The 72,089-nt window shown below is 46.3% G+C and overlaps 1 protein-coding gene across 1 annotated transcript; it reads right to left on the bottom strand.

Annotated features, from left to right (window-relative positions):
• Positions 1-12,905: 12,905 nt before the first annotated feature.
• LOC115643591 (putative bifunctional UDP-N-acetylglucosamine transferase and deubiquitinase ALG13) lies at positions 12,906-62,165 on the bottom strand. The gene is made up of 22 exons (XM_030547604.1): positions 62,025-62,165; positions 60,678-60,761; positions 54,456-54,506; positions 51,058-51,104; positions 49,800-49,872; positions 48,200-48,281; positions 47,750-47,930; positions 46,615-46,690; positions 45,674-45,782; positions 43,169-43,233; positions 42,065-42,165; positions 40,761-40,888; positions 40,157-40,376; positions 39,865-39,979; positions 39,442-39,665; positions 35,141-35,175; positions 34,958-35,013; positions 19,758-19,929; positions 18,383-18,508; positions 16,022-16,062; positions 14,690-14,870; positions 12,906-13,180 (listed from the first exon to the last, which is right to left on the bottom strand). The coding sequence occupies exons 1-22, from the start codon at positions 62,163-62,165 to the stop codon at positions 12,906-12,908; spliced, it is 2,583 nt and encodes an 860-aa protein (XP_030403464.1).
• Positions 62,166-72,089: the final 9,924 nt, after the last annotated feature.

Genomic DNA, 72,089 nt, shown 5'->3' with positions numbered 1-72,089 from the left:
CTCAGCCACCCCCCCATCCCTCTGGGTCCCCTAACACTTCCTCCATTTCCTTTTTAATCTCATCTCAGGCTGACCCCTGCACCTGGTATGGGCCCTGGTGCTTCCTTATCCATTTATCCAAAAAATCCTTTACCCTGGCTTGCCAGAACCCACAATTACCATCACGAGAGTTCGCTATACCCCCTCCAAGCAGCTGAGTGGACTGTTGGGGAGGGGGACGTACAGGCTGCCACTCACCTATCCGATGCGATGCATCCGAGTCACAGCACCAAGATGTTAGGGGGCTTATTCCTTCACCCTCCTACTTCCCTGGTCCTTCTCACATGAACAGAGAGCAACAATACCCAAAGTCCAAAGGTGCAAACAATTCAATGTTTATTGGGGTGAACTTCCAGCAAGCACAATTCCAGTTTCCTTCCTTAGTGTTCCCCTTCCTAGCTCTGACACCACAGAGCCTTGCCTGTGTCCCTGTCCCTGTTCCCATTCCCTCTTTAGCAAAACATGATCCCAATTCCCCCATCCACAGTCTCTGTTCCCATTTCCCCCCCACTTCCTGATTGACTTCAGATTATATAGCAAAACCTGAGTTTTGCTTAACTATTCCTTAACCAATCATTTTACTGAAATTTAACTAACCAATCAAAACATATTGTAACATGGTTATTTAACCAATTATACCCCACCACCTTAAATGGTTTACACCCAACAAAATTCATTATACAGTAGACAGAAACAATTACAGAACCAGACAGAGACCATGCAAATAAACATACAAAACAAGACAGAAGTGAGGATTTCACAACTACGTCTATACAGACATAAGGGTTCTCCAGCTGTGTCTATTGATAAGTGAGTTCTTGCCAGACAGGCTGCTATCAAACTAAGTTTCCTTTTACATCTTCTAGGCTCTTCCCTTTCTCTGGAGGTGATAGGAATATCAGGACAGGATTGTATTCCTAAGGACACGAGGGTGGTTTAAATACGCAGTGTGAAGAGGTATTCAAATGTAGAAGGGCAAATGCAATTCAGTCTGCAAGGACTCAATTCAGTGAAATTATGTCCTGCTTTTCTTCTGTGAAAAATATAGGCAAGGCTACAGAGTCCATTTTAAAAATTAATTGGTGGTGATCTTCCTTGACTTTGTACTCTGAATGCCTGGACTTTTCTTTGTTTGTTTGCTTGTTTTTTTAAGTACAAAATCCTGTATTTGGGGGCAGGGGATAGAAGAGGGGGGGCTGAGGTATTTGGGGGAGCTGGGGGGTGTTTGGGGGCAGTGGAAGAAGGGGCAGGAGGATTTTGGGGAGGGGGCACGGAGGGTGAGAGGTATTGGGGGAGGGAGCCTGGGGAGATTTGGGGAGCTTGGGGCCCCCCCACCACCTTTACCCGCTCGTGCTCCAGGCTGCGCCAGGTACAGCTCAAATGCCGCCGCGCTGTCGGCTCGGGGCCACGTGACGCCCCCTCAGAAGCTCCGCCCCTCCCGACACAGCCAATAGGAAGAGGAGACAGAGCCCTGACCAATCGGAGAGCAAGAAAAAACCTCCCCCACAGCATTTGAGTGCGAGGGTGGGGGCTGCAGTCACCAACCCCCCCCCCAGGATGCAGCGGGGGGGTGCAGACACACAGAAGCTGGTGGCACTGTGCACAGCCACTGCTGTGATGAGTTGGCAAGTCTCAGCCTTGAGGGCCAGGTGCTCCTGCTGTCACCCACCTCCCAGACCCCCAGCTTGTCTAGGGGGTGCCTCCCTTTACCCCGCTCTCCACCTCCCTTAGAACCACGTTGTGCCCTGGAGGCCTGGGGACTGCTGAGCCAGTGGCAGTGGTTGTGTAGGGGGCCATGCTAACAAATTAACCCCTCGCACCAGACTCACTCGATCCTTCCTGAGGACTTTATTCTGCTGAGGGGGACCCCGATTTCCAGCCTTCCTTGGGGGAACCTCCCCCAATGGGCTCTCTGCTGCAGAGCCCCAAGACCCTCCCACTCCCCACCAGCAGGGGCTGGGAGTGGGGTAAATGCCCCTGAGGCAATCACATCCCACCCTGCTGGCTACATGCTGGGAATCCAGGCTCGGAGGCAGGGGGCTCTGCCAGCCATGGGGTTCCCTGCAGCCTGGTGGCATTCACAAGGAGAACCGAGATGGCCTGACACCCCAACCCCTGTATGAGCTCTCGCCCGTGCCTACCCCCCATGCCTACTGCCTCTTGAGCAGCTCTCCCTAAGGTCTCCCCAATCCCTCCCCGCAGCTGTCTCCCCTCCTCCCCAGCTCCCGCCCCTGTGACATCCCCCCTTTACACTTTCTCCCTGCAGCTTGCTCCATTCCCTCCCTGAGTCCCAGCTTCACCCCCTGACATCTCTCCAACCCCACCTCCCCCCATCACCTGAAAAGAAGTAATCTGAAACACCTGACCAGAGGACCAATCAGGAAACAAGACTTTTTTCAAATCTGGGTGGAGGGAAGTTTGTGTGTGAGTCCATTGTTCTTGGTCTTCTGCCTATCTCTCTCTTGGCTATGAGAAGATCTCTGTTTCCTGCCTTTCTAATCTTCTGTTTCCCAGTTGTAAGTACAAAAGATCAGATAGAGATTTATATGTATTTTTTGTATTTACATGTGTGTAGTTGCTGGAGTGCTTTGAATTGTATTCTTTTTGAATAAGGCTGTTTATTCATATTTCTTTTAAGCAATTGACCCTGTATTTGTCACCTTAATACAGAGAGACCATTTTTATGTATTTTTTTTCTTTTTACATAAAGCTTTCTTTTTAAGACCTGTTGGAGTTTTTCTTTAGTGGGGAACTCCAGGGAATTGAGTCTGTGCTCACCAGGGAATTGGTGGGAGGAAGAAGTCAGGGGGAAATCTGTGTGTGTTAGATTTACTAGCCTGACTTTGCATACCCTCTGGGTGAAGAGGGAAGTGCTTGTGTTTCCAGGACTGGAAATAGGAGAGGGTGGAGTCCCTCTGTTTAGATTCACGGAGCTTGCTTCTGTGTATCTCTCCAGGAACCCAGGGAGGGAACACCTGGAGGGGGGAAGGGAAATGGTTTATTCCCCTTTGTTGTGAGACTCAAGGAATTTGGGTCTTGGGGTCCCCAGGGAAGGTTTTTGGGGGGACCAGAGTGCCCCAAAACACTCTAATTTTTTGGGTGGTGGCAGCTTTACCAGGTCCAAGCTGGTAACTAAGCTTGGAGATTTTCATGCTAACACCCATATTTTGGACGGTAAGGTCCAAATCTGGGAGTAGGTTATGACAGCTACTTTACCACAGGCTACGAGTATGAGGAAGACAATAATGGTAGAGATCAGGAGCAGCTGTAAGGGAGGCATCTGGTGGTACTAATGTAGATTAAGGTGTCCCCTAAGCTAAACAGTATTTTCTAAAAGTGCAATTTAAACAAAAGAGGTGGGATTTCTGAAATAATTAAGCAGCCGTAGCAAACAAAAGTAAAATAAGGGTTTCAGTACCTCTGGTATTTCGTTGTTAGTCCCTTTACACTTCAGAGCCTGTGATCCCCCCAAACGGTCAATACCTTGCAATATGGGTTTTGTTTGGAGCTCAACCTAAGTGCCCTATCAATAAGGTTACTAACTACTACTAAGGCAAAAAAACCCAACCCCTGGAGCTCTACCAGCCTATGACTGGACAAGCCAAGTGTGAAGGTGCTGTGTGACCCTGTGGAAGAGTTAAAAGCCAAGTTATTTTCATGCCCAAACTTGGACTACACATTCAAGGAACCTCCCCCCTCCCTCCGATCACTATATATGCCAATTACATAGGTGGTAGGCTGTACATATTTCCAAGTAGAACATGCTGGATGTTTCATGTCCCCTTCTACGCACTGCTCTACAGAGAGAACAGTGGCTTATTGCCACAACTATGTAACAGTTACTGCTTTAGCTAAAGTGAAAAAGGCTTATGCTTTTGGGGCTGAATGTGTCAGGTTCAGTCCTCATTGACAGTACAAGGGGTGGTAGTGGTGGGTATCATGATACAAGGCAAAGTAAAGGAGTTCCATATTCTGCTCAACAATGACCATTAGGAGGAAGAGTTGAGCACCTCCAAGGAGTCCCATTCAGTCTTCGGCTGCAATAGAAGGTGTCCGTGATGGACTCAGTTGCTGTCCGACATAGAAAAACATTTGATGTCTCCATGATACAAACATTGGAATGTGTTATAAAGATCAGGCAGGTTAAAAATGCGCTCAAAAGAGCACATCAGTCACATGACTCAAAAGATTAAAGAACTAAGAAAACCTGTTCCAAGGAGGAGTGGTTTGTGTAGAGGTAACCTCTTTCCCCTCTCCTTTCCTATGGGGGGAGGGTAGGGGAAGAGAGAGAATACTTGCGCCTTTTTGAATATTGCAATGTGCTCTTTGAAACAAGCAAGTAGGCAGACGAAAATGGAAAATCTACATGTCAAAAGCTACAAGCTTCCAGCAAGTGTTTCGTAAAAGACAGTTCCCTGTTCCGTAACTGGCATTCTTCAAGATGTGTTGCTCAGGTGTATTCCACAGTAGGTGTGCATGCTCACCACGTGCACCGGTGCCGGAATTTTTTCCCTTAGCTGTACCTGTGTGTGTGCAGCGGGGGGGGTGGAGGGGTGGAGCACCCCAGCGACCCCTGGAGTGGCGCCTCCATGGCATGGTATAAGGGGAACTGCGCACTACCCCCTCCCTCAGTTCCTTCTTGCCAGACAACTCCGACAGAAGGGAAGGAGGACGAGATGTGGAATACACTTGAGCAACACATCTCGAAGAACACCAGTTACGGAACAGGGAACTGTCTTTTCTTCTTCCAGTGCTTGCTCATGTGTATTCCAAGCACGTGATTCCGAACTATAGCCATTGGAGGTGGGTACGAGTTCACAAGTTCTCGGGATGGAGCACAGCTCTGCCGAACCCAACGTCATCCCTGGTCTGGGAGACAATTGCATAGTGCAAGGTGAACTGAAGACCACGTGGCGGCCCACAAATGTCCTGAATGGGGACATGGGCCAAAAAGGCAGCCGAGGAGGCCTGCGCCCGAGTCGAGTGTGCCCTCACAATTGCTGACGGAGGGATTCCCGCCAGATCATAACAGGTACCAATGCACGAGGTGATCCAGTTGGAGAACCGCTGAGTGGAGATCAGCCGACCTTTCATGCCCTTGGCCGGATGAACAGTTGCGAGAACTTTCTGAATGGCTTAGTCCGCTCCAGGTAAAAGGCCAGAGACAGTCTCACATCCAGTGTGTGGAGGCAGTGCTCCTCAATGGACGCATGGGGCTTGAGGCAGAGGACCGGCTGAAAAATGTCCTGACCCATGTGATAGGCAGAGACCACCTCTGGGAGGAATGAAGGGTGTGGGCGGAGCTGAACCTTATCCTTATGAAAACTGTGTACGGGGGCTTGGAGGTCAGGGCCCTGAGTTCCGAGACCCGCCTAGCCGATGTGATCGCAACCAGGAAGGCCACCTTCCACGAGAGGTGTGACCAGAAGCACATGGCTAGCAGCTCAAAACAGGGCCCTGTGTGATGGGCCAACACCAGGTTTAGGTCCCACTGTGCGACAGGGGGCCCAACATATCAGAAGAGATGATCCAACCCCCTAAAGAATCGGCCAGTCATAGCATGGGAGAATACCGCGTGGCCCTGCACCAGTGGGAGGCAGGCCGATATGGCCGCCAGGTGCACCTTGACTGATGAGGGCACCAGGCCCTGAGATCTAAGGTGGAGGAGATAGTCCAGAGTAAATTGGATGGGTGCGGTCACTGGGAAAACGCCCTACTCATCTGCCCATCTGGAAAATCGAGACCACTTTGCAAAGTAGGCTCAGCGTGTGGAGGGCCGCTTGCTTTCTAGGAGGATGCGCTGAACCCCTTCTGAGGACGTCCTTTCCTCCCTACCTAATCATTCAGCAGCCACGCCGTGAGGTGGAGTGCCGCTAGGTTGGAGTGGAGGAGCCGACCCTGGTCCAGGGAGAGCAGGCCCAGGAGGAACTGCAACGGTCACAGCGGGGCAACCGCCAGGCCTGTGAGGGTCATACCAATGCTGCCTGGGCCATGCTGGGGCAATCAGAAGGACCTAGACCTTGTCCGTCTTTATTTTTTCCATGACCTTGCCAATCAGTGGGAATTGGGGAAAGGCATAGAGAAATTGGCCTGACCAGGACAGGAGGAAGGCATCCAGGAGCACCCCAATAAACTCTGTGCATTGAACTGGGACCAACATGGACTTGGTGTTGTTTACCAACAGGCCCAAAATGGTGCATGTGGACAGAAGAAGCACCACGTGAACCACACCTGCGACCAGGAGCTGCCCTTGACCAACCAGTTGTCCAGATAGGGGAAGATCTGGAACCCCTGGCACCTGAGGTAGGCCGCCACCACCAATATACACTTTGTAAATACCCTGGGGGCAGTGGGCAGGAAAAGGGGAGGACTGTAAATTGGTAGTGCTCTTGTCCAACTGTGAAACGGAGAAAGCGTCTGTGTCCCTCGAATATATGGATGTGGAAGTTCACGTCCTGCAGATCAAGGGCAGCGTACTAGTCCCTGGGATCCAGGAAAGGGATGATGGAGGCCAGTAAGTCCATGCGGAAGTTGAGCTTCACCATGTATTGGTTCACGGCCTTGCAGGTTCAAGATGGGCCTGAGCCACACTTTGGCCTTCGGGATAAGGAAATAGTGGGAGTAGTACCCCTTGCCTTTGAACTGCCCCGGTACCGCTTCCACCGCTCCTAGGCCCAGGAGCTGCCCCATCTCCTCCTCAAACAGAGCCTTGTGCAAGGGGTCCCCCAGGCAGGATGGGGGCGGTTGGGCGGGGAGGAAGTAAACTGGAGGGTGTAGCCCCGGGAGATGGTGTTAAGGACCCATCGGTCTGAGGTCAGACGTGACCATTCCGGGAGGAAAGCACAAAACTGATTGGAGAAGGGAAGCTTTATTGACGGTGGATCCCTGATGAGAACTGGCGGGGCGCCCCCAGGAGTCCCATCAAAACCGCCTTTTCCCCGCCTGCTTGCCCTTGGAGGACCCAGGCTGGGGGGCAGGCCGAGACTGCCTCTATGGGCACCTCTTATAGTCCCGCAACTTCTTATAAGCGGTTTTGTATTTTGAGTGGGTGGCCTGAGCGGGAGTTTGCTGCGGCTTGAACTTCTTAGGTTTAGCCGAAGCCGGAACATAGAGACCCAGAGTCTGGAGAGTCGTGCGGGAGTCTTTCAGACCATGTAGCTCTGTGTCTGTTTGTTCCGCAAACAGAGCTTTGCCGTCAAATGGGAGATCCTGCATGGCAGCCTGCACCTCGCTGGACACTGTATCCAAAACTGCCTGCAGGGTTGCCCTGGCAGCTGCTGTACCCTCTTCCACCAGCACTTTGAACTCCTTCCTGTCGCACTCCTGGAGGGAGTCCTCGAACTTGGGCAGGGAACCCAACAGATAGAATTCATACCAGCCCAGGAGAGACACCCGTACCTGGAAGCTCGAGGGCAAATACATTTTTTTTTCCAAAAGAGTCCAGCCTCCATGAATCTTTATTTTTGGGGGTAGGGACTGGCTGACGCTGACGCTCCCTGTGGTTGAACGACTCGACCACCAGGGAGTTAGGAGCAGGGTGGGTGTATAAGTATCCATGTCCCTTGGCAGGTACAAAATACTTGCATTCCACTCTCTTAGAGATGGGTGCCAGTGAGGCCAGTGTTTGCCACAGGGCATTTGAAATTTTTGCCACCCCCTTCGTGGAGAGGCAAGGCCACCCTGCTCGGTGCCAAGGAGGACAGAACATTAAACAGTGAGTCCGAGGGCTCCTCCATCTCCTCTGCTTGGAGGTGGAGGCTTGATGCCACCCTTTTTAAGAGTTCTTGGTGGGCCCTAAAGTCCTCCTGTGGGGAGGGAGGCAGAACCGTAATTGCCTCATCCAGGGAGGGTGAGGAGGCCAGCATGGTACTCTGTGTGTCCACCGGCACTGGAGGGTCCACCATGTGGTCGGTCTCCGGGCACAGTGCTGAGGATGTACATCCCACCAACTCCTTCCTCTGAGGTCTGGAGAAGGAGGTCAATGGTCCTTCTGAGGCTCTAGCCACCAAACAAGGCCCCACCAGGGGCTATCTTGGGGGACACAGTGCCCACTGGTACCATTGGGCTGGCCATGGGGCCTGGTCCCACTGGCCCAACCTATTGATGGACGACTACAAAGGGAGGCTGGGCTGACATACGACCTGCTGCTGTCCCCGGACTGGGAGGAGTGGCAGCGCCAGGAGCGATGCTGACCACGGGACCGCAATCCTGACGTGGAGGACTGGTACTGTCTAACAGGTGCTCCATGATTGGATCTAGCAGGTGGGCCCGCGACGGCAAGACGCTGGTGATCGAAGCCCAGGCCTGCGGAGGTGGTGCCATGGCAGGGTCCTGGAGCAGAACACCGAACGGGAATGACATTGACATCCGTGCCATGACTGGCTGCGATAACCCCTCTGAGATGAGGACCTTTAGTGACGTGTGCCTTGGTCATGATGGTGTTCGCTCCTCAAGGCAGAGCGGTGCCCAGAGTCTCGGTCAGACGGAACCCAACCAGACAGCCTGGTAGGCGTTGAGGGCAATTCACGAGGACTTTGCCCTGAACGGTCACTGGGGGGCGAACAGTGTAGGGAACATTCCCTCGACCGAGTCTGGTACCGAGCTGGGAGCAACTGTGGAGATCCCAGCAGTGACTTGCTTCTAGAGCACAGGGCCAACATCAGCAGTGCTCCTGGTACCAGCATGGACATAACATCCTGGGCTGCCTGCGGGGCCTCCGGCATGGAGGACATCTGGGGAGGCCTGCTCCGAATGGGCTGGGCTACTCTGCTCGACTTGAGTCGGAGGCCTAGAGGATCGAGGACTGCCCAAGGACTGCCCGAGGACTAGCCTCTGTCCCACGTTTAATCCGGTACCGGGGTGAAGGTGACCTCTTGCAAGCCTTATTGGCGTGCCCCGTGGACGGGGAGCAGTGCCAACTAGTCAATGGTGCCGAAGGGTCACCACGCACCGACATCGCGGTGCCCGGCGGTGACTCAGAGCAGCGCACTGGAGCCAGGGTCAGCATCGACTCCATCAGGATAGCCCGGAGCCTAATGTCCCTCTCTCTTGGTCCAAGGCTTAAACGCCTTGCAAATCTTGCAGCGATCGCTGAGATGGCTTTCCTCCAAACAGTGCAGACAGTCCGTGTGCGGATCACTCAGCAGCACAGATCGCCTACAAGTGTCACATGACTTGAAATCCAGGGCACAGGGCATGCCCCAGCCTGGGTGCGCTAGCTAAACTAAACTAACTAACTAACTACAGGTACATACACTGAACGAACAAGCAGTTCTGGGGACGAGCTACAGCAAAGCAGGTGTAGGGCAGTTCCAAAGCACCTTCACCGGCTGCAAGAAGGAACTGAGGGTGGGGGGAGCTTGCAGCTCCCCTTATACCGCACCATGGGGGCGCCACTCCAGGGGTTGCTCCCTTACGGGTACTGCTAGGGGAAAAACTTCCGGCACCGGTGCACGTGGCGAACATGCACACCTATTGAGGAATACACCTGAGCAATCACTTGAAGAAGAACCAGGAACATATACACAAAATTATGTATTAAAAGACAGTGACTAGACTTCAAGTTGGGGTGTCTAAGTTTCAAGTAGTAAGATTGAACTGTTGATTTTCAAAGCTGGTAGGGGACTTGGACACCCAAAATGATTATGAGCTGGCAAACCACAGCTATGCCTTTTTGCGATGCCATCTTACTGTTCTGAGCTACTAAAGATTTGAGATCTAAATATTAACATGATTTCTTGCACCAAAGCAGCTACTTCCACAGCGTCAGTCCAAAGACTGGACAAGTTGAACAGAGAAGGAACTAACAGTAGCAACTCTCTTTAGAGCTAGAATTGATAAAATCTAAATTTCTACTCATCTTCATTAAAAGAGCCATAAAAGGTGCCACAACATTAATCTTCCTTTTTCAAGCAGAATAATCCTATAATTTAAGCAAGATGTTGCAGAGGTACTGAAGTGATGTACTAGCTTATCCTGCTAGGAGTCTGAGTAATTATATTCTTCAAGAGTTTTCCATAAATCAACAAAATAGATATAAATTAAAAAAAAATTAACTCACTTCTGTGGTTTAGAATTTAAAGTTAAGCTTTTCTAATCCGAGTAGGGGATTTAAAGACAACCACTGCCCCATTATTTTAAAATCTCAGCTTTAAAAACCTCAAAATCAAGTCTTGACCATTATAAACTGGTAAAGCTTAGTTAGAACCTTCTACCCACCAAAGAACCTAGAAGTTTTGAAATAATTCTGGAGAATCAAAATGTATCTAGTTTAACTGTAAGCAACTCTGAACTTTGTTTGTACATACTGAATTAATCCTAGGGCATGTTCTCTAATACCCGCTTACACCATGCCTATCCTTATAGAATTTGACAAACTTTACAAAGTGCACTTTCCATTCTTTGTACTATATGGCACTGAGGTGGTGGGGGGAAAGAGGGGAAGAAGGATAACATTGCAAAAATTCACCCAATTAAAAAAAAGAAGTTAAGCTCCTTTGTCCAAATAGGGATCGGTAGCATAGCATGTCCTATTGGTGGGAAGTCTACTTTCAGCAATTACTAACCTTCAATTAGCAGCAGTTAAATTCAGAGCAAAAGAAATTAAGGTATTTAAAAAAATCCTAATGGTGGAAAGCACATTTCCCTGAAGATGGTGAAGAGGAAACCATTTTTCAGAGAATTTTACACAGGGCACCTTCATGACAATTCTCCCAAGGGGACAGACCCTATGTAGTAGTCATTGCAGTTGTGATGTCGGGCTGCGTCAGCCCATCAATAACCAATGCACGCTCAAAGCTTTAGAAAAATGGACCAACAGAGAAGGTATAAAATTATTTCAAAATTGGTGGCACCAACCAAGCATGGAACAGTGTAAATAAGGTTAAAAATGAACTTAATTAAAAAGGAGAAATTTAATTAATTAAAACAACCTGTATTTTTTTTGCCTTTATGGAAACAATACATACCTCATAACATCAAGGCCATGTCAAATCCAAACCCCAACACAATTATGAAAAGTCACCTTCCTAATGACACACATTTGGGGCAGTAAAAGAATGGACTCCTCTCTAGCTGCTCCCCCGCTCGGCCCCCCCCAACAGTTGCTCAGGATCCCTTGGTGGCCTGCCTCTTCTCACTACTTGGCTCTCTCACCAGGTCACATTTTTTCCCACCTCTCCTGCATGGACAGAATGTCATTACATCTGATCCTTGACCCCAACTCTTCACCTCATGATGCTTACACCCTTCTTGTAGACATTTAAGTTGCCCGTATCCCTTTTAATCAGGGAGCGCAACACCATCTTCCAAAGGGCTAGTGGAGGAACAAAAGTCCTCACATTGCACTGGCTTCCAAGGTACGGTCAGTCAGACACCTTGCCACTGCCTCCCCGGACTACTACCTACTATAGCCTTCCCTCAACCTTTTCTGCTACCCCTTTCTGGGCTCTTTCTAATGAGCAGCATCACCCAGGGTTTCTCCCCAGAGGTCCAGTTCCTGTCCTTGTGTCAGGATCATCTACAGGAGCTCACTCCAACCTGTCTCTGTCACGTAGCAAACCCCGGTCTTCTGCCTTACCCTGCAGGAGCTTTCTTATTCCTGCCGGTCTTTCCCTTCTCATTACCAAGAGAGACTGCAGAGTTCTTCCCTTTCTCCCTGCAACCTCTTTCTGCTTCAGGCTGCCTCTCTTTATAGCACTCCCCAGCTCCTTCCCAACTGGGCTTCATTTCTCATTAGGCCTTGCTTACCTTCCAGGTTCAACCAGGTGGGTTAACTGGTCTCTCAAGCCCACATTAAGCCTTTCTGCAACCCCCCAGCACAGGGACCTAAGTGTAAGAGAGAGCACCTGTGTCACACGCAAACAACAGTCTTCAATGAATATGACAAGGAAAAGTATAGTTTGTGCAGCAACACCTCACTGGACTATGATCTGAAAAGCAACAGAAGTAGGGTTGCACTGCACTGGCTTTTTGGCAGTAAAACAAGTTTCTGTTTGATGTTATCCTCATTTCACTACTGACTCAAAGCAGGGATTTGGGGGAATATGTTCAGCCCAACTGTCTCCTATGTCCCATAAAAAAACCTATGTGGATTTCTTAACACAAGTCTCATAATCTACTTTGCAAGGACATTAAGGAGGGGTTTTGATCAAAAACGAAGACTCATTTCCATAGATTAGATGCGTTTTTGTTTATTTACTACAAGTCAAACACAACTACTACCGGGTAACTTCCATGAACCAAGACTCTCTCACGAATACAATCGTATACAGCAGAACAGGCCAACACTTAGCACTGTCCCACCATCTAACTCTTCAAGACCATACTGAACAAAATTAAACAGAGAAAGAGCAACTATTACAAAGAAGTAGTTACCATTAGAGAACACGTCTGGCTGATATGTTTTATTCAGGACTGAGAAAAGTGGCCTATTTCAACAGAAATTACTTTCCTCAAATGGACTAGAACCCAACCTTTCTCCTGCTTAAGTGATGAAGCAGGTTACCATTACAAGCAAACTGGTATAATATGTAAGATGCATCGTTCTCTTGTGCAAGACTAACTCCTCCATACATTGCACTTATTGATGAAGGTAAGTGATAGTGTATATATACCAGCATGAAAGAAATTGCATTGTTATAGATTATGGACAGTTGAACATAAGCTTCATGTTCTTTGCTGTACAATAGTTTTACTTTCCAATATACTCTACTAAAACAATACTCAAGTTTTAAACAGAGTTTTACCATTAATATAAAACAAAAGAGAAATATGTAAATGAAACACACAAAACAGCTTAGCAGCCACTACAACATCCATTAACAGAGAAAACAAGAAAACTTTAGTGCAGTTGACGTCACTTTGCCTTACATACTTGGAGGTCCATAATAGGATACAGGACTCGGTGAAGTAACGTAGCTGACTGGATGCATCTGTCTAGGACTTACAGTATTATGGAACTGTGAAGGATTACCATAGGAGGGATTTGCAGGATGCCAAGTGCTAACATAATGATAAGGAGGTACTAAAGAGACGCGATAGTCAAACCCAGGTGGAGGTGGCTGGCCATAGGGATCTGTCGCTACTGGATAACATACTGTTCCGTGGGATTGAGGTGGAGGCTCTACATTTTGGAAAGTAACTGAAAAACACACAGGTGACATATTTTAACATTCTGGCCATTTTTATGCAGTCCTTCATTTTCATTACAATTGAAACAATAGTATGACACTGACAACGCAGAATATATCTAGATAAATAATAATTTATGCCCTTCTGAGGTGTACACTGACAAGAAGACCATCTCAGCTCTTGAGTAAGTCTGGAAGGGAACCTGCTCACTCACAGAGGTATTCCAGGTCTGGTTAAGTATTCATTGCCTATTGATTGTATTTCTTTTTGTTGAGGCTCAGAGGAAGGGCAGATCCCATTTTGAACTTGTCTGGGGAGCTGCAGGACAGTAGGGGATTTAAAAAACAAAGCAAAAGAACACCTCTCTTTGTAACCTCTGACTTGATAATATGGCGATGGATATGGGGTAAAGAAACTTAATAGAATAGGTTATAATTGCAGCAGAACTGCAAGCCTGTGAAATTGTCATTGATCAATTAATGCTTGTGACAAAGATATGCCAGTTCCTACCATGTCTACTCCATTAGCCCAATATCAGAGACTTTTTAATGAGGCCAGACATCAAACTTTGACATCTTCTACTCATTTAGCACTGCCCCTCCCCCCCACCCTTAACTATATGCCTTTTACAAAACTGTTGGGTTGAGCTAACTGTTGCTGTAACTTTATGCACAGTGGAAGAGAGCCAGCAATAATGGCTGTCTAGACAGCCAAGACATCGAATAGAGACCAATAACCATGGCTCCAGTCTTCCGCTTTTAAAAAAACTTAAGGGAACGGCTACTAGTACTCAAAATGTAGGATTTTTTTAAAATAAAAACATCACTGTGATTTGCTGTATGTGGGTCAGAAAAGAAAAAATGTCATCACGAGGCCCACACAATTTTAAACACTCAGCATCCCACCCAGCTTTGGAAAAAGAAGGTCCGTCTAGAAAAGCATCTACGGTCTACCAAGGTCAAGCCAAAAATATATTTTTTGTTTCTTGCTGGGTTACCTAGCCCTGAATATCAGCAATTCTAAATCATAAACTTAAGTAATATATCAAAAATAGCAGACACCCAACCCTAAAATAACCTATAAAGGAGCAGGGCTCACACAGTCAATTCTGATTTTTTGCCAGCATCTATCCCGGCTGTAGGTAATGAACAATAATTTAAAAAATGATAGAAGACACTATCTCCTGTCACACACCTATACAGACCATACGTTATCCTCATTTTACATTAGAACTCAATTTTAACACCCCCCACACACACGTGTTTTCACCAATTCCAGAGGCCATTATATGCAATTAATCATTTGTCTCTTCTAATGGGAAATGTAAAGAGGCCCATTACACTACTCCAGTGAGCTACAACAGTTAGTCACATTGGTCTGCAATTTCAGTTGACAAAGCAAGGAAAAAGGACCACATCAATCAACTCTGCTGTGACAATTGGTAAATCAACAATAGGAAGCCCATTTCTACTTAACGGCTCACACTCGCATACACAAATGGTCAGCTGAAAATACTAACCATTTGCTGTTTCTGGGGGAACTTGCTGGACCTTATTCCTCCCAACGTCAGTGTACAGCCAAGGTACTGACTGCTCCACCATGGGGGCAGGCTTGGGGTATGCTGAGTAAGCTTCTGCAGGTGGTGGCACCGGTGCCTGTTGCCTGTACTCCATGGAACGCCAATAGCTCTGATGGTAATACTTAGGAAATTCAAAGTAAGGAGAGATGTTTTAGAGTTTGTATGTGTGTACTTCCCTCCCCACACCTCCGTAGCACTTAGCCATGAACATTTCCAGAAAATGGTTAACAATGTTGTACACATTACATCTTGCAGACTGCCAGAAAGTCACCAAAACGCTTCTGCCCAAGCACTTTTCTCAACTGTATTATACCCTCCCGAAGAATTAAAAATGTTCCCCCCCACACATATAGGAAAAGAAGGCATTTGAGGATTTTCTATTGCAGGAGAGGCTGGCATGGGTCTTAGTCCACAGCATATCAGCATCATCTAGTCCATCAGAATCAGAGGGCAGATGCAATTGTAGTACTGGCGTTACCGCCTGCTGAGCACTACAATCTCATACCATCTTTTTTGGTGTGCCACATACTAATAAATATAGAGAAGGTATTGCCAGTAATTTAGCCTCTATTTATTAGTAATTTCTATACTGTAGAATGTCTTATTGCATTCTGCAAGATTCTTATCCCGACAGGGGCCAAGAACCCTCTACCACCATAGGGTGGGTGGTAAGGGCATAGAGTCAGTAGGAACCCTGAGCACTGGGGCCCCATACCTGGAGAATAATGCTCTAGCTTCAACCCTGGATTATTAATAATGCTAAAGTCAACTAGATCACATGGCCATTTGAGCATCAGCTGGGAGTTAGGAGTTACTATGGACTTAATTGTAGTCGAGATCAAAATAAGGCGCCTGGTTTCTGTTCCTGCTGACTTGCTCAATTGCCTTGGGCAAGACACATGGGGCCCACGAGAATTTTCCCACTGATTTCAACAGGCACTTGACCATGCTCTAAACCTTAAACTTCTCTCTGTTTCACCCACCCTTTCCATATAAATGGGAAGAACAATGCTTTACCCACCCACGCTCCTCAAGCCACCGAAATGCAACTCACTACATGTAAACGCTCTTTATGAGTTTCACAATTTACAACTCAAACTTCCTGCACTGTACGCTTAGTCTCCTCCACACACACATGCATGTACTAATAGCCAAGTGCACAGGAAGCATATTCAGAACACTTAAAAGCCCTATTCGGGCACATCAATGCATCTGTCAAGATAGGTGATATCGTACAAACGGTTTACCATACCACATCTGACAAGCACTTACCTGCAATCCCAAATTAAAATAATACTGCACTACCTTTGCATCTGAAATCAGAAAACATGCTATAATTATTAAGGATTGTGGACAAAAAACCACCCAGAAACAGTCACCTGTTTGTGGCCTTGTTAAAACTATGTAAATGAATAAAAATAAAATTGTTCATCGGACAACATTACTTTTTCTAAATGTATTTTTAGGATACAGATTTCAGAATCTGACTCAAATTATTTTCAGAAGTGATATTCTCGAAGTTAGCACATATGTGTAAACAATCTATGCAGTTTAGCACAATAAAAACTGGATTAACCATTTTGACAAGTAATACATTAACAAGTAACATTAATAAGAAAAACTAAAATGAATCTATTGCTATAAATTGTTTGCTCAATGATGCTCTTCACAGAACGACTATAATCCATCAGAGGCTATTACAAACTTTAAAACAAGTGATAATATATTAAAGTAGAAATTACCATGGCCTAGATTTCCCGAAGTGACTAGATATTCTGGGCACTCAATAGGGCCTGATTTTCAGAGGTTCAGGATTCAAACAAACACTTTCTGAAAATCAAAGCCTGTTGAAGTTTGTCAAATTGGGCAACCAACATTTAAGACACCTAAAACAGTCTTTTTTGAAAACGTGGACCTAAACTTCCTAAAGATCTGTAATTTCAAATTAACAATTAATATTTTTACATATTAACTAGCTTGTTTCTTTGGGGAAGGGGGATAACTGTAAGAAGGGCTGGTGTACACGTACAGTAGAATTCCATTTACTGACCCTCCACTGCCTGACTCTCAGGGTATGTCTACACTTACCATGGATTGATGCTGCAGTGACTGATCGACCCAGGGAGGGAGGGGTTCGATTTAGTGGGTCTAGTGAAGACCCGCTAAATCGACCGGAGATCACTTTCCATCGACTCCGGTACTCCACCGGAACGAGAAGTGTAAAGTATGTTGACGGGACTCCCTGCATTAGCATTCCAGACAGCACCTCTGAGACTGCACTAGTAAAATTCTTATCCAGAAAACTATTTCTTGAGGTCTTGTAAGGTGACGCTAAATTCTTGGTGACTATGGGCTTGGCTACACTGGAGAGTTGCAGCGCTGGTGAGGGGGTTATAGCGCTGCAACTCAGGATGTGGCCGTACTTGCAAACCACAGCCAGCGCTGCAACTCCCTGGTTGCAGCGCTGGCTGTACACCTGGTCTGCCTCGGGTGTAGCGATTCCAGCGCTGGTGATGCAGCGCTGGTCAGCAAGTGTGGACACCACCAGCGCTTTTATTGGCCTCCGGGGTATAAGGAGGTATCCCAGAATTCCTGTCCACAACAAACCAGAAGAATGGCTGAACTCCGATCTCCCCGTAGCTACTTGCTAAAAAACAAACACAGCTGCTCTTTGCTCCAGCGAGCGAGCCAGCGAAGGCAGGAGAATTGCTTTGGAATGTTCAAAGCTGTTTGCTTGAGGAGAGAGGGGGGAGTGGTAATGTTGAGCAACTGTTTATGTGGTCTGACGGCTATTTAGGAGTGCTTAATTAGCATTTAGTGAATAAGAGACAGGTGGGGGAAAGGTCAAAACTTTAAAAATGATTGAAGGTAGGCACTGTGTATCTTCCAGTCCTTAGAACTTGCAAGGCAGGGAGCTGAGAACAGTGTCAGCTCCAAAAATCCACTCTCTCTGTCTCCCCCACGCTCCCTGTCACACTCCACCCCACCACCCTCTTTTGAAAAGCACGTTGCAGCCACTTGAATGCTGGGATAGCTGCCCACAATGCACCACTCCCAACAGTGCTGCAAGTGCTGCAAATGTGGCCACACTGCAGCGCTGGTAGCTGTCAGTGTGGCCACACTGCAGTGCTGGCCCTACACAGCTGTACGAACACAGCTGTAACTACCAGCGCTGCAGAACTGTAAGTGTAGCCATGCCCTATTTCTGTCTTGTACTTATAGATGAATCTCACTAGCCTCACTGCTGCTTGTCTGGCAGGTGTCACACTGTGGTTATATTTTACTGAAGATTATTCTGGTTTCTATACACTTAAAAGAGCATTGTAAACAAAAACTGCCTCCCCCCTGCATTTGCTGCTGTTCCAGTGTTCCACAGACATCACGATCTTCACTGTTAGCCTGTTATTTCATTCTCCTGGCCCCAGTCTCCTGCCCCAGCCTGGGGAAAGTGAGTTAGGATGGGGGAGAGTGAGCGATGGGGGGTAGAGAGGGGGAAATGGAGTGAGTGGGTCAGGGCAGATCCTGGGTTGCACTTAAATTCAAAAAGTGATCTTGATTGTAAAAAAGTTGGAGACCACTGCTTTAGGATATACAATCCGGAGCATGCACAGTTAGAGAATGCATCCCTCTTACCTTGAGGTAGATCACTGCAATTGGGATTGTAGGAGTAAGGCACAGCAATGCTGCCACTGTCTCCCACCTCGCTGACAATGGGAGGGGGTGCTGGATAATATGGGGATGGCACTGGTGAAATCACTACTATGTAAAAAAAAATCAAAGTCTCAAGTTAGAATTTCAATGGTTTTAAAACAAGTGAGCTACTAGCCAGTGCAGTTAGTATGAACTGCCATCATACTCTCTAAATGTATAGATATCAGCTTCTGTTCTAAGGATTTAGCATTCCTTCTGGACAAATTAAAAAGTCTTTGGGATTTTTTAAAATCCCGCTTTTTGTCTTATGGTTTGCACAGTTAAATTCCCTTTGGTTTGATATGTATTACCTACTTTCATTACTGTCAAGACAAGAGACATGATTAACTCAAACAACTTCATAAAACAAATCTCTGCAGTTTCCTTTATGCATTTGAAGGCTTCCTAATGGAAGTTAGGTACCTAAATACCTTTAAGGAAGTGAGCCTTTGTGTATAGTCAGCTTCATTTCTTCCCCTGCATAGTCAGTTTTAATAATTGGAGATGTACCTATCTCCTAGAATTGGAAGGGACCTAGAAAGATCATTAAGTCTAGCCCTCTGCCTTCATTAGGCAGGACCAAGTACTGATTTTTGCCCCAGACCCTTAAGTGGGCCTCCCCACCCCAGAGACTGAACTCACAACCCTGGCTTTAGTAGGCCAATGCTCAAACCACTGAGCTACCCCTACAAGTGGCTAACCTACGTAGCGCAATGGTAATCAGAACTGCAAGCATGCAGTGATCACAGAAAGTAACTTAACCATCATGTAAACAAAACAACGACCTATGAATTGAGGTGGTTGGTATGGGAGAGGGGAAAAGGAATGAGACTAGAGCAAAAGTAAGAATCCATGGAAGACAGCCAAGCCTTGCATATTGGCTAGGCACTTGTGCAGAGGCAACAATATTAAACTTTGTGCTTCAGGGCTTAATCCAATCTCTATTAGAGACAAGGATGGGGACCTGATGCTGGGGGCAGATGAACCCACATCTGCCCACTGCACCTTCACCTTCCCATGACGCATCTGGAACCAGCTACTGTCCAAGACAGGATACCAGACTAGATGGGTGCAGTTCCTATGCAGGTTAGGGAGCCATCTATGTTTGTTTGTGCTGAAGAGGGACTCCCAAGGAGACGTAAACCTTGCTTGTCAGTGCTCCCTCCAAAATGTGATCCACATGAGCAAAGTCAGCAGTGAGAAAGATTCATAGCGAAGTGAACCACATTCTATGGAAATACCTCAAAGCACTCGTCAGCGTGTGGGGGGAGACGTGAGAAAGAACCTGAAATTTACAGTTTTGTATCTAACACTCTACCTGGCCTCCCAGCAGAAGAAGGGGATTCCAGGATGGGCTGAACTGCAGGCTGTGGGGGAATGGGCGTGATAACATAGTCTTGAGTGTCTGTTGCCACGCTGGAGGAAAAGACTGTTGCTGGAGCATCATTAACACAAGAGGAGGTGGAGATCTCTGCAGATTTCTCCATCACCTGCAAAAGAGGCAGGAGAGTTTTCAATACACTGCCAACTTTGATTTAAAAAAAAAACCAAGAAACCCACATCTCTGAAATACTACCTGGGTCTGGTAGCTTTCCCATCTATTTGGGCTGAGATACTCAGAGGAGCATAAAGGAATTAGGAGTCCAATTCCAGCCTAAAATCCTGCAGAGAATATGGACCAGTGACCCCCCCTTCCCCATTTTGATGTCAATGTTATCCATATTTGTATTGTGCTGGGATTCTACACAGCATTTTACATCATAACACACTAAGCAAAAAACTCCATCATCTCCACGAGGGCTTATAATATTAAATGAACAAACGCAATACATCTACTACACAGGGATGCTATCCTGAGATTTCACATATATATTCTGAAGGAATTCATGCAGCAATTGAGTAATCACCAATATCACTTCACTTCTAGTGTTGAAATCAAGTGCAAAGCTACAGTACTGTGTGATTTCCTATAAAAAAAATTATTCCAGCAACAACGAGTGAGTGCGTGTGTAATGAGGGGCAGAGGGGAAATTGTGTAAGTAAATTTAATGCAGTTCAGGCCAAATCCTGCTTCCTCGCTGACTCAAGTAAGACTATCAACATCAACGGGACTACTCTCATCATAAAGCAAGTAGGATTTAGCCCCAATCCTGTAAACATAGGTAGGCCGGGTCTGGTGGGAAGCTATTGGACACCAGAGGTTGTACCGAGTAGACTCCTCAAAAGTGGGTGTGCTTGTCCTGGCTTGTTGCTCCAAAGCTCTGTAATAAAGTTATTTTACTGGAAGGGTATATGTGGCATACATTGAATAATAAGACTAATGTACTGTATAATGGCAATGTGCATGCGTTCATTGTTGGGTAAAAGGTGTATGAGTGAAGAGCGGAAATTTCCCTTGTAGGTTAAAAGAAGTCAGGAAGGGGAAAAGGAAAAAAGAACAGAATGAATTAACTGAAAAAAAGTAGCTAGTACACTCAGTCCAAAGATAAGATGCTGGCCCCACTCAAGGACACTGCTCACAGCTAAGGCTTGGCTGACAACCAAGAAGAGGGGGGGCTTGAATGTGCCCAAGCAGCTGTAAAATCTGCAAACACTGCCAGGCACTAATGAAATGTGTTAGGTTTCTTTTCTTACAGGTAAAGAAGTGCTAGCCAAAGACACTAGCAGCCCTGCCACTCCTTGGAACCAGGAGACTAGATCTATGTAAAGGTCCACCAGAAAAAGACTGCTCTGGCTCCGTGCTGGAAAGGCCCTTACCAATTCCGGCTCACTACCAACACTGCTGTGAAGTGCCAAGGACTGACTGCCTGGATCCATGTGTCTCACTGCAAAAAGGCCCCTCCACCTCGAGATAATTCCACTCCTACTATTGATCAGCCTGTCTCTCCTTCTCGTGTTTCTTTTCCTCCTGAACCACAGGAGAAAAGGACAAGGTTATGTGCTGGTAACCTCTCCTTTATTCACTGACAGAGCTAACCTGCATTCAGTATTTGCTACGGAAACCAAACCACAACAGGGTGCTGTGCTGGTAACCTCTTCCCTATATGATGCTGAGCCACAATGCCTTCAGGAAAGAAGAAGGAACACTCGCTCCGCTGAAATTGCCAAAGTCCAGGAATTCCTGCCTACAAAAGACATTAAGAACTGACCCTGGTGAAGAGACAAAGAAAAGACAGTTACTCATCTTTGTAACTGTTGTTCTTCGAGATGTGTTGCTCATATCCATTCCAATTAGGTGTAAGCGTGCCACGTGTATGTTCATCGGAAGATTTTTACCCTAGCAACACCCGGCGGGTCGGCTGGGTGCCCCCTGGCGTGGCGCAGCTATGGCACCGAATATATACCCCTGCTGACCCGTCCGCTCCTCAGTTCCTTCTTGCCGGCTATTCCGACAGTGGGGAAGGAGGGCGGGTTTTAGAATGAATATGAGCAACACATCTCGAAGAACAACAGCTACAAAGGTGAGTAACCATCGTTTCTTCTTCGAGTGCTTGCTCACATCCATTCCAATTAGGTGAATCCCAAGCCTTACCTAGGCGGTGGGGTCAGAGTGAGAAACTGCAGAATGCACAACTGCTAAGCCAAAGGTTGCATCGTCTCTGGATTGTTGCACCAGGGCATAATGGGAAGTAAAGGTGTGTACCGAAGACAATGTAGCTGCTTGACATGTCTCCTGAATAGGTACTTGAGCTAAGAAGGCGGCCGACGAGACCTGGGCCCTGGTAGAATGTGCGGTAATATGACCCGGAGAGGTATGAGCCAGATCGTAGCAAGTCCGGATGCACGCTGTTACCCAGGACGAAATCCTCTGAAAAGAGACGGGCTGGCCTTTCATTCGGTCCGCCACTGCAACAAAGAGTTGGGGCGTTTTGCAGAAGGGCCTCGTACGGTCAATTTAGAAGGCGAGCGCCCTATGGACGTTGAGCGAATGTAACTGCTGCTCCCTACGAGATGTATGCGGTTTGGGGAAGAAGACCGGGAGGAATATGTCCTGGTTGAGATGAAAGGCCAAGACTACTTTAGGGAGGAACGCCGGATGTGGGCGTAGCTGTACCTTGTCCTTGTGGAACACCGTGTATGGTGGGTCCACCATCAGAGCCTGAAGCTCAGAGGCTCTCCTAGCCGATGTAATGGCTACAAGGAAGGCTGTTTTCCATGGTAAATATAGGAGTGAGCAGGCTGCCAATGGCTCGAACGGGGGGGACGTAACTCTCGTCAGAACTAAACTGAAGTCCCAGGAAGGGGCGGAGCGTCGTACTAGGGGGTATAGATGCTCCAGACCTTTGAGGAACCTCGAGATCATAGGGTGGGAGAAGACGGAGTAAGCTCCTTGTCCAGGGTGGAAAGTAGAAATAGCCACCAAGTGCACTTGCAAAGATGAGATAGCGAGGCCTTGTTGTTTAAGATACCAGAGGTAGTCCAAAATAGTGCGGATGGGCACCTCCGTAGGTGCGACACTCTGTGTTTGACACCAGCAAGAAAACCGTTTCCACTTGGCTAAGTAAGTAGACCGAGTAGAAGGTTTCCTGCTACCCAGGAGTATCTCTTGCACCGAGGCAGAGCAGCTTAATTCTGATTGGGTTAGCCATGCAGGAGCCATGCCGTTAGATGGAGGGAACGCAGGTCTGGGTGGAGAAGTCTGTCATGGTCCTGCATTATCAGATCCTGATGAAGGGGCAGGGGGATCATGTTGGCTATCGAGTGGTCCAGCAACTTGGTATACCAGTGTTGTCGGGGCCACGCAGGGGCGATCAGAATCAGTCGAGCCCTGTGCCTGCGAAGCTTTACGAGAACCCTGTGCACCATCGGAAAGGGTGGAAAGGCGTAAAGCAGGTGGTTCGCCCAAGAGATTAGGAAGGCGTCCAATATTGAGCCCGGGGGGAGACCCTGGAAGGAACAGAACTTCTGACACTTCCTGTTGTTGCGGGAAGCGAAGAGGTCTATGCAGGCAAAGCCCCACTTCTGGAAGATGGAATGTACAATGTCCGGGCGAAGCGACCACTCGTGGGAGAGAAAGGATCTGCAGAGATGGTCTGCCAGAGTGTTCTGGACCCCTGGGAGGAAGGACGCTACAAGGTGGGCTATAGAGTGGGCTATACAAAATTCCCACAGTTGGATCGACTCCTGACAAAGGGGGGAGGATCGAATCTCACCCTGCTTGTTTATGTAGTGTATTGCTGTTGTGTTGTCCGTGAGTACTAGAACACAACGGCCCTGCAGATGATGTTGGAACGTCTGGCAGGCGAGGCGGACTGCTCTCAGCTCCTGGACGTTTATGTGCAACGCTAGCTCTTGAGATGACCAGAGGCCTTGCGTGCGACGATGGCCTAGGTGTGCTCCCCAGCCGAGAGATGACGCGTCCATCGTTAGGGATACTGAGGGCTGTCTCGGTTGGAACGGCATTCCTGCACACACGAGGGAAGGTGTTAGCCACCAGTTGAGGGAGCCTAAGATGCTCTGAGGAACGGTGACGACCATGTCTATGGCATCTCTGCCTGGGTGGTAAACTGAGGCGAGCCAGGTTTGAAGGGGACACAGGCGTAGTTTGGCGTGGTTGGTTACAAAAGTGCACGCGGCCATGTGACCAAGAAGGCTGAGGCAGGTGCGGGCCGAGGTCATCAGAAAAGTTTGGAGGCTTTCTATGACCGAAACTAGTATCCGAAACCGGGGTAGTGGAAGGCAGGCTGTTGCGAGTTTGGAGTCTAGAATGGCCCCAATGAATTCTATTCTTTGAGTGGGCACTAGAGTAGACTTCTCTAGATTGATCATCAGGCCCAACTGCTCGAATAGGTCCGTGATGATGGCAACATGCCTGGTGACTTGGGCCTCGGAGGTCCCGCGAATAAGCCAGTAGTCTAGGTAAGGAAAGACATGTATTCGCCAATGATGGAGGAAGGTGGCCACTACAGCCATGCACTTTGTAAACACGCGCGGGGCGGTGGAAAGGCCAAACGGAAGGACCGCAAACTGAAAATGTTGATGGTGCACCATAAACCGTAGGTACCGTCTGTGTGGAGGGTAAATGGTGATGTGAAAATATGCGTCCTTCATGTCGAGAGCAGCGAACTAGTCTCCGGGATCCAAGGATGGGATGATGGTCCCCAGGGATACCATGCAGAACTTCAACTTCTTCAGAAAGATGTTGAGACTGCGCAGGTCCAGGATAGGTCAGAGACCTCCTTTTGCCTTGGGGATTAGGAAATATCGGGAGTAAAATCCCTTGCCCCTGAACTCCTCCAGCACCTCCTCTACAGCTCCGAACCTCTTGTCAGAGGAATTTCTCGCGAGAGGGGTCCCTGAAGAAGGACGGGGAGGGGGCGAAATAAATTGGAGGTGGTATCCAAATTCCACCTTGCATAGGAACCAACGATCTGAGGTTAATTGGGCTCACGCAGGGAGGAAGGAGGAAAGGTGGTTGGAAAACTGAAGTGGATCCTGGGGAAGGACTGGTGCTCTGCTCTCGGGCGCACCTTCAAAAGTTCAGTTTTGGTCCTGCTGATGGTTTGGTGGGACTGTTATTCTGGGCCCCTTGGGAACCCGATTGCCATCTGCGGTTCCCACGACCACGCCTCCTGCTAAAGTCTTGTCGTGGTCTGGGTGGGAGGTAAGGGCGCTGAGGCTGGGTATGGAAGGACCTCCGTTGGGTTTGCGGAGTATGCATCCCGAGGGAATGCATGATGATGCGATTGTCTTTGAGACTCTGGAGTCTAGGGTCCGTTTTCTGAGAGAAAAGGCCCTGTCCCTCAAACGGAAGGTCCTGAATAGTGTGTTGCAGTTCAGGAGGTAGACCTGAGACCTGTAACCACGATATTCTCCTCATTGTAATGCCCGAGGCCACGGTTCTGGCCGCCGAATCAGCAGCGTCGAGTGAGGCCTGCAGGGAAGTCCGTGCCACTTTCTTCCCTTCCTCCAGAAGGGCCTGGAATTCCGGGCGGGAGTCCTGTGGGACCAGTTCAGCGAAGTTACCCACCGATTGCCACGTATTATAATTATACCTGCTGAGCAGGGCCTGTTGGTTAGCCACTCGCAGTTGGAGGCCTCCGGCGGAGTAGACTTTTTGCCCCAATAGATCCATCCGTCTAGCCTCCCGCGATTTTGGGGCAAGGGTTTGCTGTCCATGGCGCTCTCGCTCTTTCACAGATTGAACGACCAGAGAGCATGGAGGAGGATGGGTATATAAGTATTCGTACCCTTTAGAGAGTATCATGTATTCCCTTTCCACGCCTCTGGCCTGGGAGGGATAGACGCCGGAGATTGCCAAATGGTGTCCGCTTTGGCTTGGATGGAATGGATGAATGGCAGAGCCACGCGAGTTGGGGCATCCGCCAAAAGTATGTCTATGACCGGGTCTTCCACCTCTGGGACCTCCTCCACGTGGAGGTTGATATTTCAGGCGACTCGCTGGAGAAGGTCCTGGTGGGCTCGGAGGTCGATCGGGGGCGGGTCCGACGATGAAGTACTGGCTACTGCCTCGTCTGGTGAAGAGGAGGACGACAGACCATGCACGGTTGGCTTATTTAGTGACTCTTGTTCTGGAGGAACATCAGGGTCCAGGAACACCTGAGGGTCCAGTGCCAGAGCCAATTCATCTGTACCCGCTGGAGGAGGGTGGCTAACAGTGGCCTCTGGTGCATGACATTCCGACGGGGCGGAACGAGATGGAACCGTGCGTTCATCTTGGGCCTGGTGATATGCCCAAGGGGTCCAGAAGGACCACTGAGGCACTTGTTCCGTGCCCTGAGCCTCCTGGAGGACATGGCTCTGCATTTCTGAATCCCCATATGCGGCGCTATCAGTGTGCGAAGACTCAGATGGGTGCCGTGACGGCCATGGCGGAGCAGAGAGCACGTGAGGAGGAGCCCTGTGCACAGGGTACCATACGTCGTGCCGCACCAGAGAGCGGTACCGGGAGTTGTACTGGTGCCGAGAGGTTGACCGGGACCTGCGACCGGCGTGGTGCCGGGAGGTCAACCGGGGTTGTGAAGCTCTATGGTGAGAGCGGCTGCAGCGTGAATGGTGCCGGGAGCTGGATCACCGTCTGGAGTATTGGTCCGGAGAGCGGGATCTTGAGTGGTGCCGTGAGTATGACCGGTACAGAGAAGGAGATCGGTACCGGGACTGCGAGCGGTTTCTAGATCAGGACCGGCGGCGAGATCGGGAATGCTGGCGAGACCTCGATCTTGAGTGGTGCCTGCCTGCGGTGTTGATGGAAGGTGGCCGGATCAGGCAGGCTTCCCTGTTGACGCAACAACCCGCACCGGCAGTGCCGGGGGTTGAGGCAGGGTGGGCTCTGTTAGGGCAATGAGTTCCCTCGCCATCGAAAAGGTCTCTGGCATGGTGGGAACGATAAGCTCTACCGCGGCGTGTGCCGGGGAGCTGTCATGCACCATACTCGATGGCTTTTGCATGGCCGGAATCAACGGTGCCAAGATTGCCAGTGCCGCGGCAGTTGTTGGTGCCGGACGACTCGGTTTTGGCTGTTGCTCAGACTGCGGTGTAGATATTGGAGCCGCAGGAGCTTTGACCTTTTTGGCACGCGGGGAGAGGGAGTGGTGCCGGGCTGGCTTCTAGGCCAGTGCCAGCTGGTGCCGGGGCATCTTGGCGGTGCCGGCGCTCTCCGGTGCCGACGAGGCACTTCTCCCCGGCGTGGACTGTGCGGCACTTGGTGCTGAAAACGGAAGAGTGAGGGCCGCCTCCATTAGGAGCTGCTTAAGACGAAAGTTCCGATCCTTTTTTGTCCGTGGCTTAAAAGACTTGCAAATCTGACACTTATCTGTAAGATGGGATTCCCTCAGGCACGTTATGCAGAAATCGTGGGGGTCTCCCATTGGCATCGGCCGCCAGCAGGCCGAGCACGGTTTGAAGCCCAGTGAACCAGGCATGGGCCTGGGCACCAGGAGGGGGGGAAGGGGCTATCTACTTTAACAAAAGGTTATTAAAAGTATTAACTACAACTATAAAACTATATACACAATAAGTACTAGAACAATTGAATAGCTAGGGAAGTGGAGATCAGCTAAGCCGCGCTCCACTGTTCCAACGGACGGTAAGAAGGAACTGAGGAGTGGACGGGTTGGCAGGGCTATATATTCGGTTCCATAGCGGCGCCATGCCAGGGGGCGCCCAGCCAACCCACTGGGTGTTGCTAGGGTAAAAATCTTCCGACGAACGTGCATGTGGTGCGCGCACACCTAATTGGAATGGATATGAGCAACACATCTCGAAGAAGAATTATACACTGGCAGGAAGAATCTTGTGGGACTCATGCTTGGGAATGTGGCATTGTTTGGATTTTGGGGTTTATAGTATCTTCAGCATGTAGTACCCTCCCTAATTGGATTTTAAATGACAAATACCAAAGGCACCTTGTTGCCACTGCCCCCCCCCGCCATTTCCTCCATTACACTATTACCCCTGTAACACATCCAAATACAGACAATGCCATACATCTGCTACAACCCAATGGTCATACCACCCTGAACATGCCCCATCTTGTCTGATCTTAGAAGCTAAGCAGGGCTGGGCCTGGTTAGTACTTGGATAGAAGACCTCCTGGGAATACTGGGGCACAGTTAACCCAAGTACAGGCTGGAGTGGGTGAGTTACCTTATTCTGTTCTTAGTGCAATGACCCAGATGTTTTAACAGAGATGGTATTGAATATCACTGAGGCTGGGAAGGCATTGCAGTGGGATCTGGCTTGCTCAGAATCCAAGATTTCCTGAATGACCAGCTAACGGCCATTCGGAATGATCTCAAGCATGAGGCGTGGCCCGTTGCCCTTACAGATACCTCAGGAGTACCATCTGACCTGTGGCCACGGAGACACACTTGGAGATTTTCTGGGTGAAAGTGTGGATGTTCACAGTGATCCTTTCAAGCATATGGGCCGGTAGGAGGGGTGTGGGCTTCCATATACCAAATCCTGCCAGGTCCGTGGGGAGGATGCATGTGGGACTGGATAATTCAACATGACATCTGGGAAATCAGAGCTCCTGGTATGCCTAATTGATTTATCATCAGTGCCCCTAGAATAACACCCGCCATTTAGAAAGGAATAGGGAGTCAATGGATATTTTGGCCCTTAGAAACACGCCCCCAATTTCAGTGTGTACGTAAACTGAAGCTAGGGGAAGTTGTCACTGTTCATGCCAATGTTTGCTGGGAGGGTGGGGGACAAGGAACTACCCTGACAGGACACCTACTTTTCCAAGCTAATGACAGCTGTGTGCTTGTTGAGGCCACTATGTTGTGAGATATACATTTTAATCTCATCACTACTGCAGGCAATCATATTATTTATTGGCCTGCAGATAGAATTCTATAATTAGCCCTTAGGTTTCAGATAACTGGACTACCCTAGTATCTGACCAGTTTCAAAATTTGCTTTCGCAGCTACCAGAGGTTCAGAGAATCTCTGAATTACAAGGGCAAAGTCATATGCTTCAAAATATATCTCAAGTTGAGAAATATGTTCTTTATACAGTCTACAGTGTTTATTTTCTGTATTAAGTATAATGGATTGTGTTTTGTAATTAAGGTTGTATAGTAACCCTACTATATTAGTACAATGGGAATGGGAATGTTTTTATTATTGTTGTTTAGTGTAGGATTATGTTACTGTTGTTGTAAAGAACGTGATAAAAGTAATACCTTTCATGTCCATGCTAATTATGCATTGTTATTGCATCCAATCAAAGCCCTGAAGGTTGAAGCATTTGATGTAAAATCTGAAATGCAAGGCTTGATGCAAATAGAGATTTAAGAATGTTTGTGGTGCTAGAAGCACAAAAGGGGTGTGTGTGGAAGTGGAGAAAGAACTGACAGGGATCTGAAGCAGATTTCAATGCAAACAGTCCCCTCTCTGAGCAAGAGTTAGAATAAGCTGTAACCCTACTAACGCGAGACTTGTAGAAGCGAGGATAGTGTGAGGCGAGGGGGAAAGAACTGTGGGAGAAGTTGTTGCAGCCCTGTGTTAGATAAGTATGGAATGTAGACTAGAGGCTAAATAGAAGTGAGAAAAATAAGATCTCAGGATGACCTATGTTTAAACAAACTGCAGCTGTTGCTCATTGTTGTCTGTAACAAAGGTATAAATGCTTGCTGGAATTGTTTACCTGGAGAGAGACCTGTTTAGCTCTCTCCCTCTATGCAATTGCTAGAGATAATCAAGGATCTGAGGGTAGCTGCGTTAGTCCGGAACTGTAAAAGCAGCAAAGAGCCTTGTGGCACCTTAGAGACTAACAGTCGTATTGGAGTATGAGCTTTCATGCTCCAATACGCATGCATCCAACGAAGTGGGTATTCACCCATGAAAGCTCATGCTCCAATACATCTGTTAGTCTAAAACATGCCACAGGACTCTTTGCTGCTTTTAGAGAGAATAAAGTATCTGACTTGCTGCACCCAGAGAGTGAGAACTTGTTTCGTCTCTGGGAGCAGCTCCAAGGCAGAGGGCAGGAGCAGCACATGGCAGCAGGGGAGGGACAGCTGAACTGCTGGCAACTGATAACCTGCTGGGTGGCTGCTGCACAGGGAACTTAGGGGAGCGGGGAGCTGCTGGGGGGCTGCTGGTCCACGCTGGTTCCAACTACCCACCAGCTACTGGCAACGGGCTGCTCTTCCTGCAAGCAGTGGACAAGGCAGGCAGCTGCCAAAGAATGTTAGACGGGAGCATGGCACAACTTTAAAGAAGTATGTTCCCTAACTGATCAGCAACAAAACAACATTAACCGGGACGACTTTGAAGAGTTCCTCTACCTGATCTCTGGACCAGCAAGCTGCAGGGGTAGAGGTGGGGTAGAGAAGAGAAAGCACCTTGTTTCACTCAACAGTAGCCTCTCCAAGCCCATTAACAAAGGCAAGGTGTGGTCCAGTCCTGTCTCTGAAGGCTAGCAGACACTGGGGTGAGACTTGAAGAGTCGTACATAAAACAGAACTAGGAGCGAGGAGATTCAGGGCTTTACAAAGAACATAGATGGTTTTCCACCTGCCTTCTCCCCACAAAAGTGTGAAGAGAGACATGGAGCAGAACTCTTACAAATAAATTTCAGACTAAAAGCCACCACCAGGCTCTGTTTATACTTGATAAGCACTATGCACTGATTTAAAGACCAACTTTGCAATGATACTGTAATGAGGCCACATTTCAACAGGATCCCCTTCTGAGACAAGCATTCACTATGTAGCTGGAAGGGGTGGGGAGTGGGAGAAATGTGAAATATAAATGGAACTATTATTCCTTCCTCCTAAAAACCACCCCTGAGCATCTACACTAAGGGTATGTCTACAGTACGAAATTCAGAGTTATTTTATTTGAATTTCCTGAATCAAGTTCACACATTCGATGTTATGTGTCCCCACTAAAGCATGTGAATTCGGCAGAGTGCGTCCACAGTACCGAGGCTAGCATCGAATGGAGGAGTTCCTGCAGTCTCTCACAGTTCCTGCAGTCTCTGCTGCCCATTGGAATTGTGGGTTAATCTCCTAGTGCATGATGGGGCAAAAACTTTCTTGCGGGTTTTTCTGGGTGTGTGCCATCACTTGCTCCTCCCTCCGTGAAGGCTACAGCAGGCACCATACTGCCAGCAGATAGTGCAGCACAGTGCACCCCGTCTCCTGGTATGTCGAATCCACTTCGAATGTCCTCTCCTCTTTCTATCCACTCTTTCATCTAACCATTTCCCGCCATTTCTTGGCCATCGTGAGCAGAGCCACACAGCTTCCGCCGCAAACTCTGCTCACACTTCCGCCGCACACTCTGCTCTCGCCGCTTTTTCCATGTTGTCAGTCCTGGGCTCCTGTGGAAGCTACTGAAGGCAACAATTCCCTGCTGTTTCTCACCCATCGTGAACGGAGCCGCATAGACAATCTGGAGAAAGAGGCGGAAGTTGTCCTTGGCTCCCATGGAAGCTACGGAAGACAACCATTTACTGTCTTTTATCGGCCATCTTGAATCGAACAGCTCATTTCGCACACTTTTTCAAGGATTACCCATGCAGGCACCATTGTGCAGCAAACATACAGCCCACTCAGATCTCTGCTGCAGTTTTGACTATTGTAAATACCTCGTGCATTATCCAGCAGTATGTTCAGTACCTGCAAAACTGGGCGAGGAAGCGACAACAGTACGATTACTATACTGATGAGGACATGGACACAGATGTTCCTAGGTGCACAGCACGTGGCGAGTTGGAGATCATGGCCCTGGGCCAGGTTCATGCCATGGAACGCCGATTCTGGGCCCGGGAAACAAGCACAGACTAGTAGGACTGCATAGTGTTGCGGGTCTGGGAAGATTCCCAGTGGCTGCAAAACTTTTGTATGCGTAGGGCCACTTTCATGGAATTTTGTGACTTGCTGTCCCCTTCCCTGAAGCGCAAAGACATCAAAATGAGAGCAGGCCTGACTGTTGAGAAGCGAGTGGCCATAGCACTGTGGAAGCTTGCAATGCCCGACAGCTACCAGTCAGTCAGGAATCAGTTTGGAGTAGGCAAATCTACTGTAGGGGCTGCTGTGCTGCAAATAGCCAACGCAGTCATTGAGCAGCTCCTATCAAGGGTAGTGACTTTGGGAAATGTGCAGACCATTGTGGATGGCTTTAATGCACTGGGGTTCCGTAACTGCAGCGGGGCAATAGACAGAATGCATATCCCCATCTTGGCCCCGGGACACTGGGGTGACCAGTACATAAATTGCAAGGGATACTTTTCCATGGTGCTGCACGCACTGGTGGATCACAAGGGACGTTTCACCAACATCAACGTAGGATGACCAAGAAAGGTGCATGACACTCGCATCTTTAGGAACTCTGGTCTGTTTGAACAGCTGTCTTCCTTCCCGGACCAGAAAATTACTGTTGGGGATGTTGAAATGTCTATAGTTATACTCGGGGACCAAGCCTACCCCTTAATGCCATGGCACATGAAGCCGTACACAGGCACCCTGGACAGTAGTAAGGAACAGTTCAACTCTTGGCTGAGCAAGTGCAGAATGGTGGTAGAGTGTGCTTTTGGACGTTTGAAAGGGTGCTGGCAGGTTACTGACTCGTATCAGATGGGAAGCCGTGTTACTCTGGATCTGTAAAAGCAGCAAAGAGTCCTGTGGCACCTTATAGACTAACAGTCGTACTGGAGGATGAGGTTTCGTGGGTATTCACGTGGATGCATCCGATGAAGTGGGTATTCACCCACGAAAGCTCCTGGTCCAATACGTCTGTAAGTCTATAAGTTGCCACAGGACTCTTTGCTGCTTTTACTGGCTCGGTTAGATCTCAGCACAACCAATGTTCCAACTGTAATTGCTGCTTGTTGTGTGCTCCACAATATCTGTGAGAGTAAGAGGGAGACTTCTATGGCAGGGTGGGAGGTTGAGGCAACTCGCCTGGCTGCCAATTTCGCAGGGCTAGACAACAGGGCGATTAGAAAAGCACACCAGGAAGCGCTGCACCTCAGAGAAGCTTTGAAAGCCAGTTCCATGACTGGCCAGGGTACGGTGTGACAGTTGGTGTAGGTAACTTCAAGAGAAACAAACATCTATATATTACATGAGAGAAAGGAAATAAAGTCCAAATTGTTTAAAAACTGTTCTTTATTTGATGCACAATGTATTGAGAGAAATTAGAAGGTAGACTGGGGGGAGGTGGAGGAGGAGGGAAGGACAAGTCCAGAAACCAAATCAAAAATTCGCATATCCAAGCTTTCTGGTGCGTGGGTGATCCTCTGCGAGTGACTGTGTGAGTCCTCATAGCCTCCCCCCTCATGTTCTTGGGTGTCTGGGTGAGGAAGCTATGGAACTTGGGGAGGAGAGAGGGCGGTTACACAGGCAGTCTGCAGTGTTGCTGCCTTTCTTGCATTAGATCCACCACACAGCGGAGCATGTCAGTTTGCTCCCCCATGAGCTTGTGCATAGCATCCTGCCTGCTCTCATCGCACGCATCCATCCTCTCTGTGTGTGCTTGTAATGCTTTATCGGACTCCGCAATTGTTTGCCTCCACGCGTTCAGCTGGGCCCTGTCAGGGCGGGAGGACTGCATGAGCTTGGCCAACATGTCGCCCCGAATTCGTTTTTTCCATCTTCTAATCTGGACCAACCTCTGAGATGGAGTAGATAGGTGCAAATGTTTCAACGCGGCTCCTGCGAGAGGAGAAAAAGGGAGGGTAGTACTTTAAAAAATATGTTGCAGAGAACAAAGGGGGCACTTTGGTATGAGGAAGCCATCATACACGACCGGGCAACAGAATTCAGCTTGCAGGCAGCCAAACGGCATGCAGGGTTCTGCTTCTTCTACATTAATTTCAATGCTTTCACACTGCTGGGCCCCCTTTCCCAGCAAGCAATGCCTAGTGGGTTTGACATGTAAAAGGAGGGTCTGTGGGCTCTCTGGGATGATCACTTCACACAACAACCATCACCCCCTGCTCCCCACTGAGTGGCTCCAATCAGGCTCAGAGCAGGGATGAGCCTTTTACACTAAACGTGAACAACCCAGCGCAGCTGAGTTCCCCTCAACCCCGCCCTCCACCACGTGGCTCTCATCAGGCTCTCACTCACCAGAAGTACCTTCTCCAGGGTCACGGAACAGGAGCCCACCTTGGGAGTGAGGGGAGGCTATTAGATCCAGCGTTAAGATTAGTTCCTGACTAGGGGGAAAAACGGATTCCCCACTTGCCACCTGTGCACCGTTCTCCTCTTCATCCCGCAACGTCTCTTCCTCCTTGCTCCGTGCAACTCCCGCCTTGCAGGTGTCCACAGACAGGTGTCCAAGGTGGTGGCATCACCCTCCATAATTGCATGGAGCTTATGGTAAAAGCGGAATGTATGGGGAAGTGACTCAGAGCACCCATTTGCCTCCCTGGCTTTTTGGTACACTTGCCTGAGCTCCTTGATTTTTGTACGACACTGCTCTGTGTCCCTGGAGTAGCCTCTTTCCGTCAAGGCCCTGGAGACTTTAGCGTAGGTATTTGCGTTCCTTTTTTTGGAACGTAGTTCTGCCATAACAGACTCATCTCCCCAGCATGCGATGAGATCCAGTATCTCCCGTTCGGACGACGCTGGAGCTCGTCTACGAATCCAGGACTGTGTGATCTCTTGTGATGGTGGACTGTGCTGCTGGTCACCTGTGCTGCTGGTGACCAAACAGGAAATTAAATTCAGAAAGTTCCCAGGGCTTTTCCTGCCCACCTGGCTAGTGCATTGGAGTTGAGAGCGTCGTCCAGAGCAGTTACGAGGGAGCATCCTGGGATAGCTGAGGCCAATAACGTTGAATTGTGTCCACAATACCTTTAACCCGGGACTGCGATCTCAATTTAAGAGCGGCTCCACTTGCTGAGGTGGAGTATAGAAATCGAATTAAAGAGCCCTTTAAATTGAAAAAAATCATTTGGTCGCGTGGACTGAATCATTTTTTCGAAATAGCAGAGTAGCGTAAACCAGGCCTAAGCTTGCTTCCAGGGCCGAGTTCTTTGAAGGATGTTATGTGTCTCTAGGAAGCCTAATCCAAACAATGACTAAAGTTTACTAAGTTTGCTGTAGTCCCTGCTGAACTAAATACTGTTGGAGTTCCACAGTTTGGATCTGGAGGGCATGGGCAAAATTAATTGAAACAAGAGCATTAAATCTAATCCTTCAAAAACTTGGGAGATCATAAACGATTGTTTTACATTCACTGTGTGTAATATGGGAGAGTCCAACTCTTACCAACCGGAAGGGGTGTACATATATTCTTTGTGAAATTCCCTTAGGAAAGAGGAAATGGATAGCTTCATTTCAGCAAGAAGTTAAACATTGAAAAGATCATAATTACATTTCGGTCACCAGCAAAAGGTGAATTGAGCCGTCATAAGAAAAAGGATTACTAGAATGGGATACACCAGTCTTGCACCATTTCTGCTTTTCCTACAAACATCTACCATTGCATGGTGCGACGCAGTGGGACTGTTCTTAATGTTTCCTCTGAATATTGTGTGGGTGCCTCAGTTTCCCCTATGCATTTCTTAAGTCTCCAGTGTGCATAAATCACCAACAGTCTGTCTCTTAGCAATAAATGACCAGGGCCCTTCCCCCCTTGCAAGGGGATGCTAAAGGTGAACAAAGAGATTAGGTGACCTACTGGCCCAGGAAAGAGACAAAGGCCAGAAAGGTGGGGCTGGAGGGGGTTTCAGTTTGGAGCTGGCTGGGGACGGGAAGTGAGTGCAGGTTGTCTGGCTCGCTGGGCCTCAGAATGGACCCGGCTGAGGGGTTCCATTTGCTGTACCTAAAAGCTCTGTTTTAGACCATGTTCCTGTCATCTAATAAACCTCTGTGTTACTGACTGGCTGAGAGTCACGTCTGACTGCGAAGTGGGGGTGAAGGACCCTCTGGCTTTCCCAGGACCCCGCCTGGGCGGACTCGCTGTGGAAGCGCACGGAGGGGCATATGCTGAGTGCTCCAAGGAGAGACCAAGGACGTGAAGCCGTGTGAGCTTCTTGCCCTGAAGACAGTCTGCTCCACGGGAGACGAGGCTCCCCAAAGTCCTGCCTGACTTTGTGGGGAGCAGTTCCAGAGCATCACCCGGGGACTCCGTGACACAAGGTCAGCTTTTTCACGCTCAAGTGACATTATCGAAATAGCCCAAAGTCAAACACATCATCTATAGACCCTGAAAACCGAAATTTGAGTCTCGATGTGCAGAACAAAGCGTAGCTAGACATATCCAAGACTGGAAACCCTAGTTTACATTACTTTGAATAGTAGTGCTAAATTTATAGCTTGACTTAATCTTAACTCCTATTACAGAGAGGTATATTAAGATAGTTAAGTAAAGAACACATGGAGAAAAAAAGCCACGAGTGTTTCAAGTCTGTACAGGACTGTTCCCCCCCAAAAGGAGTTACATTCCCATAATAATTTCAAATGCAAAATCCTTGAAACAATAGTTATGTATAACACTATATTCCTACCATCCTCTAGTCCCTATGTATGAAGTGTTTTATGTATAAATAGGAGATCTACAGCGAGGTATCTGAAAAATGCATCTTTTATTCCCTATACGCTGTAATCAACAGGCAAAGCATTTGAGAGAGGACTAAGGGATAGGGAAATGAGAAGAACTATACTGGTACACTCTCCAATACCGCTCATTTTTAATCAAGAGATATTAAATGGAGTGCCCTCCTGGCTTCCGTGATAGGTGAAAAAAAGGAGTCATTGGCACTTTTAGAAAGATTACTAAGGTGTCTTGGACAATGCTCCTTTTTGTCAATAAGGCAAATGCTAATACCCAAGGCTACTGCTAAAAGCATACACTTTGCTTTAGTTTGTATCTCATTAGTAACTAAGTTCACTAATTTGTGAGGAATGTCAGAAAAAAATAAAAACACTAGTTTATTCCATGCCACCAGAGGCCATAGTAACGGTCACCAAATGGAATTTGGTTGCATGTTTCAAGCAATGAGTTGTCATGCTACAAACTTGCAGAGCCACATCAGCACTAGTCTGGCAAACTATGAAATGAAATGGATTAACACTTTTGCCATGCTATGCAACCAGAGGCATGCCCACGTGCAACACCTCAAAGTACTTGAAATAGACATCTGCCCTAAAGCTGGGCTTCCCAAGAGAAAAATGGAAGACATCTCTGTGTACCCAGTGAACATCACTGTAAGGCAACGAGGCTCAACAGCAGAGTTAAAGGGAACTGCTTTCGCCAGTGACAAGATCCGAGATATCCCACCCTAAAATCCTCCTGGTGGTTACGCAACCTGCTCCCCTTTCTCCCAACTGAACTGTAGCGGGACCCAAAGCCTGTGCTGCTTTCGTGGCGAGCCATTCACTTTGTGATGCGGAGCTCACAAATGTCATGACACGTCCCGTTCAGTACTGCCTGGTTACTGAGGAGAGGAATGACGGTCAGTGGTTAGGGCCCCTGACGGGGACTCAGAACAAGAGGCCTGGAACTGGGCCACATTGCTCACAGAAAAGGTTTTGCTGAATTCCAGATTTACAAACTATATTAACTCTGGCTTGGGCAGAAGGGGTTCTTCATTACATTGAATCTGCAAACACTACTATTGCATAGTAAGCAGTAGAGTCAGAAGCTTTCCGATGGCAGTTGGGCAGACATGGAGCTGCAATGTAATCGTTTTACAGATTACTGTATGTGACATGCTTGGTGAGGTAAAGTTACCACATACAGGGTAATTAGCCTTTCAGAAAAGCAGCACCATGGCTCTAGATAAAACAACCTTCCAAACCCACAAGTGGGGGGCAATTTCAAGACAATGGCATATGTCAGGTTCCAGCCCAAGTTACACCCCTATTTTGCCAAGGCTTGGAGCTTAGAGATCCAAGGGACATTAAGTGACTAAAAAATACTCTGGTGCGGGGGGGAGGAATTGCGAGTGTGGTGTTTCTCGTGAGAGACACAGAAACGGGTCTGGTGGGAGTGCCTGCATGCCCCTCTGATCTCTAAGCTCCCTGCCTTAGCACACAGCTGTGTAACTTTGGGCTGGAGAATGAGGCCTGGTCTACACTAGAAAATTAAGTCGGCTTCACGCTGGCGTGTGAAAAATCCACACCCTCTGAGCGGCATAGTTAAGATTACCTCCCCTACCGTAAACAGCACTAGGTCAATGGAAGAATTCCTCCATCAACTTAGCTAACACCTCTCGGGGAGATGGACAGTTGGTGTAGGTAATGTCTACACTAAAGTGCTGCAGCACTGCTGTTAAGTACTGCAAGTGAAGAAAAGAAATACAAAAGAAAAGGAAATACAAAATAGTTGGCTGAACATGAGAAATAACCCAATAATAACTCCAGGCAAACATATGGGGGGGCAGGGGAAGAGGGGGAAAGGGAAAATGGGATGCACACATTCCTGCTAAACGCTCATGATTCTGAGTCTGAAAAGGAAGCAGAATAGTGTATCTAAGTTGCTAACGAATAACTTCTTCCAAGAACGCTGAGCAAAGGTCATAGGTTGAGCCCAGAACAGAAGAAGGGACTAATGTACGGCTGCTGAAGCATAATTTTGAGTTTTTTCCTTCTCTTCTGTCATTTAAACACCCAAGATACCAATTTATACCCCAAATCTATGTTTGCAAAATTCATTATATCAAATGGCGGTGACGAACAAATTCTGGAAGACAGGACGGTTGAATTCACAACTGTCAGCATTGAAGCAGGCTTATACCTGAACTCCAGTCCAGACAGCTAAATACTGACTGGCTGTTTTTAACACACTCCGTTTGGTTTAGTCTAAACCTACAACAGGGTTTGGAAAAGGAAGTAGAGTGATCAAAGGGTGATTTTTCAAGAGCAGACACCAAAGGGGCTTCACAACTTAGACTGGAGGCTCAAGTCTGTCATTTCACTTGCAGAATTGAGAACTTTTCATTTTGGATTGGTCTCAGTTTGGGGAATAACTGTGCTTACAAAGGGATTCACATACTGTAGTACGTATGAGAGGGGGAGCCATGTTAGTCTGGGTCTGTAAAAGCAGCAAAGAATCCTGTGGCACCTTATAGACTAACAGACGTTTTGGAGCATGAGCTTTCGCGGGTGAATCCCCACTGCGTCGGATGTGAATACCCACTTCGTCAGATGCACCCGACGAAGTGCGTATTCACCCATGAAAGCTCATTCTCCTATACTGTAGTACGTTTCCTTTTATAGAAACTTGCTGTGCAAAGGGGATTTCAGGAAAAAGTCCATTTGGAGGTTGTTGCTATTTTCTTGTGCAGAAGAAAGTAGCTTCTGAGTATTAGGGTGCTGTTCTCTAACATCACAACGTGTCACTTCATACTACACAGAAATGCAACAGGGGAGCGGCAAGACTTTCTGTAGAAAGTTGGAGTAAATTCCTAAGAGTTGAATCTCTACAAAGCTTTCATAGTTATTGAACTAAGAGACTCTAACTAGAGCATGGCACACAAGAGGAGAGCTCCCATCCGCATCTTTCAAAGCTGCACATGCAAGTCTGAAAAGCCTATTGCAGGAAATATGAGTGGTGTGTTAACAACCCACTTCAACATTGCACACTTGTACTGGCTTTTCCTTTTCACAAACATTTCTACATGAACTTCTAGCTCATGACTTACTGGGACAGCAGGAAAAGCGGACTCATCTCCTCTTTCAGTTTCATTGGAAGTTACGGTTTCTTCCAAAGCCTGAGGCTCCTCCCCAGTCTGTGGTACATGCGGACCTGCCTGATGGAAATTCTGCAACTGCTGGTGACTATGGCTATATAAATGTCAGAGAAAAATCAAGACACACACATGGGAGTTAAAACTTAATGGAAATATGCTTAAATTATACTTCTTTTGGAAATGCCCTTACATATGTTTGCAGAAGTGCTATTTACCCACTGTTTAGTATCATGCCATTTTAAACGCTTATTTTGCCCTTATTCGTAGTACAATGTTTTGTAAAGAAATGTATATTCACTTACTGTGACACATAGAAGAAAATGCCATAGCTGTGATAACATCTCTTCCCTGGATCAGGGTACAATGGTACCTGAGGGCCAACCATGTTGTTCCTCTTTGTAAATTGGGCAGACCCCCTAAGTTTAAAGGGTTAAAAAATAATCCAGCTACCAAGAAGCGCCTACAGATTCTCTCAGATGAAACTCACCTGTAGAATCATTTATTAAATATCTCAAGATGAGCTAGGGCTAAACCTGTGGGAGACCGAACAGGGAATAAATACTGGTCTTTGTTAGAATTCCAAACCTTCATACCTGGGCATTCTATATCCCCTGCCACGCCTCGGAGGACGGTAGTGACCATAGGATGCTGTATTCCCAGAAGTTTGAGAGTAATTAAATGGAGAAGGGTGACCTGAAGGAACATTGTGCCACGGTGGAAGAACTGTCTGACTCCTATTATAAGCCATTGTCGTGTAAGCTTCTTTCCCACGGACTCTCCTAAACGGTTTCTTCCATGATTTCATACCCATTCCTGCAATTTCAAAGAAGCACAGGAAAAAAAATAATGAGGGTGCAAATGGAAAAGAGAAGTTAGATCAGTTAAACATCTGTACGGATCTACGTGACTGCCTTAAATGGAAAAAAACTCCAGAGGTACATTCAGATTATGAAGTAGTGCTAGACAATTTCTTATGAGAAATTATGTAAGTTAATATTTGCATATGGAGTTGGGGGGGGAAGTCACCCACCCAGAAAAATGCAACCAAATGTGTGATCTTATTAAAATACTAATTTAAGCCTTTAGAGGTAGATGAGCAGAATGTTTAATAAGCTTCGTACGCAAAGAGTGGCCTCCCAATTTTGGCTAGGCCAAGCCAGTACTCTCATCGTTCAAACCCCTCCCTTAAGACCTTACTTTGCGATTCCCATGGGGAACGAGTGATTTTCTCATTGTTTCCTCCTCTTTGACTGGGAACCCAGTCGCAGGCAGGGTCAGGAGTCACTTGTGTCACTGGTCTGAAGTTTGCCAATGGAACAATATACCTACATGAAAAATACTAGTGTAAGTAGTGCCCAAGGAATGCATGCTAATGCAGATCAGTGCCATGTTAGACAAAAAACACTGCCATCAAGTGTGATCAGATCTTACTAAACAGACTTTTCTTTATTTAAGAAGCTCATAAAAACAAAGACATACATTTCTAAACTATGTACATCTGTGTTGGCCAAAGCCAGGGGACCATTTAAATATAGCTTTTTTTAGCCTTCCAACCCATGTGTATAGTAACCCTACTTGAGATTTCTCAGAGCTAGATGAGGGCACAACAAAAGACTCCCCTGCTATAGACATGTAACTTGCATCGATGGCAACGCCATCCTTTAGAGACAGATCCAGTGTCAGAGGCAGAATCATCCCCGGAACAGCACTAGTAACATGCATAGTAATGTGTACACTAGTCAATGTCCCCCCTTCCACACTTATAAAAATTTGGATCCCAGCATTGTCTTGGCTTTCAGAGACTAGCTAGCTACTCTCAGGATTGTTTTTAATTTATCTTTAATCCAGGCTTTAACTCCTGCACATTCTTTCACTCAAGGACACGCTGCAATACCTGTCACTTATAATGTGCACATAGCACCAGAGTTGTGCTTTTTAATCTTACAGATAACAATCCAGACAGATTATCAGAGGTAATTTTGGGATGTCCCAACATATGGCATTTTTGCGAGAGGTATGACATTTATTGTATGGCATTTACAAAACTCCCCAAATGAAGGGGGAAGGGCAAGGAGAGAACTTGAATGAGAGTTGTCAGAACCCGTTATTTAGCTGTGATGTAAGTCCCACTCCTAAGAAGTTCTAGAAGCCAGCTGTATAGACTCATTGTTCACCACGAACTCAGCCCAACAAGCAGGAGACTCTTCTGTATGGCAGTTAGATTATACCTGGAATGTTTTCAGTGAAAACCCAAGAGGTATTACCCCTGCCATCTGCTACCAGTGGAATGGTAGCTACTGCCATGCTGTTAAACTGGTAAGGAACGGGGTCTGGTTTTTATCTTATATTTTGAAGCAAAACTGAACCCAGAGTTTCAAAACATTCCGACAGCCACAATTTAAATGCCTGTTGGGAGAGAGGTGTGTATGCGCAGAGTCACCAAAAAGGAGGATTTCAGCAAATAAGAGACACAGCTTTAAGGCTGTCTCCAGATTACTTACTTTTCTGCCAGCTCTTCAATGAACACGAGCATCGTGGTATCATCAGGTCCAACATCCTGGATATAAGCACTGTAGTACTCACCCCCAGGCTCCAGACATACCTGAGGAGGAAATAAAGGGGGAGTAGGTAAACCCAAATGGTGACACATTAATGGGGCTCTGGTTCCCCCCAATGGTTGGTAACATAGGAGCTGTTTTCATGCTGCTCACATACCACTGAGCTAGCTTCAGAGTCTTGGAAAACCTCAGTCCAGCACTCCCCGCCCTACCCGACAGAGACAGTAGAAGAGTGGGCAGCAGAGGGAGAGAGACTGCAGGAACAGATACAAACAACAGCAAGAAAAAGAAGAAGAGATGACCTCATGGATGGAACAAAGGCAGGGAGGGGACAGGTCAGAACCAGAACTGCCTTGTACGATTCAACAACTAAACTAAACAGGACCCACTGCACTAGGCACTGCACACACACAAAACAAAAAAACCCTTATTGTCCATCTTTCATCTCCATTCTGCTGAGGTTCGTATACAGTGCCGGTCACTGTGGCATCTGTGCATTTCAAGAGTTCAGTCTTAGGCCATGGCTACACTGGCGCTTTACAGCGCTGCAACTTTCGCGCTCAGGGGTGTGAAAAAAACACACCCCTGAGAGCTGCAAGATACAGCGCTGTAAAGCCTCAGGGGCACATGCTCCCACCACTGCAAGCTACACCCGTAGAGGATGTGGAGTACGTGCAGCGCTGGGAGAGGCCTCTCCCAGCGCTGGCGCTGCGACCACACTCGCACTTCAAAGTGCTGCCACGGAAGCGCTTTGACGTTTCAAGTGTAGCCATACCCTTAAACTCCTCTACTGTCAGGATTTATAGCACTGGTTCCTGGTCAGCTTCCAAGCAGCCTTTCCCATGTACTATCTTGTGCTAGTTTTGAATTTACAGAAAGTTAATTTAAAAAAAAAATTAATTAAGATGACCCCATCATATTTAATAGCTATAATGAGAGAAGAAATCTCTGAAGACCCTATGAGTTCAGATAGTTTTATGACTTAATATACTTTATTTAAAGCAACTTTAATCATTCATCATTACTGAATCTGCTTCAAGTACTAACCTGACATCTGTCTCCTACATAGTACTTTCTCCCAGCAAACATGAAGTAATCAGTTTTTCTAAGTTCTACAAGAGATCAAAGTGAAAGTTTAAGCTAGGTTCATTTTTTACCATTACCCAGAATTGCACTCAAGTATTATAGCTGAAATGAGTGAATTATCTCCTGTATTTTCCTGGACATCACTGTGTGAGCACTCTGAACTACCAAGTAGTCCCTTCCGAGGCTTGAGCACTAGGGAAACGTTGCACTCTCCCCACAACTTGGGATGCCACAAAGCATAGTGACAACTCCCATGTGACTGCCGGCAGTCGAGCTCTGGAGGAAGATTGGCATGCAAGACAATCTGGAAGGCACAAAGAATCCAAAAGCACTTTACAAAATACATATGCAACAACAGGATCACTTTGCTCATCACTGAAATTCAGTCTTTTCTGGGACCAGCGTGCAGCAATGCTATACAGAAATGTTGGGCCAGAAACAAAGGACGTCCCTTTCTTCTGAAGGTATGGCTACACTTGCAGCTGTACAGTGCTGGGAGTTAAACCAGTCTTCGTACAGCTGTGTAGGGAAAGCGCTGCAGTCTGTCCACACTGACAGCTGACAGCGCACTGTCCTGGCCACATTTGCAGCATCTGCAGCGGCATTGGGAGCGGTGCATTATGGGCAGCTATCCCAGCATTCAAGTGGCTGCAAAGTGCTTTTGAAAAGGGGGTGCGGTGGAGTGTGACAGGGCGCGTGGGGGAGAGAGCGAGAGTGGATTTTTGGAGCTGACACTCTGTCAGCAGCTGCCTTGCAAGTTACAACCCCCTCCCCGACCCTCTCTCGCTCACTGAAAGCATCAGATAAGCAGCCTCCCTGAAACGGACCCCTCCTCCCCTACCTCCCTCCTGCACGCCGCGCTGCTTCTCTTGTCAAGCCCTCTCTCTTCAAGCAAACACTAGCTGTGGGCGTTCCAAAGGGAGCTCATTCACAGCAAACAGGAGCTGTGTTTGTTTTTTTGATAAGCAGCTTCAAGAGCCCAGAGTTCACACTGAAACAAACAGAGGCATCACAACAAAACGAAGAGCGTAATCTTTACTTAAAAGCATTATGAGAGGCTTCCAGAGGTCAGTTACAGCGTAATAAGATTATTCCCTGTTTACACTGGCACCCCAGTGCTGCAACACCAGCACTGCTCTCTTTAGTCCTCTCGTCGAGGTGGAGTATAAGCAGCGCTGTAGCCAGGGAGATACAGCGCTATATGTGCCTTGCCAGTGTGGATGGGGAGTGAGTTACAGAGCTGCACGGAGCTACATGCGTCAGTGAAAAGTTTTGGCAGGAGGGAACTGCCAGGGTCTGTCTCCACTACCGCCCTCCTGCCAGAGCCTTTCCCTGCTGTGAGAAAAGGCTCTGGCAGGCCGGCTCCTGGAGCCTTTCCCTGCAGCGAGCAGAGAGACAGGAGAAGCACTGCTTGTGTAAGTACACACACACCGGGTTCAGGCAGGTCTTCACTCGACTTGCCTAAGCAGAGCCTCACTGTCTACACTGCTACGAATACCCATGCTAGAGGTGTGTGCAGTGTATCTACTCCGCACCTCACCAAAAGGAGCAGGCAGTGTTGCTGTACTGGGATTCGAAATCCCAGCCTGGCTAACGGAAGAGATGAAAACACAAAATGCTGACCAGTTGTGATCATTTTGTAAGGCGGGATGGGATGTAGCTGGATAATTGTAATCTACTTAAATCGCCCTGACTGGGAAATTCTGAAAAGTTATTCTTCCTTTATCACTCCCAAGTGTCTGTATAGCGCTGTCGCACACTGGGAACTGGCTGCTTTGTTTAGTCCCAAAAAGTCCGTGATGAGTGAAGTGAACCTAGTGTTGCATTCACGATTTGGGATTCTTTGGCGTGTGCGATGAGATGTGGGGGGAGAGGGTAACATTTCCCTAGTGCTCAAGCCCCTGGAGAGCTGGAGAGGAAGGGACCACTTGTCTCATTTGACAGTTCAGAGTGCACACTAACCAACCCTGCTCCTTTACAGTTACTCTGAACCCAAACACGTTTATGGAACATGAGCCTTTTGCAGACACTGCTACTATAAAGTAAAAACATACCCCCCCCATTTTACATCTGAACACTATCTGAAAATAGTGTTACAAGACGATACTCTGCTATTGCACTTAGCTTTTCTGAATCCCCCTATATTCTAGTCCAGAACCAGTATGTTTTTCTCAGCAGATCAGATTTCAGGAGCATGATGGACATCATAGAAGACCGGAAGTACTCTAATGGTTGCTTAGAGATGATAATAAGAAATCTCTGGCTGGTATCAGGATGTATGCTCCACGGATATGTCTGCTGGGTTAGACAATGTCCTTTACGTTTCAGGTACATGGCTATCTGCTCAAGCCCCTGTGCAGGTCCAAAATACTTGTAAATCAGTCAATGAAATAACCTCATTGGGCCACAATAACTTTTACTTTTAGCCAGGAATTTACAGCATATACAACATGGCTTTTTGGGTACCTCTTCTGCTGTCCAACCAAACTTCAAACTCTATATTTCGATAGATCCGAGGGTCCAGGGCTTTCATCACTCTATACGCAAAACATATCTTTTGTGGGTTTTCTGGCTGCTAAAACAGAGTTAAAATGGACAACAATTAAAAGCGTGCCATATATTCACAAGCCTTTCCTTTCCTTGCAGAGATTCAAATTATTTTAAACAGGCATATACACTTTGTCTTCTCTGCCTCTTTCAGTTCCACTAGGACAGGCAGTTTGTTTGCTTCAAGTAGAGAAGCAAAGAAGAATATGAACAAGTCTTTAGGTATTATTGCTTTGTCCATGAGCCTCAGAAGCCATAACTTCAAAATGATCTTTATTTAACCACGGGCTCTATACTGAGCTGTTTGATTTCAGGATAGAAAGTTTTTAGTGAGGAGATAAAAATAGGAAAGGAAACTAACTAGGGGCTGACATTTAAAAGCGGCTGACCACACAACTCCAAATCAAAGTCACACACACACACACACGCTCCTTGAATGTTAGCTAGAGCAGCGTTTTGAGCCAGGCCTGGTAAAATGGAACAGCAGCACTGTTCATGTGCCTAAAATAAAATTAGATTAAATACGATAAACTAGATGGTTTCTAAGTAAGAGTCCAGATGAGGGTTGGTTTGCCAAATTTTGTTTTTAAAACTGCTTGTTTATTTTTAAGCTAGCTAGAGAACAAGAGAGTATTATCTCATAAAAAGCTTACTGCTGAGAGGCTCAACAATTAATTTCGAAGACGAGATAAAGAATACCAGGGCTAAAAACGAAACATGCACATGTAAGTCTGTGGATTTACACCTGTTTTATTTCCTCAACAGCAGCATTTAGAATAGGAAGGGCTGGTTCAACCTTAATCACAGTATCATGAACACTAATGAGAAAGAACTGAAGGATTCTCCCTTAATTGCCAAACCTTTGCCTCTTCAGTGCCTTGTCTGAGTTTATCTTCAGGCGGATTGTCAGTATTGTTGCCTTCCCAGTCTTCCTCTCTAAGCAATTTAAAAATAGGATTACAAAATACAATGCAAGATTTCTGGCCAGCACTGAAATCAACAAGATCAAAGTGGCTGAATGACCTTACAGAAGAATTATGGTGCCATCAAGTGATAAGATGCAAGCAAGAACCAAACACTATTCTAATGTACTACAAATATGAAGTTGTGCACCTGCAACACTCAAACACACTAAACCTTTTTCTGATTGTAAATACAATGCTCTCCCCCCCACTCCAACCCCTTCAATTGAGGTCTTTCATGCAACACTGTTTTATGTTTAAGGAAAGGTCAGCCCAGTTCCATTTTGCAAACTTAAACACTCCTTCAGTTGTTCCACTCATAGGCATTATGGAGTCCCCCCCCACCCTTATTTTTTATTTTTTTTTAAATCTGAAGGACTCCTTAACAAGGGTGTCTACGTGACAAAGTGTTTAAGAACTGCCAGAGCCAGCAACTTAAGTTGAGTTCTTTCCGGCTTGCACGTCATCACAATTAATTAGGTCAAATGTTGTTGTCTCATCTGTACAATCCCACTGGTTCCTACCCCATCAGAAATAAATGGGCTCCACAGTGGCACTGCAAATGAGGGCAGGGTTTGGTCCTAAACTTAGGGCATAGTTTTGTTAGCGAAGTACAAGCCAGAATAGAATCCAGCTCACTTTCTCATAGTATTAGCAGTCTTGCTGCTGCCATACTAATAGGAATTAAAGTAGCCTAATAGTTTCTCGCTAAAGGAAGCCAATGTTTCTGCTTACTCGTGATTTGTTCAGTAAGAAAGTGCCAGTTGACTCAAGCCAGTGTGAGAGGTGGCTGCTCAACCACACGTCACTTCCCAGTCCCAGGGAAAGCACGCTGCTTTTTCCACAATATGCTCAGACTCTGGCTCGGTACCAGGACATTGGAGAATGAAGGCAGATGTTCCATGTGGCAGCTCAGAACACAACTGGTAGGCTAGTCTCCCCACCCCTCCAATAAAAAATACAAACAAACAAAAAAAAACACCTTTAAGTGATCAGTTACTATTCACAGGATAATTTGTTTTTAAACTAGTACCTCCTTTCTGATGAAGTGTTGGACCCTTCCTTGGGAAGGCTATCAAAGTTTGCATCCTCACTTCCAACAGAGGCACTGTTTCTGTTCTTTTTGTCCCCACTTCGAAAACTGTCAACTGCACCTCTCAATTCCTTCTTCTCCACGCCAAGCATATCTTTGTACAGGATCTCGTACAAGACAGCTGGGAAAACAAAGCACATAGAACCCAATGGTTTTGACTCGGTGCCAGACAAAGAACACCTGGAGTCTGATAGGTGACCTTAGAGTAGCGGATGTGTTCACTGTGGACTTCCAGAACATATCAGTTACACTAAACGCCATTCAAAATGGTTAATGAGCTTTCCACTTTCTTCTCCCTTCAGTACTCCTCTCCTCCCAAGAAAGAGAACAATGTTGAGAAGTACTTCAAATACACTATTTGTAACGGAAAGAGTAAGAGAGTTAATTTACCCTGACAAACAGCAGCATCTGCCTGAGATTGTTCTGTATACACAGAGTCGTAATGGGAGTCATCGGAACAACACAGCAAGATCTTGAAAAAACAAACAAACAAACAAAAAACTTTGAGGAAGAAATCAAAGAAAACTAAACATGTTCTAGCTCAAGACTACAACTCCTTTACTCATTCTAAGGCCAGGGCTTTAACTCACTGTCCAAACAATGGCAGTGCTTAGTATAAATACAAACAAAGTGTTAGAAACAGAGTTGATCCCTACAGAAGAGATTGTAGCAGGTGTACAAATAAGTTTGCCTATTACCTCCATGGACACTCTTTAGTTATCTCATGAACTGTTAAAGGTCAAATATGAGAGACTTTACTGAGAGTCAGCTACCTTATGACCAACTAATGGTCTAGACGCTAAATGCCAATCACTATTGCATTTCAAATCCCCAAACTGCAAAAACTTATTGGCCCACTAGTATCAAACTAGAGGAAAAGCTAAATACAGAACTTTCCCTACACCCTGTAATTGTGTCAAAACCTCAAGTGGGTTTATACTATTTACTGCTTTACATAATGCAAACCCCATGAAAAAAAAAATCAAGCTAATTAATTTCTATCCAGGAAGGAAAAAAGAATACACCCTAAAAATCTCCTCTGCTCACTTTTGGGGGAGGGAGAAGAGTGCCCTTTCTTCACCCATATATTTGTCTAATCTTGACACCTTCACTTTGCTCATTCACAACTCAATCCAAGTGTCTCATTCTAGCTAGTGAGATTATAAAAAATAGCCACAGGGAACTGTATTGGAAAAGAGGAGATTAAGGGGGGATATGACAGAGGTATATAAAATCATGAGTGATGTGGAGAAAGTGGATAAGGAAAAGTTATTTACTTGTTCCCATAATACAAGAACCAGGGGCCACCAAATGAAATTAATAGGCACTAGGTTTAAAACAAATAAAAGGAAGTTATTCACACAGCGCACGATCAACTTGTGGAACTCCTTACCTGAGGAGGTTGTGAAGGCTAGGACCATAACAGCATTTAAAAGAGAACTGGATAAACTCATGGTGGTTAAGTCCATCAATGGCTATTAGCCAGGATTGGTAAGGAATGGGGTCCCTAACCTCTGTTTGTCAGAGGGTGGAGCTGGATGGCAGGAGAGAGATCACTTGATCATTGCCTGTTAGCTTCACTCCCTCTGGGGCACCTGGCACTGACCACTGTCAGTAGACAGATACTGGGCTGGATGGACCTTTGGTCTGACCCGGTATGGCCGTTCTTATGTTCTTATTCAGGCACCATCAACCCAGAAAAATCACAGTTGATCAAATGGGAAGATTCCTGGGCTGTAATATCATAACTCCTGCAGCCAACAGGAACTTAGTCTAGCAAAATGTTAACGACTGTTCAATGAGAGTGTTCAGCTGTGAAAGCATCAGCCCTGCTGAAGTTAGCTTTGGTTTTGTTTTTTAAGTGGGCAAAACGTGCAGAGACTTCACAGGAGTTACAAGAGCAAAACGGAAGTGATAAGCTCATTCGAACGGGGTGAAATTAGAGCCATCTAGGAGTGGGGGGATAGAAAATTGGCTCCCATTTCCTTACCTTGTCTTCAAAGCCATTGTTTGTAGCACAGGTGGGTGGCTGTCCAGGTTCCTGGTACAGAATAAAGTCTCGGCTAGGCAAGAAGAGGAAAATCAAGCGAATTGAGAGACAGCAGGCGTTTAATGCAAGTGCTTGTTATGAAGACATTGGAAGGAATAGTTTAGAGAATCCACTGTTGGTTAATAGAGAGAATGGGAGCAGAATATTTTTCCTAACAAGTGAATGCCGACATTAAATTTAAGCAATAACTAAATTCACAAAGAGGAACCATTTACTTGAAAGAAGAAATATTTGGTAAAACCTACAAGACCTGGTTTCAGATAAGATGCATCTTTTTATTATTAGTTCAGGTATTTCTGATCTCAAGACTGATTGCTCTGATAGTGAGGTAATTAACCCTTAACAAAGTAGTTCCCAAACGGGTTAAAACCTCAGTACAGGATGCCATTAGAACCTTGTAGAAATCCAATTGTCTATTTCGGACTGGAACAGCATGCAGAGTGTTTTAGCATCTCTGCCCCAGGCTCCTAAACTGTTTGTTCAGAAGTGGCAGTATTTTTTTTTAAGCAAGACAGACAGTACCTGCAGCAGACGCAAATGTCAGTTGAAATGATAATTTATTTTAAATGCATTTCCAGGCATGTACACCGAGCAGCACTTCTCACTTCCTGAATTTTCAAGGCCACCTCATATAGCGAGCACAGAGTTTTACTTTTGTGCTGGCAGTTAACTTTTATAGCCAGCATTAGATGTTTCCAATGCACACAACTCCACATCATTTCACACACTTCCTATCAGTAAGTCTCTCACCGTATACTTTTTTTAAAAAGAGTTTAATAGTTACGAAAAATGCCACATAGATATCACTAGAGACCAAAGCCCTCTGATAATTCACAGAGCCAGTATTGCCTGGGCAGCAGCAATGAAACCTCCAGTAGTCGGGGTTAGCTCAATCTCCATGGCCACCAGATCTTTCTCCTCTTGGGAGACTTACCTGGGATGCCAATTGAGTACATTTCAGGACGTGGGATCGTCTTTACCTGGAATTGGTTTGCAGCCACCCATTCATGTAATAAATATTGACCGGCAGTCACTCCTAAGCCAAGCTGGCCTCAAAGCTAGATGATCATAATTGTCCCTCCTAGCCTTAAAAATCTATTAATCAAGAGATTCTGGGCCCCACAGCTAGTACCCTTAAACATCCAAAGCCCATTACAAAATTAATTTTAATTTAAAATTAAAAAAGGAAGAGACTTACTTATACATCAGTGATAGAGCACTTATTTCCAGCTGGCCAGCCCTTCCCTATGTGTACACAAATATTTTAAGATCATGTTAGAAGGTACGAAAAGAACTGTTCTTCATCAAACATGGAGTGGAGCTGACCACCGAGCCTGCCCTGCAGTCCCTGGAATGCTATACTGGTTCTCTATATACCATTCATTCAGCTAGTCAACATTTTTCATGATTTTTTTAAAAAGCATTTCCTGACCAGCTCTAACTACAGTGTAAACTTCTAAGCCCCTGTCGTCAAAGCTCGAAAAGACTCAAACCAAGCTCTACAAAGGAGCATAGGCGTGCGTATGGGGTGTGCCCAAGCAAACCCTAATGCAGGGGTGGGCAAGCTCGTCCTGCCCAGCCCGCCTGAGCTCCTGGCCAAGGAGGCTTCCACCTCATACCCCGGTGCCTAAGCGCTTCGTGTCCAGGAGCAGCCCTGGACAGCACGGCAGCAGTGTGGCTCCGGCGGGACGTGAGCTCCTGCTGCACGGAGCCGTGTGGTCAGGGGGTGGGGCTGCGAGCTCTGGTGGGCCGAGCGGCAGGAGCTCCTGGACATGGCTCGCTGAGACTCCAGGAGAGGGGGAAAGCGGCATGGTAAGGGGCCAGGGCCGGGGGTTGGATAAGGGGCAGGGAGTCCCGGGGACTGTCAGGGGACAGGGAGCGGGGGGGAGGGTTGGATGGGGCAGAGGTTCAGCCGGGGGAAGGGTGCGTTCAGGGGATGGGGAATGGGGGGTTGGATTGTGGGAGTCCCGGGGGTCTGTCAGGACTCAGACGGGGGGTGGATAGGGGTCAGGGCAGTTAGGGGACAGGCAGCAGGGGAAGGTGGGGCCTGAGGGGGGCTGTCAGCAGACAAGGAGCAGGACAGGTCGGGGATTCTGAGGGGGGCAGTTGGGGGCAGGAAGTGGGTGGGGGTCAGATAGAGGGCAGGGCCAGGCTGTTTAGGGAGACACAGCCTTCCCTACCTGGCCCTCCATACAATTTTGGAACCCTCGGGCCATACAGTTTGCCCATGCCTGCCCTAATGTCTCAAAAAAAAATGGCTTTGTGTTTTAATTTAAATGGCATGATACTCTATATAGAAAGCTCACGTTCGCTCGCAGCAGGCGTCCCTACTACTGTGGCTCCACATCGCCATTGGTCCTCCCCTCCCCTCCAGCTACGATTCTAGAAAATTCTTAGACCTATATCAGCGGCCACGTCAGGCGTGCACAGTGCAGTGTCTACAGTGTTTGTCGCGTGTACCCTACTGAAAGAGCATAACAAGCCCGTGGCTTTACGTTTTAATTTAATCGTATGATACCTCCTTTTCATTTTAAAATATGGATCCGTTCGTTGTTAAGAGAAGAAAAGGAGCAGACAAGCTGTTCATGTGAAAGCGCCTTTTCGAAACTAGCACATGTAAAAAACAAACTAAGAAGTACACTGCCCCAATAGCGCCGTGACTCATGGTTTTGTACATTGAACAAGAACTGGCTGTGTCAGTTAATTACAATGATGTGACTGAGGAATTTACATCCATAACATCTGGTGAGCGATGTCTCATTCTCTAGGAAAGGAAGATGAAGAAACCTTAATCTGTTTTGGTCACTTTGGATTAGCTCATTATCTGGTTAAAGATCATGAAAATTGATTGCATCTTTGTATACGCCTGGTTATCACTACAGCAAAAATGTGGTATTTTGTGTCTCATTTTAAGTAAAGTTTAGTTGTTAATTGTTTTAAAATTAAGTTTAGTTAAGTTTTAGTTTCTTTAGTTTGTTTGATGAATAAAAATAACATCCTTATGATTGAGTATTCAATAAATGTTTGCCTTTAAAATAAGATTCCTTGGGTGCGCACCCTAATGAAATGTGCTGCGCACGCCTACGCAAAGGAATACATCTAAATATATTTCCCTCTGCAATAACAGTGTTTCATAGTGAAAAGGAGACGGGTCTACTCCTCAATCCTTACAAGTTAGTGGTAAGGGTAAAACCCCTCAGAGGCTGCCTTAAATATTTGTGGGCATTGAAGAAAACTCAACAAGGGGTGGGAGGAGAGAATCAATGTGAAGTGATGATGTACCTCTAAAATATTAAGTTCTGTCTTTTTGAAAATTCTGATTCTTTCTGCATCTGGAAATTTGTAAAATGTGAGGATTCCTAAAGAGCAGATCATGTACATGGGACAATTAAGTATTCAAGTTTTGGCCCAATAATCCTGTGTAAAGTTGCAGCTAAACTCTACTAGCTAGACCTGAGGCAGTCTCAAATATATTTTTAAATATTTCTTTGATAAACATGCTAAATTTGCTTTAGATACTGTTATATCCTGCTCATGTTCACTAGTTAAAAATCTTCAAAGAAACAGTAAGTATAAAAGGTGCGGCGACTCACCCCTGCGGCACCTCCTGCTGGTCATTGGGAATTAGCTCTTTTCCAGACCAGAGCACCCTCCACAGGCCGGTGTCCTGCTGCCGCTGGCCTCCATGTCCCTCCCAGACCCCGATGCCCCTTTACCCCGGGGTGCTTCCCCATGGCAGTAACCCCCCACACACACTCTGCCTCTGTCTCTCCCCTTCCTGGGGAACCCCCAATCCACTATCCCCATCTTGCCTTAGTCTGGGCTACTGCCAGTCATCACCAAGTCCCCGCTCCCTGGGGCAGACTGCAGTGTAAAAGCCACTCATCCTAGGAAAGGGCGTTCGGGCCCGCTGTCTTCCCCTGCCACCCAGTACCTTTTTAGGCCTTGATATCAGGCCTGAAGCCTGGGAGGTCACCAGGCCTGAGCTCCCTAGCTCTACCCTCCATACCATCAGCTGGCCCCTGCTCTCTCCCAGCCTGCAGGGAGCCTGCCTGAGTGCCTGGCTCACAGCCTTCTACAAGGCCAGCTACGATCTGATTGAGGCATGGCCCAGCTGTGGCTGCTTCCCCATCAGCCCAGCCTTACGCTCCCCCGGGGCTGTTCCAAACCTTTTAAGGCAGGAGCGGGTGACCGCCCTGCTACAGTAAGAAAGCAGGGTTCTCCCCCAAAAAACTGGGAAAAATGCAAAATTTGTCAAACATTTGCTATGAATTCTGCACCCAATTTTGTAACAGCCTTTTAAAGGTCCAGGCTGACAGGACCAAAGTTTGGTTCCCTCAGCTGAAGTTACATTGTTGTGGTTTGACAATGCCCCTCTTTTGCCCACAAGCAAGAACCAAGGCCCTGATCATGCCATCAGATCTAGAGTCCTACTGCACCCACGCAACGTCCTACTGAAATCAAGACAGCTCTGTTCAGGTGCACGTGGATCTGACAGCAGGACTGAGGTACAATAGAAACAATATTCAAACCCACATTCCAGCAAACATCATGAGCTTTCTGGGCTCAGCCTCAGGAATACGAATCTGGCCTTACCTCTGGATCTCCCAGCCGTTCCAGATATTCTTCAAATGATCCTTCCACATACTTAAAAAGAAAAGATAGAATTGATTTAATTAGATGCATATCATTATTCAATCTGCTGGAAACATTAAGAGTCAGAAAATGCACTTTGTATTTAAAGAGTTTAGAAGAAAACTGAAAATATTTTTCTTATTTGTATTAAATAGTGCCTAGGAACCAAGTCATGGCTCAGGACTCCATTGTGCTGGGCAACATACAAACAACAGATAGGCCCTGCTCCAAGGAGCTTACAATCCAAGTCTATATCCATCTGTTGTCTTAGGGCTTGGCTACACTCGAAACTTCAAAGTGCTGCTACGGGAGAGCTGCCGCGGCAGCACTTTGAAGTGTGAATGTGGTCGCAGCTCTCCCAGGCTGCACGTACTCCACCTCCCCATGGGGATTAGCTTGCAGCGTTGGGAGCCGCACTCCCAGCGCTGTGGCACTGTTTACACTGGCGCTTTCCGGTGCTGTATCTTGCAGTGCTCAGGGTGTGTGTGTTTTTCACACCCCTGAGCGAGAAAGTTGCAGCGCTGTAAAGCGCCAGTGTAGCCAAGGCCTTAGACAATTGGGGGAGGAAGGAGTACAAAGAAACAATGAGACTATATTGGTCAGCATATAGGCAGTGGTCTTAGCTCAACAGCCTTCAGGTTCATAAGGCAAATAAGCAGCTTTCCTGATCATGAATGATTTCTCCCTTGCCCCTACATTTAGGAACAATTGTGTATGTATGTGCTTAGTAAAGGAGGTAACTTCTTGCTGAAAAGCTGTTTTATCTATATGCACTAGATTGGGGTAGGCAGCCTGCGGCATGCAAGCTGATTTTCAGTGGCACTTACACTGCCCGGGTCCTGGCCACCGGTCCGGGGGGCTCTGCATTTTAATTTAATTTAATGTTAAATGAAGCATCTTCAACATTTTTAAAACCTTGTTTACTTTACATACAATAGTTTCATTATAAATTATAGACTTATCGAAAGAGACCTTCTAAAAACATTAAAATGTATGACTGGCATGCAAAAACTTCAATTAGAGTGACTAAAGGAAGACTCAGCACAGCACTTCTGAAAGGTTGCCAAACCCTGCACTAGATCGAACAGAAAAAAAAATCCAAGTCAGAATTATAGCAGTGTTTCCTCAAACATAGTAAGGAAGCACATAGACTCATAGGTCAGAAGGGACCAATCTGATCATCTAGTCTGACCTCCTGCACAAGGCAGGCCACAGAACCCCACCCATCCAATTTTATAACAACCCCTAACCCAGGACAGAGTTATTGAAATCCTCAAAATTGGTTTGAAGACCTCAAGCTGCAGAGAAACCACCAGCAAGCGACCCGTGCCCCACGCTGCAGGGGAAGGCGAAAAACCTCCAGGGCCCCTGCCAATCCGCCCTGGAGGAAAATTCCTTCCCGACCCCAAATATGGCGATCAGTTAAACCCTGAGCATGTGGGCAAGAGTCACCAGCCAGCACCCAAGAAGGAATTCTCTGCAGTAACTCAGTTCCCATTCCATCCAACATCTCCCCGCAGACCATTGAGCAGACCTATCTGGTGGTAATCCAAGATCAATTGCCCAAATTAACAATCCTATCATAACATCCCGTCCATATACTTATCAAGCTTTGTCTTAAAGCCAGGAAAGTCTTTTACCCCCACTACTTCCCTCGGAAGGCTGTTCCAGAACTTCACTCCCCTAATGGTTAGAAACCTTCGTCTAATTTCAAGTCTAAACTTCCTAATATCCAGTTTATACCCATTCGTCCTCGTGCCTACATTAGAATTAAACTTAAATAATTCCTCTCCCTCCCTAACGTTAACCCCCCTGATATATTTATATAGAGCAAGCATGTCCCCCCGCAGCCTTCTTTTGGCCAGGCTAAACAAGCCAAGCTCTTTGTGTCAAACATAAGGTCTGGACGGTCCAGATACCTCACGCACATGCACAACTAAATGTACAATTTGGTTATCTGGAACTAATAGTTTGGTCTGAAAATAGTTTAATTTTAACAATTTGCCCCACCTGCTCCCATTCAGTGCATTGCAGACGTGACTTTTCAAGCATGTTTGTTTTTAAATGGCAGGGTAACTATTTTAGCGATTATGAAATGTTATATCTGCTCCTCCAGTTGCCATGGGATTGCTTAAGGTTGGGAAGGTAGCTAGCCTAAAATACACAAGTGCAAATACACAGAATTGCTCACCCCAGCCCTTCCTCCTGAGGCCAATCCGTTAGATGCCACATAGTTTTACTGTCTTTTCCTTTTATCTGCTCTGTATGGAAGTTAAAATAGCACAGCAATAATTGTGAGTAGGAACTTGTGCAAGTGCCTGTCACCAAAAAAATCTCTCATCTCACTATTATACAGCATGTTCTGAGACCAGCTGGATGTCTCCCTCCACCCCAATGGTAGCTGCATTTCAGTGGGGTCATCTCAATTGATTGGCCTCTTACAGTTGGTCTGGCTACTTCCACCTTTTCATGTTCTCTGTATGTATAAATATTTTCTTGCTGTATGTTCCAGTCTATGCATCCGATGAAGTGGGCTGTAGCCCACGAAAGCTCTTGCTCAAATAAATGTGTTAGTTTCTAAGGTGCCACAAGTACTCCTGTTCTTTTTGCGGATACAGACTAATACGACCGCTACTCTGAAACCTGTCATTAAGTGCCGCATGTCCACAGCGTACAAAGCACTTTAATATCACTTGATGAGAAAGACTGCACAGTATTATAATACTGAAGAAGCAAGTTTATTGCTTTCAACATCTATTTTGTGGATAAAACATTCAGAATTGTTCCCTTAAGAGGCAGGGAAAGCCATCTATGAACTAGAGTTCTGATAGCCAGTAGAGTATTCAGAATGCTCTTCCAGAACCAAGTTGTTTCAAAGGATTCACAGGACCTGTCTATACTGGTAAGTTTACCTGTTGCTGACAACCACTGACCTATCAGAGCAACAAGCACATTTCTGAATATTCAGTAGTATTGTAACAAACTAGGTATATAAAGGCACCAAAGTTGTTGGCAGGGGTTGAATTTGTGATCTTCTGAATGAAAACCACAGACCTCTACCACTTCAGTTATAGTAGAGAAAATAGTGGTCATCTACTAAAAATACGCAGTGACATTTAACCATGGTGTGTTATGAGCTTTAAGAGCCATGCAGTATTCCACTGTTCTTAGAGATGCATGTTTTACTTCAGAACTGAGTGTTACACACACACACGAAGGTTCAGTTTCACAAGACCGCTTATTAATGTCTACATGGTACTGTAATCACAGTTCCTTAAAGCAAGAGCTCAGATGTTTAGAGTAAATGTATATTATCTTTTACAAATAAAAATGTTGCGCCATATGTTTCCAGTTCAAACTAGATGGAAGGATAAACAAAAATAGATCTGGGACTAGGGTTTTTGACTTCTCGAGGGCTAACTTTAAAGAATTAAGGAAATTAGTTAGAGAAGTGGATTGGACTGAAGAACTTGTGGATCTAAATGCAGAGGAGGCCTGGAATTACTTTAAGTCGCAGTTGCAGAAACTATCGGAAGCCTGCATCCCAAGAAAGAGGGAAAAAACCATAGGCAGGAGTTGTAGACCAAGCTGGATGAGCAAGCATCTCGGAGAGGTGATTAAGAAAAAGCAGAAAGCCTACAAGGAGTGGAAGAAGGGTGGGATTAGCAAGGAAAGCTATCTTAGTGAGGTCAGAACATGTAGGGATAAAGTGAGAAAGGCTAAAAGCCAATTAGAGTTGGACCTTGCAAAGGGAATTAAACCAATAGTAAAAGGTTCTATAGCTATCTAAATAAGAAGAAAACAAAGAAAGAAGAAGTGGGACCGCTAACCACTGAGGATGGAAAGGAGGTTAAGGATAACCTAGGCATGGCCCAATATCTAAATAAGTACTTTGCCTCAGTCTTTAATAAGGCTAATGAGGAGCTTAGGGATAATGGTAGGATGACAAACGGGAATGAGGATATGGAAGTGGACATTACCACATCTGAGGTAGAAGCCAAACTTGAACAGCTTAATGGGACAAAATCGGAGGGCCCAGACAATCTTCATCTGAGAATATTAAAGGAACTGGCGCATGAAATTGCAAGCCCGTTAGCAAGAATTTTTAATGAATCAGTAAACTCAGCGGTTGTACCATACGACTGGAGAATTGCTAACGTAGTTCCTATCTTTAAGAAAGGGAAAAAAGTGATCCGAGTAACTATAGGCCTGTTAGTTTGACATCTGTAGTATGTAAGGACTTGGAAAAAATTTTGAAGAAGAAAGCAGTTAAGGACATTGAGGTCAATGGTAATTGGGACAAATTACAACATGGTTTTACTAAAGGTAGATCGTGCCAAACCAACCTGATCTCCTTCTTTGAGAAGGTGACAGATTATTTAGACAAAGGAAATGTAGTAGACCTAATTTACCTCAATTTTAGTAAGGCATTTGACTCGGTTCCACATGGGGAATTATTAGTTAAATTGGGAAAGATGGGGATCAATAGGAAAATTGAAAGGTGGATAAGGAACTGGTTAAAGGGGAGACTCCAACGGGTCGTACTGAAGGGTGAACTGTCTGGCTGGAAGGAGGTTACTAGTGGAGTTCCTCAAGGATCGGTTTTGGGACCAATCTTATTTAACCTTTTTATTACTGACCTTGGCACAAAAAGCGGGAATGTGCTAATAAAGTTTGTGGATGACACAAAGCTGGGGGGTATTGCTAACACAGAGAAGGACTGGGAAATCATACAGGAAGATCTGGATGACCTTGTAAACTGGAGTAATAGTAATAGGATGAAATTTAATAGTGAAAAGTGCAAGGTCATGCACTTAGGGATTAATAATAAGAATTTTAGATATACATTGGGGATGCATCAGTCGGAAGCAACAGAGGAGGAGAAGGACCTTGGAGTATTGGTTGATCGCAGGATGACTATGAGCTGCCAATGTGATATGGCTGTTAAAAAAGCTAATGCAGTTTTAGGATGCATCAGGCGAGGTATTTCCAGCAAAGATAAGGAGGTGTTAGTACTGTTATATAAGGCACTGGTGAGACCTCACCTGGAATACCGTGTGCAGTTCTGGTCTCCCATGTTTAAGAAGGATGAATTCAAACTGGAACAGGTTCAGAGACGGGCTACTAGGATGATCCGAGGAATGGAAAACCTGTCCTATGAAAGGAGACTCAAAGAGCTTGGCTTGTTTAGTCTAGCCAAAAGAAGGCTGAGGGGGGATATGCTTGCTCTTTATAAATATATCAGAGGGATTAATATTAGGGAGGGAGAGGAATTATTTAAGCTTAGTACCAATGTAGACACAAGAACAAATGGGTATAAACTGGACACTAGGAAGTTTAGACTTGAAATTAGACGAAGGTTTCTAACCATTAGAGGAGTGAAGTTCTGGAACAGCCTTCCAAGGGGAGTAGTAGGGCCAAAAGACATATCTGGCTTTAAGACTAAGCTTGATAAGTTTATGGAAGGGATGGTATGATGGGATAGCTTAATTTTGGCAACTGATCTTTGATTATCAGCAGATAAGTATGCCATGTGGGCGGTGATGGGATGTTGGATGGGATGGGATCTGAGTTACTGCAGAGAATTCTTTCCTGCTGGCTGGCGAGTTTTGCCCACATGCTCAGGGTTTAGCTGATCACCATATTTGGGTTCGGGAAGGAATTTTCCTCCGGGTCAGATTGGCAGAGGCCCTGGAGGTTTTTCGCCTTCCTCTGCAGTGTGGGGCATGGGTCACTTGCTGGTGGATTCTCTGCAGCTTGAGGTCTTCAAACCACAATTTGAGGACTTCAATAACTCGGACATAGGTTAGGGGTTTGTTATAGAAGTGGATGGGTAGGGTTCTGTGGCCTGCTTTGTGCAGGAGGTCAGACTAGATGATCACATTGGTCCCTTCTGACCTTAAAGTCTATGAGTCTAAAAACAAATGTAAGTTGACTAGAAGCTAATGGACAGTATACAGAGTGAGGCAAAAGAGCAAGCATTTTCCCCTCAACTTCTCATCTCGCTTAGTACTAGCTTAAACCCGTGATTGGTCAAAACGTAGATGCTAACAACAAATCACAGTACAGTGCGATGTAGGATTTCAGCGCATAGATCTATGTAAATAATGTTGATGTGTAACCCCCATTATTTCCTAAGTTTACACACAAAACATTGCATCTCATAAACACAAGTCTACTTACAGCCTGAAAGTTCTCTCGGTTTTCTCTCATAAATGAAACACAAGCCTTCCTGACTTCCCTGTGATGACTCTGACAAGAAAACATCTAGAAAATAGAGACGGTGTTAAAAGGCACCGAAACAAAAAGGTTGCAACTCATTTTAAATTGTACTTTTACACTAAGGCTCCTTTTCCGTATAGTTCATATCAGTGGCCCTCAACCAGGGGTCCAGGGCCTGCTGCGGGGCGGTGAGCAGATTACAGGGGGACCACCAAGCAGGGCCAGCGTTAGATTCACTGGGGCCCAGAGCAGGAAGCTGAAGCCCCACTGAATGGGGCTGAAGGCCTGAGCCCTGCCACCTGAGGTGGAAGCCAGTGCCTGAGCAACTTGCATCCAGCATTTACAATGGTGTTAAATATATAAACAAGTGGTTTTTAATGTGTAAGGGGGCCCTGTGCCATGTGAAAGGGGTCACCAGTACAGAAGTTTGCAAACTGCTGTGATAGACAGTCCAACAGTTCTATAGGTCGATTACAACTAACAGTCTATAGAAAGTGATTAATCATTTAATAAAACCCTTATAGGCTACTCATAAATAGAACCTCAGTATATAACGGGCTCCTTTTTGGATGCACATCTGTGCCTTCTGTTATTTACCCATGCATTTGTAAGGGGAAGAATTTGAAGTTGCTAAAAGAAAATTAATTATTGTTAATTAGGTAACCACTAGTAGAGTATTAGTCCAAATGAGACCCTTTACCCCAACCTCTGGCAGCTGGGAGAAAAGGGAAACTAGACCCTAGCTACAGCTCACTTTGCAAAACTAGAACCAACCCCCATTTTGTAAGAGAGAGACCAGAACTGGAAACTTTGATGCAACTCCTGCTGCTCCAGCTTTGGGAATAGAGAGAAAAGATGAAGATGTCTCCAAGGTGGATACTTCAAAGCCAAAAATACCAGTTGACACAGAGTCCTGTGGCATCTTCTGGACTAAGAGAAGTCCTGGAGCAGGGGCTTTTGTCGGTGAACACCCACTTGGCCAGATGCACCCTTACGCTCCAAGACTTCTGTTAGCCTACAAGGTGTCACGGGCACCCTTGTTGCTTTATACAGCTGCAGCCTAACCCAGCTCCCCCTCTGCTCCAAAATCCAAATGGGGCCTTACCTCACCAACCCCAGCCCCCCCCTCAAAGAAAGTAAGTGGGGTTGGACTTGCAAGCTGAGCGGGCCCTGTTGAGGAGAGAGGGGACCAGAAACGTAGGGGCAGGGAGAGGAGAAGTTCTGAAGTGCCTGCTAGGACCTGGGTATGGGGGGAACCAGGCAGGCCCACGAGCGACCACCGGGGGGGGGGGGTGAAACTCCTGCTACCTGCTCGGAAACGGCCCGAAAGAGGCAGGAGGCGTCTCTGGCCGTGAGCATGCGGTACAGCCCCTGGCTGGCCAGATACGCGTCCATGGCGATCTCGCTGTCGGACTTCTGGCCGAAGTCTTTGTTCCAGACCGGCTGCATCTTGCCAGCAGAGAACTCCTGCGATGTGCCTGGCGAGCCCTCGGCCGGGGCGGCTGCGCTGGCCCCGCGGACTGGCGTGAAGGGGAGGCGCCGCTGGGGAGTGCTGCGCGCACGCAGCTCCCCGGAGTCAGTTGGTGCGCGAAGCTCCAGCCATGGTGCTGCGCGGGAAAGTTTAAACAAGGCCGCAGAGCTAGCTCTCGGGGCTGGGGGGCTGCTGCTCCTTGCAGCGTTGTCTGCTCCAAGCAGCGGGCCTGGTGCTCAATGCGCGCCGCGAGGAGCGTTTCCTGCGCCCGCAGCAGAAGCTGGCTGGGGGCTGTTTGCACACGTGCGCTAACTTGCCTGTGGAATGCATCCAAATGGAATCCGGTTCGAACCCCAGAGCCAGTCCCAGGCTGCAGTTCCTTGGACTGCTCTGCTTTGGCCTGGGGGTGGGTATAGTCCCCTTTCACATCTGCCTCCTAGCAGGTGCCAAGGCGCTTCTGCTCCTTTTCTGCCTAATCCACAGAGCTGCTGCCATTCAGTTCCACTGAGCCAAGGAGGCAGCAGCGAGGAGAACATGCACATGGAGCTGCCCTAGGATCCTGGAGATGTAGTGCAAGTCAGTAAAAAGCATTTGGCTTTCTTGTTTATGTTTGTAGGCCCCAATCCTGCAAATCATTGAACTCAGTGGCACTGTTCCCACGGCAAATTCCTCATATGCAGCTTCAGGGGCCATATGGGGTTTTGTTCTTGAAATGGCTTGACTGAAAGATCACTAAAATCCTGGAAACAGCTGCTCTCTAGTTCTTCATCCCACCCCAGAGAGAGAAGGGATTTCATGCTAGGCTGAGTCCATGTTGAAGTTTAGAGCTTTTTTGTCCTGATGTGCCTATATATGAGTATAAATAGAATGTGGCAATTTGGGGGTTCAATCCTTCAGTCCCTACTCAGCCAAAGCTGCTAAGTAGTTTCATAGGGGCTCTGTGTCTTGCAGGAGTTGGGTCTAAAATGGTAAATATTAACCAAGCTGTGTTTTCTTTGCCAACTTAGGGAGTGAAAATCTCCTTGATGAAAATGTTTGAGGATTAGAAAAATTCACTCTTGTGCCATTGGACAGCTGGTAAACTGGTTACAGTGAGTATTTAAATACAAATTCTTTGATTCTGAAGACAGCTGTCACTTGTGTTTCTCAGGTGTTAATAAGGGATGTAACTACACATCAAACACCTAGCTGCAGAGCTTTTTAAAAAAAACCAAAAACTTATTTTAGGCAAAACAGTATTTAATGGAGTGACATTTAAGACCAGTTGCACAATTGCTTGATTATTTAGTAGTAGGAACAAAATAGTCTGTGTCAATAGCATCAAGGCTCACAACTCTTACAATTAAACCTGCTCCAGTTTTTAAGTATCTGCTTGATGGGTGGTATTGCCAATCATTCTGGAAAAAAAACCCTCTAAAAGCCCGCTTGCTGGCATTTTCGTCTTTCTTACTCTTTTTCCATGCTCCTGTAGGTGCCGATGGTGAGAGTGCTGATGACTTCTATTTATTTGCAGAACAAAACTGCAGGGCAGTGGACGTGCAAGCCTTACACCACACTAACAATGTACCAGCACCAGGTGGAAGAACATTAGTGTGCATGCCTAGTCTATCCTGCGGGTCCTTCTTGATACTACCAGTTGGAGTGGGGATTTTTAATATGTTCTGTGAGGGCCCCTCTTCCTGTTGTGGCCTAAGAAACTCCTTTGCAAAGCCTGTCTGAGGAGGAGTGAGGTTCATTTGAAGAGAAAGGGTAGAGTAGGAACTCGACTAATTTTGCTGACTGGTGACTGTTATGGGCTGATTTTGTGAGCTTCTCCACAGAGGCATAGGAGGCTAGCTCCACTGGGAGCAGCTTGCAGGGTGGTGTCTCGGTTTGGTTATTTTCTTTGTAATTATTTTTGGATTGTGCCTTCAGTTATTGTGGAGCTCACCTCGAGCCTGGATGCGCATGCTTTTATGCTGATGGTTTTGTTTTTCTTTAAATTAAAGTAAATTATTTCAAATAATCCTCTTTGAAACATTTGTTTATTATTTATTTAGGGCTGGATTTGAACTGGCAAACTAAATGCACTTCCAGAGCCCACAAGCCATGTGATTCCCCCTAAATGTAGAGGCCTCTGATGGTTTAGTAGAAAACAGTACAAAAAGATGACCAGAATACTACAACGAGAGAGCAAACCAGTCCTTTTCCCTAAAAACTGAAAACCATTCATATTAGTACTGTAAAAACGTATCAAAGCTTGTTCCTTTAACTACAAACGATGAAAATGCCATGACCTGGAATGGAAATATTAATGCTTAGAAACGGCTAGAGTGTCTGATCCACAGAAGAGAAATGGAAACTTGTTCAGAGATTCGTATAATAGGAAATCAAAAGGTTATAGGTCTTTAGATGATCCAGGATGAAATACGAACAGTGTCCCAGCAGTTAAAGACCTGAAAAATTTTTGGGGAGTAGGCACTGTAAACATGGTAGAGCACATCATTTCTTTTTCTATAAAGTGTTAATGAATCATCTGAAATCTTTTCCATCTCCATCCCAACCTAAAGCTCAGGTCAGAGCAAGGAGGATAATATCCAATATATTAGAATGATATACAAACAATATTTTTTTTTGTCAGGACATTAGAACAATTAAGTAATAAGTAGAGCTGGTCCGGAGTTTTCCAACTAAGTATTTTTCAATGGAAAATGCTAAATTTGTCAAACTGAAACTCTGTGGAAAGAGTTGGTTTTGACAAATTTCCCAATTTTGAATTTTTTTTATTTTAAAAAATGTTTTCAAATTGTCAAAATGTTGTTTCAACATTATCTAAAAAAGTTTCATTTTTGGTTTGAAACAACTTTTTGTTTTGAAAATTTTTGTTTCTTTTTGGAGATTAAGGTTCCAAAAGGTTGAAATAAAAATAAAAAGTTTTGGAAGTATCAAAAAGAAACATTTCTTTTTACCTAATTAAAACAATTCAGGTTCAGTTCATAAAAATATGAGATTTACAATTTGTCACAATTTGTGGTAGGATAAATTTCAGAATTTTTAAAACTTTCAAGGGATGGAAAAACTATTTCCCACCTAGCTCCAGTAATAAGAGATCCTACTTCACGTGTCCACCTCTGTACAGTCTGTTAACTTCTAACCCAGGTTTTCACTGCAGTTGACACCTCAAATTAGCCTAACTCGGATGAGAGCAGCTACACAGTGAAATAACATTCAGATCGTAGTGATTGAATTGCCTGCTGAGTTGTGTTCACTTGAGCTCCATTGACCGGCCAGCCAAATCAAGTTAAAGCACTCCCATGCTTGAGTTCAGAGATTTTGTGTGTGGATGGGATTTGATCTGGGGGCAACGCTCAAGTCAGAACACTGTTAACTCTGCAGTGAAGCCAACTCCCTAGACAGGGCCGTCCTTAGGATTTATGGTGCCCTAGGCAGGATTATGAAAATGGTGCCCCTGTGCCTGTCTTGCTCTTAGCAACACAAACATAAGCTTACAGTATTGGAAAATTTGCCATGTGCATGTTATTAAAAACAGTTTAAGTTATTTAAGCACACTGTCATGCTGATGGACTAGCACTAAAAAGTAGCACTATAGAAAAAATTCTGATTTGACAGAATGATGCAAATAATATATTTTTTTAAATTTGTCAACATTTTATTGGAAATTTATATGAAGAGGTATTGAAACAAGGATTAGTTTTTAACTAAAAGCAATCTTTCTGGCTTTTTTGGCTGCAAAATCAGTAATAATGTCATCGTATGATAAGGACAAAGTGATGTCTTGTTTGATTGCAAGAATAGCAAGACCAGTCATGTGTTCCTGACTTCTTGTAGAGCAGAGAGAGTTTTTAATGAGCTTTAGTTTTGAGAAACTCTGTTCTCTTGATGCTGCTGTTACAGGAATTGTCAGTAGAATACGAGTGGCAATGTACACATTAGGATATATGTCAACAAGTTTGCTGGTATGAATAAACTGTACAATGTCCATCATCGATTTTGCATGTGGCAACAACTCAATTCTTCATACAGTTCAAGTCCATTTAAATCAAAATGATCACCGTGCTTCAGGAGGCTGTCTAGGTCAGGGGTCCCCAACGTGGTGCCCGCAGGCGCCATGGCACCCACATACTGGCCAGAGGACGAGCATCTGCCAAAATGCCGCCAAAATTCGGCGACATTTCGGCGCCGATGCCTCTGGATGACACTGCTTGCCGCTGACAGCATTTCAGCAGCATTTCAGCGGATGCACATCCGTCACCACGGTCCTTCGTCTGTTGCCTGTCAGACGAAAAAGATTGGGGACCACTGCTCTAGGTTCTTGCACTTCGTCATTAGTTGCTCTTGTTTTCCTATTTCGCTGAATTTAGTCTTGCTCAGCCCACTTCCAGCTGAGTGAATGGAACCACAGGCCGACAGCAGGTTGAGTGGCTCAGCCGGGGTCTCAGCCGCCGGCCTGCTCAGCCCGCTGCCAGCCTGGGGTTCCTTGGGGGTCCCCAGGCCAGCAGCGGGTGCTGAGTGGGGCTGGCAGCCAGGACACCGGGTGGCAATGGGGTACCAGGAACCCCAGGGCAGCGGCGGGCTGAGCTGCTCAATCCATCGCTGCATGCCATCAAAAATCAGCTCACGTGCCACCTTTGGCACATGTGCCGTAGGTTGCCGACCCCTGCTCTATACACTAGTAAGGAGATGAGCATATTAAAGTTATTCGAGGACTTTATTTAGCAGTAACAGGACTATAGGAAAGTCAGTCAACATTTTTTGTTTCTCTGATGAAAACTGGCCCACTCCCTTCTCCATACCAAACTTGTCACAAATAATTGTCAACAACTTAATTTTCTGTTTTTGGCTAAGATATTGATTAAAAAAATATTGAAATTAAATTAAGGATTGTTAGCAAGCATTTTTGGCGAACAAATTTGTTAAATGACAATCTAAATGGCAACGCAGTACTGCTTTCATGCTTGGCTCACCCCCTAGTCTGCCGGTCCAACAGCTGCAGTAGAGGAAGAGATAGTTGGAAAACTGCAGGTCCCCAAAATCCACCTTTTGGGGTGCAGAGTGGCAACAGCAGCAGCAAACCCTCAGGTCCGATCACACACCGGTGGGCACCACTGCCAGCCCAATGGATCATGGTGAAGTTAGCACAGCATCTGATCTCAGGGACGGGGCACCCAGGGAGCCACAGCAGCTCATCCTGCCCTGTGCAGCTCCCCCCGGATGAGATGAATCTCTGCCAGCCCGCAAGAGAGACGCGCTCCCCAGCTAGGGTGATCAGATCCAGATGTCCTGATTTTATAAGGCCAGTCCGAAATTTGGGGCTTTGTCTTTTATAGGCACCAATTACCCCCACTTAGGGTGACCAGACAGCAAGTGTGAAAAATCAGGACGGGAGGTTGGGTGGAATAGGAGCCTATATAAGAAAAAGACCCAGAAATTGGGACTGTCCCTATAAAAGTGGGACATCTGCTCACCCTACCCCAACCTGCTGTCCTGATTTTTCACACATGCTGTCTGGCTATCCCCAGCCCAGCCGTGTGTGACCATTCCAATCCTGGCTGCCTGCAAGGAAGTGAGTTACTTTCACTGTCATTCCTCAGTAGGTAGGCAGCCAGGCTCTCCCCCCAGCCCCAGCACCTCACCCAACCCAGCCCTGACGCCGGAGGAAAGAGTCACACTCATGGGTGAGTTCCTTCCCCCACCCCTTCCCAGAGACTTTCCAGCAGTCAGTCTCCTTCTTGAGACTGTGCTGCATTCAGCTCTTTCTAGGATCCAGCAGCCCTGTTGTTCTTACATGCTCCATTGCTTCCCGTCTGTCCATGCTCCCAGCAGAGCGGTGCCCCCAGACCTAGTGGTGCCCTAGGTGGCTGCCTGTTCTGCCTGTGGCTAAAGATGGCCCTGTCCCTAGACTTGCCTTAGTACAAGTGATGAATTCTTCTGGTGATGGGTTTGATCACATCTAGCAGTGTTGGCATCTGTGAATATGTGGCCAAGAGTTTAACAAAGCTTGTTTAGCCCGGTTAAAATGATTTTTAAATAGTTTATTTTAAATTAAACCTTTTTTTTTTAAACAAGGTACTGTTTTCCCTCCATAAACATTAAAGACCCAATTACACTTCTTGAAGTAGCAGTGATTTTTCCTAGTGTGCTTGGACTAAATTTTCCATCCTCAGCTGTTGTGCACTGTGCAGTAGACTGGTTGGTTACCACACTCTCTCACCTTAGAGGATGCTGCATTTCATTGGTGCTTTGTGTACGTGTGTGCGTACGTATACATATATTCTGAGACTCTCACACCGATATTTGATTGATTTGATATAGGTGTGCTTTCTGTTCTCAGTTTGGTGGAATTATTGGAATTTTGAAATTTCAACCTGCGTGACCTCTGACATGGACTTGCAGCTGTGTAAATAAATCAGACCTAGAGTCCAGAAAACATTTAGGCTCTGTCTGGAGTAGAAAAACAGGAGTTTAGGGTTGCCCATGACTACCTAACACATGGAGACAGACCTTGCCCTGTCTTCACTAGGTGAAAAGTCCTGGATAATACTGTATTTTTAAAAATGTGTTTGCTAACGTGATTTAAAACCCAGTCTATTCACCTCGCCTGGACAGAGCTACAATATTGTAAAACCTTCCAACTGAATAGTCTAGATTTTCCAAAATTCTGCCAAACAAAGGCGTATTTAACCAAGAATAAGTTCTGTTTGCTGTGTAAATGTTTATTAATACCCACACCACAAACATAATACATACAAACTAGTGCTGTCAATTAATCACAGTTAACACACATGATTAACTCAAAATTAATTGATTAATTTTTAGTTGCACTTGTAACAATATAAGAGCAATTGAAATTTATTAAATATTTACATTTTCAGTATTGATTTCAATTACAATACATATACAAAGTGCACAGTGCTCACTTTATATTATTAGTTTTGATTGCAAATATATGCACTATAAAAAATGGTAAGCAAAAGAAATAGCACTGTTCTCACTTTCAGGTGGCATTGTAAACAAGAAGCGGGCAGCATTATCACCTGCAAATGGTAACCAACCTTATTTGTCTGAGTGGACTTGTGGGCTCTAAATTTGTTCATTGTTTTATTTTTGAATGTAGAATTATGTACCAAAAATCCTCCTGCATTTATAAGTTCAACTTTCATGATAAAGAGATTGCACTACAGTACTTGTATTAGGTGAATTGAAAAATCCAATTTTTAACAGTGCAAATATTTGAAATAAAAATAAATATAAAGTGAGCACTACACACTTTGTATTCTGTGTTGTAACTGAAATTAATGTATTTGAAAATGTAGTGAACATCCAAAAATATTGAAAATAAATGGCATTCTATTGTTGTTTAACAGTGCAATTAATCACAATTAATTTTTTAATCGCTTGACAGCCCTTATACAAACCTTACTTCACTGTACTTCTTCACCAAAATTTACATCGGCCTCCTTGCTTTGTTTTTCTGATGCTATGACATGTAAAAACCTCTTTGTTGGCATAAAGATGTCAGCGGAAGGCACATAATTGAAATGAAGAATTCTGAAATCTGTTGCAGAGTGTGTTCATATTTTTTTTTAGGAGATTCAGTTGAGCCAATTTTCCTTTTTTCAGTTTTTTAATACTCCAAACAAAGCTTCTTTTCCGTTCTGTCCCTTTCACATATTTGTTGCATATCCAAAATCACACAGCTACATTTGGGGGGGAACTATCAAAACAACTTATAAACGTTTAGGAGGAGGGACTGGATTTTTATTAAGTATGTCTGCTGCCTCGCTCAATTGGCATTTATGAAATAAATGAATTTGTTTCAATTGTTTGTATTCATGTGTACTGTGACATTTGGAATGGCATCACTGTCCACTTTCAAATACAAACACATTTAAAGAACATTTAGAGGAAGAGCACTCTCATTTAAGCGTAGGTTGACTTGTATCCTATGTACAGGGATCAGAATCACACTAAACCATGCTTGTTGATATGGGTGTAACTAGCAGGGTGTCAGTCAGTGTGGAAAGGGATTTTTTTTCCCTGAAAATTGTGCTAGTGAGTTTTCTTGAAGACTAACTTTTTAGCAGTGTACCACTACGTTCGACTAAAATGCATTCGGGGAGACATGGTTAAACTTTGATAACAGCTGTGTATCAACAGAAGTATAATTAGTACAGATCTGTTCCAAGTGTGGACCAGGCTAGATTACCAAAGAAGCTGCAGTGGTGGAGGACCTGGTTTCACATTAATTCCCAATATGGTTAAAACACTATTTGGCCTTATAGATGGGCTCAGACAATGCTGTTAGTACCTGACAGAGCTGAGGCTATATCAAACAGTAGAATGGATTTAGTAATATTTCCTTCACTTCACCACAATCAGAAGCTTGTTCTAAAAACAGATTCTTAGGTTGGTTTTAGGACTGCATCTTCCTCCCCAGTTTTATTCACTTCAGTAGCTTCCAGAACTGATTAGCTGATCGCCGTACTTGGGTCGAGAAGGAATTTTCCTCCAGGGCAGATTGGCAGAGGCCCTGGAGGTTTCTCACCTTCCTCTGCAGCGTGGGGCACAGGTGACTTGCTGGAGCATTCTCTGCAGCTTGAGGTCTTCAAACCATGGTTTGAGGACTTCAATAACTCAGACATAGGTTAGGGGTTTGTCACAGGAGTGGGTGGGTGAGATTCTGTGGCCTGCATTGTGCAGGAGGTCAGACTAGATGATCATAATGGTCCCTTCTGACCTTAAAGTCTATGAGTCACCCTGTCTTAAACTATATATCTTTGCAAATGCTTAGACACTGCAGCTCCTCTCTAGCTTATACAAGTGCACCCAGGAGAGTGAACGCTGTGAAATACTGACCAGACACTCCCTCCCCGAGCCCAAATGTCCACACCCCCTCCTGTACCCCAATGCCCTGCCCCAGGGCAGAGCCTGTACCTTTCACCCAAACGCCCCACAGCCTGCACCCCAAACAGGGCTGGATAAACCTTTTGTGGGCCCACATGGGGACAAAGGGACATGGGGTGGGAGGGCAGAGTCCTCAGAGTGAGGGGCTGCCTGAGGCAATGGGAGATGGGTCATGGCACGGCAGGGACAGCCCCGCTCCACCCAGTCCAGTACAAGGGCACTGTTCACAACCCAGGAGCCGCCAGACGCACATTGGCCAGCCCGGCCCTGCACTGCCATCGTGCTTCTTTCCTTGGAGGAGGGCCTGTGCTTCACCATGCTCCCCCCTGCCCATCGCCACAACCCCAGAGACCCCCACAGACCACCCTGCTCAGAAACCCTCTGACCACCAACACCCAGCGCCACCCGCCCCGGAGACCCCCACACCCCCCCCAGTCCCCCTGCGCCCAGTGCCACACCACCCAGAGACCCCCACAAAACCCCCTTGCCCAGCCCCCCCTGACTCTCTATGCCCATCACCATACCCCCTGGAGACCCCCACAACCCCCCCTGCCCACCACCCCTCTGACCCCCTGCGCCCAGCGCCACACCCTCCCAGAGACCCCACAAAACCCCACTCCCCAGCACCGCTCTGACCCACTATGCCCAGCATCATGCCACCTGGAGATCCCCCCGCCCATCACCACTCGAACCTCCTACATGCGGCACCACACGCCCCAGAGACCCACACAAACACCCATGTCCAGCATCCCTTGGACCCTCTATGCTCAGCATCCCTACACCCGAAGACCCCCACAACCCTCCTGCCCACCACCCCTTGGACACCCTATGTGCAGTGCCACACCACCGCCATTCAACTGCCTGGACAATCAAGAGTCTTTACAATAACTGCACAGGCATTTCTGAAATGGTTTGCATGCCTGTAATCATGGTGATTTTATTGGTCCTCATTTCGCTATTGTTTATCTGTCTGGTCTCTGCCTGGTTGGTTGATTTTT

This window comes from Gopherus evgoodei, unplaced genomic scaffold, assembly GCF_007399415.2.
Source record: "Gopherus evgoodei ecotype Sinaloan lineage unplaced genomic scaffold, rGopEvg1_v1.p scaffold_63_arrow_ctg1, whole genome shotgun sequence".
Classification (NCBI taxonomy): domain Eukaryota; kingdom Metazoa; phylum Chordata; order Testudines; family Testudinidae; genus Gopherus; species Gopherus evgoodei.
The sequence above is the reverse complement of the archived record's forward strand: the minus strand, read 5'-3'. Positions and strand labels throughout refer to the sequence as shown.

Bases quoted from the DNA above. Each gene is read 5' to 3' on its own strand.
- LOC115643591 (XM_030547604.1), bottom strand. From the start codon at position 62,165: ATGCAGCCGGTCTGGAACAAAGACTTCGGCCAGAAGTCCGACAGCGAG. The intron at 54,507-60,677 runs GTAAGTAGACTT...TTTCTTTTTAAG, and splicing joins ACCGAGAGAACTTTCAGGCT to TATGTGGAAGGATCATTTGA. The intron at 35,176-39,441 runs GTGGGTTGTTAA...CTCTTTCCTAAG, and splicing joins TACAAGTGTGCAATGTTGAA to GGAATTTCACAAAGAATATA.